The sequence below is a fragment of the Capra hircus genome, chromosome 2 (assembly GCF_001704415.2).
Source record: "Capra hircus breed San Clemente chromosome 2, ASM170441v1, whole genome shotgun sequence".
In the NCBI taxonomy this organism is placed as follows: Eukaryota; Metazoa; Chordata; class Mammalia; order Artiodactyla; family Bovidae; genus Capra; species Capra hircus.
The window spans coordinates 66,200,237-66,272,325 of NC_030809.1; the positions used below are offsets into that span (position 1 = coordinate 66,200,237).

The 72,089-nt window shown below is 43.7% G+C and overlaps 1 pseudogene; it reads left to right on the forward strand.

Annotated features, from left to right (window-relative positions):
• Nucleotides 32,336-34,000, forward strand: LOC108633420 (annotated as a pseudogene).

The following is a 72,089-nucleotide window of genomic DNA, read 5'->3' on the forward strand; positions in this document are numbered from 1 at the left end:
ATTAGAAGGCTCAGTGTTGTTAACATGTCAATTCCCTTGGTGTTTCACAATCCAAATAAAAATTCCAGCAGGACTTTTTTTAGAAATCGATAAGCTAATCACAAAACTTATATAAAAATGCAAAAGATCTAGAATAGTAAAAAATATTTTTAAAAAGAAGCCAAACATGCATTTTTAATGGACAAAATATTTGAACAGATATGCCCAAAGAAGATATACATATATCCAATAAGTACAAAAAAAAAAATGGTCACATCATTAGTTATCAGGAAAATACAAATTATAATTAAGTATAATTTTGCATTCACTAGAATGACTAAAAGTAAAAGATGAAAGGCTATAGTGACCAAAAAAAACTATAGTGACAGAAAGTACAATAGTAACTGCTTAGAGCTGGGAGAAAGGGATTGACATGCGTAAAGGGGCATGTATTTTTAACTTTTGAGGATGGTGAAGGTGCTCTGTGTCTTCACTATGGTGGTGGTTAGATGGTTGTATACATCTATGAAAACTCATCAAAACTACGCACCTAAATGGATGTGTTTCATTGTATATCGTGGAAGTGCTCTGTACTCAATCGTATCTGTCTCTTAGTGACACTTTTGGACTTGGCCCACCAGGCTCCTCTATCCATGGGACTTTTCAGGCAAGAATACTGGAGTGGGTTGCTGCTTCCTCTTCCAGGGGATCCTCCCAACCCAGGTATCTAACATGGATCTCCTGCATCGCAGGCAAAATCTTTACCACTGCGCCATTGGAGAAGTCCCATTGTATATAATACATTGCATTAAAGTTGTTTTTTAAAATACCAAATTGACTCTAGCAAGTGTTGGATGTAAAATAATTGAAACACTTATACTTTGTTGGTGGAAATACGAAATGGCACAACTGTTTTGGAGAACCCTGGTTTTATTATTATAAAACTATAAACATAAAAGTACTCTTTGACCCAGAAAGACCACTCCAGGGTTTTTATCTACAAAAGTTGAAAATAGACATCTTTAAAAATACTTACTCCAAATTAGAAACAACAGAACAGATGAATGAGTAGACAAATAGTGATATATTCACTTAATGAATTACTACTCAGTAATAAAAATGGACCAGTAGCAAATACACAGAATCGTGAATTAATCTCACAGACATAATATTGAGTGAAAAAGCTAAACACAGAACAGTACATATGATATTATGCCTTTTATATAAAATTCCAGAACTGGAAAAGATTTATGGTTATCGAAATCAGATTAGAAGTTGTCTTGGGCAAGAACAAGGGATGTGAGATGCAAATGGGCAAGAAACTTTCTGGAATGATAGAAATGTTCTTTATCTTGACTAGAGTGGTGATTACACAGGTATCTTCATTTGTCAAAACCATCCACATAAAATATGTGCATTTGATTGTATGTAAATTTATAACTTAAAAATTGTTGAATAAAAATATACTGGAAAATAGGAAAAATATTACCACTATTTGAAAATGTTGTATACTACAAATAAAAGAAAATATTAGCAAGATAACTGGATATTAGATCAACTTTCAAAAGTTAATCCCATTTCTATACAACAGCAACAGATATTTGGAAAACTAGTTTATATAAAAGATCTTTAATAGCAATGACCTTTAAAGTACCTGAGAAATATTTTAACCAAAGATGTGCAAGACCTGTATATAGAAAATTTTCAAACTTTACAGCAAGATGACCTTAAAGAAGAGCTAAATAAATAGAGCACAATACTATGCTTATGACTAGAAAGACTTAACACTATAAAATGTCTAAAATTTCCCAATTTATCAATAATTCAATGGAATTGAAATCAAAAGTGCAAAAGTCCAAGTTTTTATGAAACTTGACAAAGTTATTTTAAAATAGTCGTACAACAGGACAAGGAAAAGAATAAGAGAGAGGAGGTTCTTACCATAACAAATATCAGGACTTCTTGTGAAGCAAGGGTAATCAAAACAGCGTGCTATAGGCAGAGGATAGACTAGCTGACCAGTGGGACAAAGACAAAGCCCTGGAAGAGATCCATAAGTATATGGGACTTTGATATATGGCGGAGCAGTGGCACAGATCAGGAGGGACTAGTCAATAAATGGGCAAAGTGGTCATCCACACTGCGGAAAAAAGAAATTGAATCCTTACCCCACACCACTCACAAAAATTGGCTCCAGATGATTGAAGGACTTAAATGTCAAAAGGGAAATTTTAAAGTTTTAAATAGGTCAATATCTTCCTGACCTTGGGAGTAGAAGAAGGATTTCTTAAGCAAGGCACAAAGAATCATAAAATTTAACAGGAAACATAGACCACATTCAAATAAAACATTTCCATTTACAAAAAAAAAAAAAAAAAAGCAACCTTTTTTAAAGAGTGAAAAGACAAGCCACCAAATGAGAGAAGATATTTGCAACATATTTAGCTAGCAAAGGATTGCTGTCTAGAACATACAAAAATATTAGGAGAAAGACAAATAATCCAGTGGAAAATGGGCACTACACAAGTATTTCACAGGAAAAAATACAAGTGGATGATCAACATCCAAAGAGATAGTCAACCTCATTGACAACCACGGGGATACAAATCAATACCACAATTGACAGACTCAAGAAAGCTGAAGCTACAGAGGGTGGATGAAGAGGCTGTCTGGAACACTGCAGGTGGAGAGGGAGCTGGCATTGTCTTATAAAATTGAATATTCACATACCTTATGAACCAGTTCCTCTCCTGGGCACATAAGAGAAAAAATTGCACATGCACACAAAAAAATGTGTAGTAGTATAATATGATATGAATGAATATTACTACACTCTTTTTTTTACTCTTTGTGACCTCATGGACTGTAGCCTGCCAAGCTCCTCTGTCTATGGGGATTCTCCAGGCAAGAATACCGGAGTAGGTTGCCATGCCATCCTCCAGGGGAATCTTCCCAACCCAGGGATAGAACTCAGGTCTCCCGCATTGCAGGCTGATTCTTTACCATCTGAGCCACCAAGGAAGTCCAAGAATACTGGAGTGGGTAGCCTTTCTCCAGGGGATCTTCCCAACTGAGGGATCAAACCCATATCTCCTGCATTGCAGGCAAATTCTTCACCACTGAGCCACCTAGGAAGCCCATACCAAGGATTATGAGGGTCCAATTCTAAAATCCAAAAGTAATTTTCATCTTTTAATAAATTTTTATTGAAATATAGCTGATTTATAATAGTTAGTTTCTGCTGTAGAGCAAGGTGAATCAGCTATACATGTACATATGTTCACTGTTTTTAAGATTCTTTTCCCATATACATCATTACAGAGTATTGGGTAGAGTTCCCTGTGCTATACAGTAGGTCTTTATTAGTTATCTATTTTATATATAGCCGTGTGTTTATGTCAATCCCAATCTCCCAATTTATCCCTCCTCTCCTTTCCCCTTTGTTAACCGAAGTTTGCTTTCTATATCTGTGACTAGCTCAGTTTTGTACCATTTTTTAAGATTACATATATAAGCAATATCATGTGATATTTGTTTTTCTGTCTGACTTACTTCATTCAGCATGACAGTCTCTAGGTCCATCTATGTCACTGCAAATGGCATTATTTCGTTCTTTTTTCTGGCTGAGTAAAATCCCACTGTATATATGTACCACATCTTCTTTATTCATTCACCATCAGTGGTAGGTTGCTTTCATGTCCTGGCTATTTTAAATAATGCTGCAGTGGACATAGGGATGCATATATCTTTTCAAATTATAGTTTTCTCCAGATATATCCCCAGGAGTGGGATTACTGGATCATATAATGTTAGTTCTATTTTTAGTTTTTAAAGGAAACTCTGTACTGTTCTTTATAGTGACTCACCAATTCACATTCCCACCAACAGTATAGGAGGGTTTCTTTTTCACCATACCTTCTCCAGCATTTATCATTTGTAGATTTTTTAATGATGACCATTCCGACTGGTGTGAGATGATAATTTAATGAAGATTTGATTTCCATTTCTCTAATAATTAGTGATGTTGAGCATCTTTTCAAGTGCTTTTTGGCCAGGACAGCTGGGTAGGAAGTGTGAGAGGCTGAGACTGGGATTTTCAGTTGTGGCTCAACCACTATTACCAGGCATGTCTCTAGGTCCCAGTGTCAGGATGATTGAACTGGATGGTGGTTTTCAAACTCGCTTAGCAGCAAGATACTTTTCTCAAAAGGAATTACAAGTGGACTCGGTGATAAACACCAAGCTTCTCTTCTTGCTGCTTAGGGGGAGGGGGAACTGAACCAGCCTGGAAGCCATGGGGGAGAGCAGCTGTGGTAACAGCCAGTGGAGAAGGGAAGTGATCCCCAAAAGCAAGAAACTGAGAGAGTGGATCAACCTTCCAGGAAGAGCTCAGCCTTCTAGGGCAGGGCTAGTTCCTATTATCACTATCAGTAATGAACAACTGCAAAATCTCAACGGCTTACAATAGCACACATTTATTTTTCTCTCACATGAGTCTGTATGTAGATCAGCTGGATGGGGCCCTGCTTCCTGCTGCTGCTGCTAAGTCGCTTCAGTCGTGTCCGACTCTGTGTGACCCCATAGACGGCAGCCCACCAGGCTCCCCCGTCCCTGGGATTCTCCAGGCAAGAACACTGGTCAGATGCAAATATGGCCTACATGCTTCCACTCTGGAACCATGTTCTTCTCTCAGCAGACCACAGGCTCACAGCAGGGCCAGCTGCATGAGGGGTCTGAAGCACCATCCCTGCTCCTCCAGGCTGTCACCTGGCCAGTCATGGCCAAGCCCCACATCAATAGCACTGGAAGTATACTCCATAAACTTCACTGTGAGGCCCTGCCAAGTCTAGTGGCCTTGGGCCTAGTTATGTCATTATGTAGCAGGGAGGGAGTGATGAATTGGGAGCAGATCATGCAAACATAGATGCTGTTTCTCATATAGAAGGGTCCAATCTGCTCCACTGGGCAGGGAAGACCTTCCTGGAAGAGGCCTCCCCACCACTATTAGCCTGGTAGCAACTACTGGAAATGTCAGTATAGTTGGTATCTAAGAAAGTGACTCTTTTTAAAGTATTCTTTCAGAACCTAAATCTAATGAAAGTATTTTTTCACCTCTTGGATGAAATGAGTTCCTTATTGGATCCAGCAGCTGCCCCTGGAAAAATACTTGCTATCTGGGCCATACTTTGAGGCCTAAATTCTCCCAGCTCACAATAGAGCTACCCTCAGAGCCTTTTACAGCCTAAATTAGGCCCCCTCCTCCAAATTTATATGTTGAAGTCCTAACCCCCAATATGACTCTTTTTGGAGACAGGGCCTCTGAAACAGTTGTTATTGTCAGTCACCAAGTCATGTCCAATTCTTTCTGACCCCATGGATTGCAGCATGTCAGTCCTCTCTGTCCTTTACTATCTCCCACAGTTTGCTCAAGTTCATGTCCATTGAGTCAGTGATGTCTTCCAACCATCTTATCCTCTGTCATCCCCTTCTCCTGCCTTCAATATTTCCCAGCATCAGGGTCTTTTCCAAAGAGTCAGCTCTTCATATCAGGTGGCCAAAGTATTGGAGCTGCTGCTTCAGCTTCAGTCCTCCCAATTAATATTCAGGGTTGATTTGGTGATTACACTGAAATGAGGCCATTACTGCTGCTGCTGCTGCTAAGTCGCTTCAGCTGTGTCTGACTCTGTGCGACCCCATAGACGGCAGCCCACCAGGCTCTGCCGTCCCTGAGATTCTCCAGGAAAGAACACAGGAGTGGGTTGCCATTTCCTTCTCCAATGCATGAAAGTGAAAAGTGAAAGTGAATTTGCTCAATCGTGTCCGACTCTTTGCAACCCTACCAGGCTCCTCCATCCATGGGATTTTCCAGGCAAGAGTACTGGAGTGGGGTGCCATAGCTGCCAGAGTCCAGCCCCAGTGGATCCAGGATAATTCGAAGCAGGGATGGAGTCGGCATCCTAGCAAAGAACTTATTTAATTACAGATATAAAGAGAGATAAGAAAAGGATAGTGTAGTAGGAAATACTAGTGGAGAAAAGAGGCTGAATAACTTGGTTTACGTGGAAAGCCAATAAAACTCCAAGACAAGGAGTTTGCACCACCTACGTAGGCCACCGGCACCCACTTGAATAGCAGAGGGTGCCCCGCCTTGGGCTCCCTCTCGGTGGGTCTTAGAAGCCAGGGCAAGTAAGTAGACATGGCTCCAGATGGGAATTCAGCCAGAGAAGAAGAGAATGAGAAAAGACCACATGGGGGAAACCAGTCTTTCCAGGAACTGGTCCGTTTCTTTATTTTCCAGGGCCACTTTTATACTTTTAGTTATACATAGAGATAAGTGTAAGAAACAGAGTCACGCAGGGTCAGCTGCTCCAACCCTTACCTAAAGACAGTGTTCTCAGCATATCTTTGTTCTTACAAGGGTCTTACATTTGTTTTATAATATCTTCTGGTCTGGAGACTGATTAACATTTTATGGCCCTACCTTTCTTTCTATTGATAAAGGTTAATTGATCAGAAAACTTGTTTCCCCTTAAGATCTATTTAGTCTTAATATAGTGATAAAGTTACATTTTTACAGAGCAAGGACACAGTGATTTATAACAAGAAAGAGGAGTACAGTGATCTATAACAAAAGAGAAAATTCATTAACTCAAAAAGTCTAGTATTATTAACATCAAAACTACTGTATTTCTTTTTCTACATTCCAATTACATTGATTAACATACTCCCAGGTGCCTAAGGATATGGAGGCCTGGCGGCAATCATTAACTCAGCAATGAAACCCTGCACCAACATGATTTCTAACCAACTTGCTAACACTATACTAATAATTTTCTAACTTCTCAAAAGAATCTGTTTTTAGAAAGTTTAAAGCATCTCGTGCCTCTCATGGTTGGGAGGCTGTAAACAATCACATGTGGCTGGATAATCCTGTCAGGCAGGCTAGAGAACCATCAGAGGAGTTTTTGGATTGAAACACGCCCAGGAGATTTATTAACTGGAGTCCTAAGTTAACTCCTTTACAGAGAGAGGTGGTGGGGGTTAGCCCCCCGTAACGTCAGAAGTAGAGGTGAAAGGCATAATGCAGCAAGGCAGGCAAACTCTGGTTTTTGGGGCAGATGCACGAGCAGATTCAGCGAGGCTCACTTAAGGCCCGATTCGCCTCTGCCTGTCGGGCCCCTTAACCTCATGACCTTTGCCACGGGCGGGACTCCTCATGCTGGCTCCCAGCACATAGCCTTCTCCAAATGAGGTCATTAAGGTGGGTCCTAATCCAATCTGAATGATAAGAAAGGAAATTTGGACAGACTAGGAAGTTCACGCATATTAAGAAAAGACAGTGTAAGGACCCAGCCAGAAGGCAGCCATCTGCAAGCCAGGGACAGAGGCCTCAAAAGGAACCAGTCCTGCTGACACCTTGATCTTAGACTTTCAGCCTACAGAACTGTGAGAAATACATTCCTGTAAAAGAAGCCACATCCCTAATTCCAGTCTGAGGCATTTGCTATGGCAGCCCCAGCAAACTAACACAGTTGTTATTAATATAGTGACTCTGTGGAAGGGGGCATCCTTGCCCCTCCCACTTCCCCTGTCAGATGGAATATGCACTCAATAGCATGCACTACATGGTCAGGATCAGGAACTGCAGCAGGTGGGCACTGAAGCCCCTCTGGCCCTTGCTGCCTCTATCTCCTTTAGCCTCTTGTTCCCTGAGGCTTCCCCGGTGGCTCAGATGGTAAAGCGTCTGCCTACAATGTGGAAGACCAGGGTTTGATCCCTGGGTTGGGAAGATCCCCTGGAGAAGGAAATGGCAACCCACTCCAGTATTCTTGCCTGGAATATTCTATGGACTGAGAAGCCTGGTAGGCTACAGTTCATGGGGTTGCAAAGAGTCAGACACGACTGAGCAACTTCACTTCACTTCCCTGCCCTGAGCCTAAAGCCTCTTGTCTCCATCTACTTCATCCCAAAGCTCTCACTCTTTCCTTCCTACCCCATCCTTAAGCACCCCAAATTAGGTGTGGGGAGTGCCTATGCTCTCTGCCTTGAGTGGGGCTGGCTCCCTGGATAGCATCATTACAGAGCCCTGCTTCCAACATCAGTCTCGGGCACCAGATTTGCTCCTCCTCCCATTAGTGTTGGAGAAGGAAACGCCAACCCACTCCAGTATCCTTGCCTGAAAAATTCCATGGATGGAGGAGGCTGGCAGGCTACAGTCTATGGGGTCGCAAATGGTTGGACGTAACTGAGCAACTTCACTCCCATCAGCATGGCTGTGGACTGGCCATTCTGCTGAAATCATCACACTCCTACAATGCCAGAACTGCCTCTAAAGAGGAAAGGACCAAGAGGAAAAGGCAAGATGGGCTCTCGACTATCCCCCTTGACAAGAAAGTGTCCCCTGTTCTCCAAAACCCAGATTACGGCAAACCTTTGTTTCTCGTCTGCAATCACATGTTTACTCTCCAGACAGGGAGAGCACAGCGTGACACCTGGAAGACTAGGACGTGGTGGACAGCCACCTGTCCTGCTGCCTGCATCCCTCCAGTACAAAGGTAAGAGGGCTCTGATGTGCCTGTCCTCTGAGCTCAAACTCTCCACAAAGGGCATGTTAGCACAAAGAAGCTAGAAGGCAGTGGTGAGAAAGAGGATAGCAATGGCTGCTTCTGATTTCTCTTGATCTGAATTGCTTTATCAGGCCCTCATGCTGAGGCTACTCTTTTGTTTTTTGTGTCTTTGGGTTTGAATGGAGCTCTCTCACATCTCACAAGGGACTGGAGAGGGAAGAATGAAATAAACATCAATGGCAGGGTTGATAATCCTACAACCATTGACTAGAAGCACCCACCACTGGGCCGATGCCTGGTTAATCTGTTGTGTCAATGCATGCTATTAGCAGCCCTTAATTGATGGGTTATTGACAGAGTGAGCAGGGGTGAGTGCTGATAGTCTGCAGTGTGAGGGTGTATTTAGGGAGATTTAATCAGCAAATGATAGACATGGTCACTCCTCCAAAGCCCTTATGCGGTACTGGGTCAAGGCCAGGAGAAGCAGCCTCAGGATGGCCCATTGCCTGCTACTCAACAGGTCCAGTTCTTTCAAGGCTGAGCACCTCCACACTCCTCCAAGACTCATTCTCAGGCCTCCAGCCTGTGCTGGTCTCATGCCTACAGCCTATCCTGTCTTTTACATCTTAAAAGAAAAAGAAAAGTGTTAGTCACTTAGTCGTGTCCCACCCTTTGTGATACCATGGACTGTAGCCCCTCCACGCTCCTCTGTCCATGGCATTCTCCAAGCAAGAATAATGGAGTGGGAAGTCATTCCCTTTCTAGGGATCTTCCTGATCCAGGGCTTGAACCTGGGTCTCCTGTTTTACAGGTAGCTTTCAGCCTTTTATATCTTAAATTCTACCCTAAGTGGGCAGAATGGGAAGGAGGGGAAGGGATGGTGGAGAGGAAATTTAACCACGGGCATTATAATTACAATTTTTAACCGTATGAGGCTCAGGCACTAATCCCCAGCTAAGGGTCAGGAGCAAATGAGGAATTACAAATAGATTTTCCTTTTGGCCTTTTGGATTTTCCACACCAGCTGTGTGGCCTCCCTGGAGTCTTTCTGGGGGAGTCTAATCCCACTGTAGTTTCATGGCTTGGTTCTGGGAATGGGAGGAGGCAGATTCTGAAGGACGAGGCATAGCAAGGAACCCCATGTGGTGATGGGTAGGGGAGAATTTGCCTCAAAGTCACTCTGGATATTAGTCTCAGATGGAAACTCCAAAGAGGAAAAGCTGACAGGATAATGTGGCACATTTACAAGGGAACATGGGAACTGAAGGAGAGTAAATTCAGTGCAATTCTGTTTAAAGACCCACAGCCTAACCTCTGTTTGCCTCTTTGTTCAAGATGCTTTTTAGCTAAGTCTTAGATCTTTCTCTGACCATATAATCAAAGCTGTGGTTTTTCCAGTAGTCATGTACAGATGTGAGAACTGGGCCATAAAGAAGGCTGAGTGCCAAAGAATTGATGATTTTGAACTGTAGTGCTGGAGAAGACTCTTGAGAGTCCCTTGGAAAACAAGGCGATCAAACCAATCAATCCTGAAGGAAATCAACACTGAATATTCATTGGAAGGACGGATGTTGAAGCTGAAGCTCCAATACTTTGGCCACCTGATGCGAAGAGCCAGCTCATTGGAAAAGATCCTGATTCTGGGAAAGACAGGGCAGGGAGAGAAGGAAATGACTGAGGATAAGATGATTGGATAGCATCACCAACTCAATGGACATAAGTCTGAGCAAATTCTGGAACACAGAGAAGGACAGGGAACCCTGGCATGCTGCAGTCCATGGGGTCACAAAAAGTCAGACAAGACTGAATGGCTGAACAACAGATCCTCCTCCTGTTTCTAAACTGCATATGAGCAGAGATGGGAAAGTTCGCTGTGCCTCAGAGAGTAATTTAGCAGGTCCCCCAGATCTGGTATGTCTCCTGTAAGACTCTTCTTGTTCCAGGTGTCAGCGAAGCAGGTTCTTTGTCCTCCAACTAGATGGATCATCACAGAGATGGAGTAAAATATAAACAAGCTTTAAAGCTGTCTCCCTTTCTCTCAAGACCCAGGGAGCAAGAAAGCAGACAAACCCAGCCAAGGGAGGCCCTCAAGGGCTAGAATTCTTCTTTACTGTGGGCAGAGCATGCCTCATGCTACCCGTGAGGCTGAGGATGCAGCATGGCTCAAGAGTCATGGTTATTAGAGAGCGGTCCTTTCACAGTCAGCTGAGGAAGAGCAGCATGACCAACTGGGGGACCCTGCAAATTCCCAGGTCAGATGAGTCTTGTTCCCTTGGGCAGTGTCTCTGGATCTTGTTTCTTATAGGAACAGTAGATCCTGACTCTGTGTGTCTCTGTGTGTGTCTTGTGGGGAGTGGAGGCAGTCTAATCACATCAAGGCATCAAGGGTGACCACATTTAAGAGTGGTTCAGTCCTTGAATAACAGTCTGTACCTATTTCAACCTTCAGGCTTCTCTACACCAGAGTTAGAGACCAGGCATCCCCTGGTTTGATGGGGATAAACCAAGGAGCAGAGTTCAAGTCCTCCTCAAATACATCAAGGGGGCAGGTATTTAAGGGTTGGAGCATCCCCAGCAAATAAATCACATCAATCCCTTTGAAACACAGAGTTAAAATCAACTTCCATTTCAAATAACATTGGCATCTAAAAATCAATCCACTGTATGACCTGGTTTTGTGTTAGTCAATTTTGTAATGAGACACTGCAAGCTTTAATTGCCCTGAGAAGATGATGCAGTGGCCAGAGAGGGTCTTGTTAAAAAGTTATGCTTACTTGGAAAGGCCAAGGATGGGAATTGCTCCTGCCATATGCAACAGGAGCATGTGAGCTTACAAGGAGGTCTTTGCTGAGCTATGCAACTCTCCTGGGATTGCTGGTGAGGAATCAACATGCCAACTCTATTCTTATCACACGCTAGAGGCTGTTGGACTAATTGTCTAGTTTAGGGCAAACTTACTCTTGAAAGATGAGATCTGAGGACCAACTATTACATAATTCAAGGCAAGGCATTTAATCTCACTAGATAGTTTCCTCTACAATAAACTGAGAATTAGAATATATTCATGAGCTTGTCAACAAGGCTGCTTGTTCACAGTTAAGTTATAGTGTTTTGCAAATAGTAAGGAAATGTGTCACTGTGTAACCTTGAGGCTCTACCTGATACATTTAGAAAAAGAAAGGACAATGGAGGCTCCATAAAAGCAGGTTGCACTTCAGATTTGTTCCCTGCACGATCCTTAGTGTCTAGTAGAGAAACAGTGCACAGTCAAGTATTTGCTGAATGAATGAATAAAGTCAGGAAAAGAAGCAATTGGCCCACAGTATGTGGACTGCCCTCCTATCTGATGTCTTTGGTGATAAATGTTCTTTTCCTTTCCCTGTGACTTTCAGTAGAATTGAAGTAAAGCCATCAGTAGAATTCAGTAGACTTCCTTTTCCCTGAGTCCCTGCAGAATTGCCCGCTGCCAGAATCTTTCTGGTAACTCCCATTTGAACTAATGATTCCTCTAAAATGTCACCTTTGCTGAAAATTGTAGAGCTTCAGGAAGGCAGAAGACAAGCTCAGAGGTTGCTCTGTGGCAGGAACAAATACACTACTCTTCCAGGAAATGAAGTAGAGGTGGATGACTACAGCCCTTGACTGAACCATGTGTTCACAAGTCCCTGCTTTGACCTCACTCCTTGTCTGCAGTACCAGCCCTAAGAGAATCCCATTTCAGTCTCATCACTCATGTCCTAGAAATGGTCTGGGAAACTTAAAAGCAAAAAGGTCTAGGAAGACCACTGTCCCATGTGGCTGGACCTGGTTCCTTCAGTTCTAAGCTCAGAGCTGCATCTGAGAACTCAAATCCACCTTCAGGATTCACTTCTAGCCATTAAGTGATGCCAGGTCTCTAGCTCAGGCCTGGCTGTGTAGGAAGCTTGGAAGTTGAAAGAAGGGCATGCTCTTAATCAAGACTGAGAAATTCTCAAAAGCGGGTATTGCGTTGCCAGACTAGGGCACTAGGGGCAAAAGTTTGGCAAAGAACAGCTTCTAAGAGGAAACCAATATTTTCCCTGAAACTAAATGGAAGACTGAATCGCAGTTTCAGGATCAAGGCACCCTCAGTGTGGGACCCACATGGAGAGTTTAAGGAATTAGGAATGTTTGTAATTTAACAGGTGAGATGATGGATCAAGGGAAAGAGGAGCTGAGTTTAGCCACTGGGGTTAAAATAAGCTAGACAAGGAATGCTACCCCTCAAGCAAGAGTCAGTCAGTCAAATCAAGCTACATGAAGTCATGGAAACAGCTCTGATGCAGAAGTCAGGATTCATGGTTCTGGTCCATTCTATTGTATAATTAATTAGCCACCTGACCTTGAGCATGTCACATCACTTCTTATATGCAAAGTTAATGAGTAAAACTAGGTGACCTTAGCACTCCTTTCAGTTCAGTCGCTCAGTCATGTCCGACTCTTTGCAACCCCATGGACTGCAGCACTCCAGGCCTCCCTGTCCATCACAAACTCTCAGAGCTTGCTCAAACTCATGTCTGTTGAGTTGGTGATGCCATCCAACCATCTCATCCTCTGTCATCCCCTTCTCCTCCCACCTTCAATCTTTTCCAGCATCAGGGTCTTTTCAAATGAGTCAGTTCTTCATATCAGGTGGCCAAAGTATTGGAGTTTCAGCTTCAGCATCAGTCCTTCCAATGAATATTCAGGACTGATTTCCTTTAGGATGGACTGGTTGGATCTCCTTACTGTCCAAGGGACTCTCAAGAGTCTTCTCTAACACCACAGTTCAAAAGCATCTATTCTTTGGTGCTCAGCTTTCTTTATAGTCCAACTCTCACATCCATATATAACTACTGGGAAAACCATAGCTTTGACTAGACGGACCTTTGTTGGCAAAGTAATGTCTCTGCTTTTTAATATGGTGTCTAGGTTGGTCATAACTTTTTTTTGGCACTCCCTTAATCTTCTCTTATTTCAACCAAAGTCAATCAAACAATGAGATTAATTTCCACACAGTTGGTTGGACAGAAGAAACTAATGTCTCCCTGGCACTCATGCTGGGTTTTCCCTTATGTAAACCTGCAGCAGCTCTAAGAGATTGGCACCACTGTCCCCATTTAACAGATGAGACCACCAAGTCTTAAATCAGTCAAACCATCTGTCCCAGGCTACAAGATGGAGGGTGGTAGGACAAAGGCTTAGACTCTGTTTTGAAAACCTCCCATTCTTCCATGAGCCCATGCTCCCTCACAAGCCACATAAAGAATATTAGTGTCATTTCTTGTACCTGCTGTGTCGCTCCTTAGGAGAAAGCCCTGTGCTGCAAGAACACTGATATGGGTTTCCATTTCCTTCTCCAATGCATGAAAGTGAAAAGTGAAAGTGAAGTCACTGAGTCGTGTCCATCTCTCTAGCCCTGTGCTAGACTACACTATTTGTATGACAAGCACTGAGCAGGATACAGAGGGGATGCCAACCCCTAGAATCCGTGCTCCTGACCTCTGGCTTGGGTGACAGGCTGCTGGTAAATGCCATCTACTAAGAGTGGCTTCTGGGATCAGCATGAGAGGTCACCCTGCTATTTCCTATGTTCCATTCTTTATTCTAAAAGGAACCATCTTCAGCCAGAAGAACCCAGGGGCTTTCACTGCACCATATATTTGCGGCACTGCCACAGCCCTCACTTTTCATCACCTCTTTTCTTTGATCCCTGTAAATTCAATTCTGACTGGGGGTAGGGTAGAGAGGGGATGGAATTAAAACCTTTCCATGTCTGCATGAAGAAGTCCAATGCAAAAATAATTAAACCTCCAACCATTTATCTTCCATCTCCAATTCTAATCCATTGTTCTGAGAACAATTTAAATGGTGTGCTTCTCTCACTGTGTAATTTCAAATTGAGTTCACACTTAGCTACCTTTTTCCTGCTAGGAATTGTTTCTGAGGCAAGCATTTCAGCCTCCTCACAGGAACAGTTCTAATTTGGAGCTCAAACAGAGAGAGGGAGCTGGTATTACAGGAATGTCAGCCAAGCTCCCAGTTTAATGGCTGTGGGGTGGCTGAGTAGGTGCAGATGTGAGCACTTCAGAACAGGCAGCCTGTGCTGGGATGTGAAGGCCTCCAAGTCCTGGTATTTTAAAGTGGGTAAATTGAAACAAAATTGTGGCATAGCACTTCTTTTGGATGCTACTTTTTGATGACAAAGCTACTACTTGATACCCAATATGGTAGCTCCAATGAATCTATTCAATCTAATCTTCATAATCATGGCATCTCCAAAGTAGAAAATTAATTGGATGAGGTTAAATATCCCCTTTTCATGTCAACAAAATTGGTTTTTCTAAGGATTAAAGGATTAACATGGTGTTAAGTCCCTAAAGAGGTTAAAATACTTTATTATTCATTACAAAACACAAAGATTGGGCTGTTATTTTTTTTCCAATGTCATTGCCACTCATGTCACTAAAGGGAGCACCACAGAGAACTGGTAATGACAATTTCACAAGCTTTTAATGCTCTTCAAAATGCATGTCTGTCCTGCTTACAAACACTTTTCTGGGTGAAATAGCCTGAAATATATCAAATTGAAGACCTTTACAGCCCATTCTCAGTGTCAGATGACCAGTGGGCAGGGATGAGCTTTCAGGAAAGTCATCAAGGCTGTAAAATGTGGCATTTCATATTGCCATTATCTCAGCTTCTGAGCAAAAGAGCACCATTTCCCGTCAACAACTGAGAAGGTTTCCAGTTTGGATCAAAGAATGGAAAAATCTGGGCTGTACCATGTCACCACAGGAGCAGACACTTTTCAAATTAGGATTTGCACTTTCTGTACCCCCATATAAAAAATAAGTGATTTCAGCTCTGTTTTCATCAGAGCTTCATCATGGTTTGCAATTTTAAACTGGAAAAAAAAAATCCCTAAATCCAGTGTTAACTTTTGCATGTGAGGAAACGGAGGCACAGAACTATGTTATGAGATGCTCTTGGTCACTCAATTGTAAGTGACAAGGTGGTGGCACTGGAACCCAGTTTCCTGACCCTGATGCTTTCTCCCCTACCTCTGACCCCTCGTTTAATACTTCCGCATCATCTCCACTTTCCTACAGATGGATGGCTTGGTGACTAAGGGCCCACACATTTAAATGGATGTTGGAAGCTGGAACTCAGACTGAGACCAGAACAGAAGTCCAATCCAAGGTCACCGGACTATCCAGTGACCATCCACGACCTCAGCCTTGTGAGGCCCAGGTTCTGAGCTGACACACTAGACACAAATTCAGGAAGCGTAGCTCTGCTTTTTATTCAAATCCATCCTGGGTGGCTCCTGGCCCTCTCATGGGGGACAGAAAGGCAAAGCAATTAATTCAGATCATCAGGATAGTCCTGTAAAGCTCTATGCCAGGGAAAGAATAACGAGTCAAACAGAATCGAGGGTGTGAGGTAATAATGTCAAGTAACTTTAATAAAAGAAGAGTCAGACAAGATAAAGAGCCATGAGAGGGAACTTACAAAATACCACCAGAGTCAAAAGAGGGAGGTCTGCTCAAGTTGGGGAATCCAGAAATGATTCATGGGTGAAGAAATGGCTTTTGAGTGAGTTTTGAAAGAGGGACTTATTTCAGGGGGTTTAGATAAGCCAAGCACATTCAATCTAAAAGGAAAAAAAAACCTTACACTTGAGAGTAACACCACACTGTAAATCAACTACACTTCAATTTAAAAAAGAAAAACAAAAGAAAACATGCATATGAAGAGGAAGGCAGAGAGCACTATTTGGGAGGCCGTGAATGATGATTTCCTCAAGGCCGACTGATATGTCTTCTCCCCAGCAAGCCCTCTCTGATTTTTCTGGGCTGGTTAAATACCCTCTCCAGTGCTCCCTCAGCACCCCAGGCACACTCCCACCATAGCATTAGTCAGAAGACTGTGTCACAGGTTTGTCCCACCAGACCCGAAACAACTAGAAGCCAGTCAAGATCATGTTTTAGCTTTTGTATGTGATGACCCCAGCACAATGCCCAACATGTTGTGATGACCCCAGCACAATGCCTGACGTGTGTTAAGTATCCCCCAATATATGTTAAACGTGTCAAGGAATTGGTTTGCATCACTGAAAAAAGTCAACAAGAGAAGTCTTAAAAGAAGTCTGGGTCTTATCTGGGGAGAACCTCAGTGTTTGGAGTAGGAGCTTGTGCTTATTCAGCATGTCCTGGGGAGCAGGAAGCTGATGGAACAGGAAAGCTCATAAACAGAGTTGCTCTTCAAGAAGAGCACGCTGACTCAAGAGTGAAGAAGGACAGATCTGAACGGGGAGAACCAGAACCTAAGCAGGAGGCTGGGTGGGCTCCGCAGGGCACCCTGAGCCTCTAGCAAGGTGGACTGGATCTGGCCAAGGGTGAAAAGGTAGGGGTGGGGCAGAGAAGCACAGGAGGATTTGCAGGGAAATACAAGTATGCTTGTGCATCCATAGCTCTCTATTCCTCGGTTGGCAAGGATGGGAAGAGGGACCTTTCTAACATTTATTTCTTGGAGGGGTGGTCTATAAAATATCTATGGCCTGTAAAGTGCTTTTAATTTTTCAGATGCAATAACAAGAAGGGAAAAGAAGTGTTACTTCTGCATCTTCATTGGAGAAAGCTAAGATGCATAGACAGGCTAGGATTTGCCCAGAAAGACAAAAAAAATCAAACTCAACTAAAGCACTGGAAAATCACTGTTGATAAAAAACCTGAATTTTAGACATTGTCAACATTCACACACACACACACATCCTAACTCTCCTTTTTTTCAACTGACATTCAATGATTTTGTCACAAAATACACAAACTTTTCAATTAGATGCTAACATATATTTTGCTATACTTTTTAAATGCTGCATGTTTCTTATTTGCCTCCAACAGAGCAAACTGCCAAACTTTTCAAAAGCTGCAAAAAGCCCCAGAGGATCAGTGGGTAGGACAACAGAAAGCTGAAGGCTCAGGGTCGTCAGTGAGTATTACCATGGCTACTCCAGCACGTTACTTTATGTTGTTTGATTTGTACTGTCTACTCACATGTCCAGTTCAGTGGTACACTCGTGGCCTTCAGGGAATCTCCAATTTAATGTCATGAGACTTGGTTCCTGTCTTCAGGAAAATTACAGATAATCAGCTTGAGAAGCCAATGTATGCACACCACATACACACTCCACACACCTTACTCCAAGCATCTCACCACCAGATAGCAGTAATACTAATGAAAAAATATTACTGCAGAAGTACATAGTCTATGATTACAGAATTACAAGAATTAGTGAGAAAGAAGTTAATAATGGCTAAAGGAGAAATTTCCAAGTAAGGATCATGGCTTCATAATTTACTTGATGAATAGCATTGGGCAAATTACTCAGACCACTCTGACCCTCAGTTTTCTCATCTGCAAAATGAAGGTAATACTAATAAATACTTACTTTAGTCATTTTGGAGAAAATTGTAAAAGAAATTATATTGTAATAAGTGGCATAGTATTATGAAATATAATATTAATACATATACTGCTACTGCTAAGTCACTTCAGTCATGTCCGACTCTGTATGACCCCATAGACGGCAGCCCACCAGGCTCCCCTATCCCTGGGATTCTCCAGGCAAGAACACTGGAGTGGGTTGCCATTGCCTTCTCCAATGCATGCATGCATGCTAAGTCGCTTCAGTCGTGTCCGACTTTGTGCCACCCTGTGGACAGCAGCCCTCCAGGCTCCTCTGTCCACAGGATTCTCCGGTTGAGAATACAGGAGTGGGTTGCCATTGCCTTCTCCAATTAATAATTAATACATATACTGACATGTATATAGCATACACAGGGTGTGCTCAGTCGCTCAGTCATGTCTGACTCTTTGTGGCCTCAGGGACTGTAGCCCACCAGGATCCTCTATCCATGGGATTTTCCAGGCAATAATACTGGATGGGTTGCATTTCCTTCTCTTGGGGATCTTCCTGACCCAGGGATCAAACCCATGACTCTTGCGTCTCCTGCATTGGCAAGTGGATTCTTTACCATTAGCGTTACCTGGGAAGCCAAGCATACATAGTATGTGTGTGTGTGTGTGTGTGTGTGTGTGTGTGTGTGTATAGATAGATATAGATATAGTATAAATGTGGCATACGTATTATTGTCTATTATTCTATACTATTAATATATCATTATGATAAATTTAGTGTTGAGTGTAGAGGGACTATCTTGTATAATGAATTGAAGAGGAGGGCTGGGAAGTATCCTTGGGTAAGAGCAAGGGAGGGAAGGAACCCAACTTCTAATATGTGCAGGAGTGGCAACCATCTGGCAAGAAGGCAGGCAGGGGGTGGGATGACTTGTCTGGGGGCGCCTCAACATCAGGGACAGACAAAGAAAGTCTAGAGAGGCATGAAGTAGGATGGGAAGAAGGGATTGATGGAGACAGTTGAGATGGAAGGGTAGGTAATGCTCCTGCCATTCAGAGAGACTTCCACCGTAAGCCTGGCATTATTGACCAGGAGACCAAAGCAATTTAATGTACAAGTACTATTTTAAATCAATAATGATTATGTTCATGCTAACACCAGCTTGCATCTTCACGTGACCCTTTTCAACTTTGTTGATGCAGTCTGATGCCATGGTCTTCCTTGTTCCCTGACCTCAGTTCAGTAAAGCTGCAGATGTATTGCTTTTCCTGCTTTATAAAGACAACAAACCTGAAATCAAATGGTTCTAGGATCTGTCCAAAGCCACATATACACTGAGGCACACGGCTGCGCCCTTGTCATTAGGGAGTGTTCCTGTTGGGTTGTGCCATTTTGGATGGTATCTAGTCTTTCTCTAGACCCCTTTGAATAATCCTAAAAGCCCAGGTCAATCTCTTTTGTTTCTTTTGCAACTTTCTTGTTCCTTCTCCTCCCAATTCCCCTTCTTTCTTTTTTTTTTTTTTCTGATTCAACAATAAGTCCACATTTATTTATTTTTTAAAAATATAAATTTATTTATTTTAATTGGAGGTTAATTACTTTACAATTCCCCTTCTTGAGACACATTGGAGCCCCTCTACATGCCTGACCTAACAGATGCTCAATGAATCTTCGTGGAGCAGCGGACTAAATGACATTTCTCCTGGGCACTTGCTTCACCATTTACCCCTCCAGCTGGCCCTCGGGGCTGACCTCAGGGTTTGATTTCAGAATGATCTTGACATCCCAAGGGTTTGCCCTGAGTGGGGAATGGTTTGGGGGACCAGCACAGCTAATAGACCAGCACACTGAGCACAGTGGAGATGCTGACCAAAACGAGGAAGATGCCCACCTGGTACCTGGCTGTGCCCTGAATCAGCCCCTGCCAACAAGCTACTGGGGGCAGGGAAATGTGTCAACCCTGCCCACTGCACCTCCAAACACCACTCTCCAAGGGCCCCCATGTTTTTCTACAGCTAGAGGAAGGGTATGGGCGTCCAAATTCTTTTAAGGCGACATGCCTCTTGGCAACAGTGTATCTGCTCCTAGCTTTGGGAGAGGAAGGACAGCAAGCCTGTCAAAAGTCCAGCTCTCTTACGCCTGAAACAGAGCAAGACCAGAGTTGACGACCATGCATTTTAGAAATGAAGATACCTTTCTGGTATGCTGGCTACAAGTCCTTGAGCCAAGGGCTCTTTGGAGACAACGCAATTTGAAAGGCAGAGCCTCACAGCCCGCTCACTAGCCCTTCCTTTCAGTCTTTAAGGCTCAATCCCTGCCCAGAGTCCCATCATCAAAATGTCATGTGGCTGGACGTTATTATCTTAGTTTCCTACAGAGAAGACTATACCGAGATAAGATTTAATGCTATGCCCTTAGCCTTTATAGAGGGTCAACAGGAAAAACATTTAAGGACTGTTTCCCTGCCTTTGTAGAACTGCAGTAGAAAATGGGGTCCATTTTACTCCCTGGCATCCTATGCAGCCTTGACACAATAAATCCTCCTTCCACACAATGCCAGATAAAGTCTTTCTCTCCCAATTTGTACTTTTTCTCTCTTCAGATATTACCGACTGGATAACCAGGCATGCATCTCTTTCATTTTTCTTCTTTTTGCCTTCGTTTCTATTAACCTGGCACTGAATTCAATTCTCAGCTTCAATAACTGATTCCATCCCTGTGTCTTCCCACATCTGTTTCTCTTTTCTTTTTATCTGCTTTTATCTTTTAATGAGCAGGGGCTTCCCTGGTGGTTAGATGATAAAGAATCTGCCTGTAATACAGGAGACCTGGGTTTGATCCCTTCATCGGGAAGATCCCCTGGAGGAGAGAGTGGCAACCCACTCCAGTATTCTTGCCTGGAGAAGTCCATGGACAGAGGAGCCTGGTGAGCTACAGTCCATGGGGTCACAGGAGTCAGACATGACTGAGAGACTAATGTATGGCTAATTTTGTAGACTGCTCAAATCCTGTCCCCCATTTAAGAAAAGAAGAAATAATAGATAATTGATACGGAATAGGGTTGGTAAGTAGAACTAGCTTTGGGTCAACAGATAGAGTTATGAGTGGGTAGATAGCTTGACCTGAGTCTCATCGTTTCATGCACACAATTAACCCAAAATGGAATCAGGAATCTAGAGTCAGCCCCGTTGTTGGTCCAAGATCTCCATTCAATCCAATTTAACAAAAGTATGTTGAATATTTCTAACTTCAGCACAATATTTTCCAGGATACAGTTTGTGTTTTATTCATATTTATATCCAGCAAAATGCTGCCATATGGTAAGTGCTCACAAAATGTTGAAGGAAAGTTGAATTCAATTAAACTCGAAACTTACTCTGCTAGATGCAATGCACAATGCCCAGAGCCCACCACATCCTTGGGGAGATATAATTCACAAACCTCAACAGATCACAATGGCCATATAATCAATACTCCACTTGTAGACCATTCAGGCTGATCACCTCAGACCCTGCTCATAGCGGCTGCGGGGCTTTTTCAGGCTGCTTCCCCACCCGTAATGCCCACCCTCTTTCCATCCTTTGAACCACTCCTGCTAGCCTTTGAGACTTAAATCAAGTCTCACCACCATAGAATGTGTTTCCAATTCCAGCCAGCCCACATTGATTTCTCCTTCTCTGACCATCCACTGCACACAAGGCTTCTCAGGGACTCTGACAGCCCATGACTTACCCACCCAAACGTCCCATGGGTGAGTCAATTTCAGCCTGGCCAAAGTGAAACTTATCTTTCCAACTGCCTATCTTTCCAATGTAATCCGTTAATGTGTGTGTGTGTGTGTGTGTGTGTGTGTGTGTACGTATTGTTGTTCAGCCGCTAAGGTGTATCCCACTCATTGTGACTCCGTGAACTGCAGCATGCCAGACCTTGCTGTCCTTCACTATCTCCCTGAGTTTGCTCAAACTCATGTCCATATAGCCTATATATATATATAGGCTCAGTGGGTAAAGAATCCACCTGCAGTGCAGGAGACACAGGAGATTTGAGTTTCATCCCTGGATTGGAAAGATCTCCTAGTGGAGAGTGGTTGCTAGGTCAACAAGTACCTCACACCAACAAAATGAACCAGCAGGTCAGTGACAGAGTGTGTGAGCTACAAAAGGGTTGCTTCTTCCCTTCTATCCCCTAAGTCTTCCACAAGAATCTCTCTTATGACCCACTTTAACCCAAAATACCTAAGAAAGAGAATTTGGGGAAATTACCTTAGCCTAACCAAGTGGAAATATTTTGAACTCACCACAACCATGTATAATCTTCATGGTCTTGAATAAGTAACCATTTTCTGAGCCTCAGGTTTCCCATCTGCAAAATGGCAATAAGATGGCAAAGCATTCTCATGAGAATTAAATATAATTATATTTGTTGAGCTCTTAGCACAGTGTCAGACATGAAGTTAGTGTTCAATAAATGTTATCAATTAAGATTAATCTGGCTTCTACTATTTTCCTAACTCAGTTGGTGACATAAAATCTACCCCTTCTAATGGTGGCCAAGTTGGCTAAGATGTCATGAAGACATCTCTTCCTTTGCCAGGCAACTTCTGGGAGGCAGGTCTATTTGAAGGGTCCTTGGTGCGCCAGGATCTTGGAGCTGCATAATCACCTTCCTGTCCATCCGTGGTTGGCACCACATACCCGCCCTGTCCCTAGCCCAGGCCTCTGACGGCAGTGTTTCTATCTTCATTCCAACTCCCCAGACCCAGACTCAAAGGGCTTCCAGGGGCCCCTGGACAACCTTAGAGACTGGGCTTCTTTCCAGGGCAGACAGTACTGGTTCTGGCTAGGACAGACACCCAAGGAAGTTTTATCTGGGAGCAGACAGCCTGCATCTGGATCCTTGGCCTGGAGTTCAAAGACTCTAGACCTTTTTTCCCCACAAGCTCTTTAGAGCAGTAGAAGTCCAAATCACCGTAAAATCCTGGAGCTTATGTAAAGCAAGAAGCTCTAGTCCTTCCTCAGGGTTCCCTGTTACCCAGTAAGTCTTAAGCTCCTTTTAGGAAAGATCTGCAGGTGGCTGAATTCCTCTAACTCAGGCCATATTAAAAGTGAAAATTCAGAATTTTATACTTTCTCTGCTCCCTAGAGAAACAAGATCTTTTTCTTCAATATTGTTTACATGAAACTAGAACTTTTATTTGTTAGTAGTTCTTGCTAGGATAGTGAATAAAAACTCAAAGAGCAATCCCCGCCACCCCCCCCCCCCCACCCAAAAAAAGGAGTCAGTCCTCCTCTTGACTTCTCACATCCAATCAACTACAAAGCTCAAAACCCTGTCAATAATCCCCTGTTTAGGTCTCAGTGTGTTTCCCTCCTTCTGTTCTTACTGTCACTGCATTAGTTTTCAGTTCAGTTCAGTTCAGTTCAGTCACTCAGTCGTGTCCGACTCTTTGCGACCCCATGAATAGCAGCACACCAGACCTCCCTGTCCATCACCAACTCCCGGAGTCTACCCAAACTCGTGTCCATCAAGTCAGTGATGCCATCCAGCCATCTCATCCTCTGTTGTCCCCTTCTCCTCCTGCCCTCAATCTTTTCCAGCATCAGAGTCTTTTCCAATGAGTCAACTCTTCACATGAGGTGGCCGAAGTATTGGAGTTTCAGCTTCAGCATCAGTCCTTCCAATGAACACCCAGGACTGATCTTCAGGATTAACTGGTTGGATCTCCTTGCAATCCAAGGGACTCTCAAGAGTCTTCTCCAAAACCACAGTTTAAAAGCATCAATTCTTTCATTAGAGTCCAACTCTCACATCCACACATGACCACTGGAAAAACCATAGCCTTGACTAGACAGATCTTTGTTGGCAAAGTAATGTCTCTGGTTTTTAATATGCTGCCTTAGAAAGCATCACTACAAACAAAGCTAGTGGAGGTGATGGAATTCCAGTTGAGCTATTTCAAATCCTGAAAGATGATGCTGTGAAAGTGCTACACTCAATATGCCAGCAAATTTGGAAAACTCAACAGTGGCCACAGGACTGGAAAAGGTCAGTTTTCATTCCAATCCCAGAGAAAGGCAATGCCAAAGAATGTTCAAAACTACCACACAGTTACAGTCATCTCACACGCTAGTAAAGTCATGCTCAAAATTCTCCAAGCCAGGCTTCAGCATTAGTTTAGAACCGACTATGAATGCTTCCTAACTTCAATCTTCTTCCTCCAATCATTCCCCGACATGTGATCACAATGGTCTATGTCAAAACAAACAAATAAGTGAAAAAGAATAGGCAAATATAATACAGCACTCCCCGGTTTACAAATGGCTCTTCAGCTGGTTTCCAGGCCATATTCCCTTATACGTCCTTAGGGGCTAGCTCTCCATGACCTAGACTCTGCCCCTTGTCTAGCCTCAGTGGCCCGATTTAGACTAATCATGTCATGTTCTCAGCATTGAGAGGTCTATGTGTGACCTTTTTCTGTTTTTATTTCTTTTGTTTAATGGTAACCCACAGCTTTGCAGAAACTGACACTGACAATACCATGCGTATCTGCTCCTCATCACTATACCCTCAACCTGTAGTGTGGATAGATACATGATTCTACGTCTATGTTAAACCTCCCTGCTCATCTTACATCTATCCTCTGAGTTTTGAGGATTGGCTGGCCAGAAGAAGAGCCTGGAACTGCAGAAGAGACACACACTCTCAGAACTGCTGCCTCAAACTACCCGGTATAAAAGGAGAAGGAAGAGGTCAAACCCTGCTCCTTCCAGCCTTTGGAAGAAGTAGCTGCACTCAAGGAGAAATGTAGATCAGTGGGTGGCACCCATGTGTCAGGAGCTCATTTCTCCTTCATAGGGCAGAGCGCAAGGCCAAGACTACCATTCTACTGTAGGGGTTTTGAACCCATCGAGAGGATTACTGGAGAAGGCTCAATTGATGGGCTTCAGGTGAATAAATGTTCTGACATTTCATCCAAGCTTATGTGTGAACGTACCTTTTTTTGAAGGAAAAAGTCCATCGCTTTCATCTGATTCTCAAAAAGATTCCTGACCCCAAATATTTTAATACTATCTTATGTGTGACCCCTAAGATATGCCCCGCAGTTGGGGTGGGGCTGGGGAGGATGAAAGGCTAGAGACTGGTCTGCCTCCCAAGGTTGCACCACATTGGGTAAGGAGGGTGGCTGACAGCCAGTGTTTCGGAAGCCTACATTGCATCCTTTCATCCCCACTAGTGTGCACAGAGCACAGCTCTGGGAAAGCATTATGAGCTGAACCGCCACCTTCATTATCCCCTCAGCTGGATACTACATGCAGTGAACAACCGGCTGGACTGTACATAACACCCCTTGGAAGCTGCAGTAACTTCCAATCTAACCAAAGAGAGGATGTTCTCCTCTTCCAGGGTGACACCACCTGGGAGGTACTGCCAGTATCTTCTGTCCCAGATTCTTCACTTGCAGATCCTCTACGTTCCTAATTGCCTGTTCTATGCCAAGAGCACCTCTTATGCTGTTGCTTTCTTTGATTGAGAGCTCCTCTAGGCTCCAAGATCACTGTGGATGGTGACTGCAGTCATGAAATTAAAAGATGCTTGCTCCTTGGAAGAAAAGGTATAAAAACCTAGAGAGTGTACTAAAAAGTAGAGACATCACTTTGCCAACAAAGGTCCATATAGTGAAAGCTATGCTTTTTCCAGCAGTCATGTACAGATGGGAGAGTTGGACCATAAAGAAGGCCGAGCGCTGAAGAATTGATGCTTTCAAACTGTGGTGCTGGAGAAGACCCTTGAGAGTCTTGCAAAGAGCCAACTCATTGGAAAAGACTCTGATGCTGGAAAAGATTGAGGGCAGGAGGAGAAGAGGGCAACAGAGGATGAGATGGTTGGATGGCATCATCGACTCAATGGACATGAGTTTGAGCAAACTCTGGGAGACAGTGAAGGATAGAGAAGCCTGGCGTGCTGCAGTCCATAAGGTCTCAAGGAGTCAGATACAACTGAGTGACTAAACAACAATAACTAGTGCATTTTACTAGAGGAGTAAAATGTGCCTCAAATACTAGGAGACGGTATGTAACACCTTTCTGTCCCTTGCCCTAGGGTGCCTAGTACATCAGCGGATGTGTTGGTTGAGTGCCTGTGTGGCACCTTCATTCAGCCACAACCCACCAGTGAGATGCAGAACACACCCAGCAGACCACCCACCATGTTCTTCCATCAGCATCCCCTTAACTGGAGGAAACCCACACAGCCCTCTTCTTGCCTCCCATACCCTAGGCTTCTCTCATTCCCAAAGCAATCACAACCTCAGTGGGGAGAAGGTGAGAGAGGAGGTGTACTTTGAATGAACGGCTGTGAAGAGGGCTGCCCTGGTAGCTCAGACAGTAAAGAATCTGCCTGCAATGGTTCAAAGTCTGGGTCAGGAAGATTTTCTGGAGAAGGAAATGGCAACCCACTCCAGTATTTTTGCCTGGGGAATTCCATGGACAGAGGAACCTGGTGGGCTACAGTCCATGGGGTCGCAAAGAGTCATACACAACTAAGCGACTAACACTTTCACTTTCGCATAAGAGAGAAGTGTGGTTACCGAGGAAAGGGTGAAGCAACAGTACTAGTGACTGGGAGAGACACTTCTCCAAGAGGAAGAGCAGGGGATTACGCCTACACTAAGCAGTGGCCCAAGAGCACCCCTAAGCCCGGCTCCTTTGGCAGCCTGAACACTCAGAGTTCTGGGCACTGTGCTCCCTGATGTGGATAAAATTCAGTCCTTGCCTTGTAGAGTTCACTGTCTTGGCTCACAGGTTAAGACACTTGTTGCAGAGTGTGAGGTTAGCAAGGGACAAGCCAGGCTCGAGTCCTGGTCTCTTAACTCCTCCCCCTGTTTACTTTCAGCAACAGCCACTGTGGAACATGATCCACGACCTAACCAACCACCACCACGCATCCACGGTCTCAGGACCCTCATCGCTTGGGCAGGAGCACTCCTCCTTTAAGTCCCCAAAGCTTGTCAGCTCCACCATTATCTCAGGCCTTTTGGTGGCCATTTTCACTGTCAACCCAGCATTCCCGGAAGATGGATTGTGGTACCTGAGAGAATTCCTTACTGAGTGAGTTTGGGTTTTTGTGTTGCCTGGAAACCTCTGTTAAATATCCTGTCCCCACAGGAAGACAGTCATAAAGAATTTCATGACTATTTCTCCAGGAGGCAAAAGTGTAGGATATTTATAATTTGGGTACCAGGATGCAGTGACTCACAAGCATATTCAGGCCAGGGGTCCTTCCTGAGCCGTACCCTCTCTGGGTCATTCTGTGGTGGAGCCAAGGTCCCACAGAACTGCAGCCAGAGCGGCATCACACCTGTGTTCCCTGCAGCCTCAGGCAGCACACGCTGAATGATTCAGGTGAGATCCTTTCCCTGTGTCTTATTGTACCTGTTTCCAACAGGAAGCACTTCAATAAGATCATTTGCTGTTCAGCTGCTAAGTCGTGCCCAACTCTTTGCGACCCCATGGACTGCTGCACGCCAGTCTCCCCTGTCCTTCACTGTATCCTGGAGTTTGTTCAAACTCATGTCCATTGAGTCAGTTATGATATCCAACCATTTCATCCTCTGCCACCTTCTTCTTCTTTTGCCTTTACTCTTTCCCAGCATCAGGATCTTTTCCAATGAGTTGACTCCACATCAGGTGGCCAAAGTATTGGAGCTTCAGCATTGGCATCAGCCTTTCCAAAGAATATTCAGGACTGATTTCCTTTAGGAAATTGACTGGTTTGATCTCCTCGCAGTCCAAGGGACTCTCAAGTGTCTTCTCCAACACCACAATTCGAAAGCATCAATTCTTCAGTTCTCGGCCTTCTTTATGATCCAACTCTCACATCCATACAAAATCATGGCTTTGATTACATGGACCTTTGTCCTCAATGTGATGCCTCTGCTTTTTAATATGTTGTATTGGTTTGTTATAGCATTCCTGCCAAATAGCAGGATCAGTGCTTACCAAACTGTTCACTTAGTTGCATTTAGTTTCTTTCTTCAAAAGAAAGCAATGCCAAGAAGGATAAACAAATACAGAAAATAACAGCAGAGCTCCTCTGGTTGAAAGGATCCCTGGGTTATGAAGGAAGCCTGAAACTCTTCTCTGCTCAGACACATAAGCCTTAAGGCAGCTCCACGGGACCCCTAGGGTCCCACAGAACAGAGCTTGGAAAGCAGTGGGCTAGATGATCTCTAGCAATCCTTGACATCTCTAAAGCCACACCATAGGCCCCTATTATTAAGTCTTGATTCTCACTTGGCTTTTATTCATTTGTTACCCATCTTCTTAACCCCAGCGACAGAAATGGAGGAACATTTGTGCAGGAAGTGGTAGGGGACATCCTGCATCTGTATCTTCCCTGCAGGATTTCAGTCCAGAGATATTTGGTGTCCCTAATTACAACATGCCTCCCTATGCTGTGTACTCCAACCAGCATACAGCATGCCACCTCCCAAATCTCCAAATATGGCTTCATGACGCTGAACATCTCAGTTACTCTGCTATGAGTATCATTGAGTTGCCTGTATGTTAGTCTTGAACACAAGGCTCTTGCACCGCCTCAGTGCCCAGGTAAATAGAGTTGGGCATCTTTCTCTAGCACAAGTCATGTTCTTTGTTCTTTAGCTTTCCTGCTTGGCTTCTGAATGCCCCAGGTCATATTCTCTCTCTCTCTCTCTCTCTCTCTATATATATATATATATATATATATACACTAACGTATGTACTAATATACTATATATATGTACACTAATCTCTCTTACTGTGTGTATGCTGGAGTTGCCATTTCCTTTTGCAGGCGATCTTCCTGACCCAGAGACCAAACCTGCATCTCTTGTGTCTCCTGCCTTGCAGGCAGATTCTTTACCTGCTGAGCCTTCAGGGAAGCCCCAAATTTACCAAATATTTTCTATTTTAACAATAAGTTGAGCTTACTGAAACCAACAATTTGTTATCTAACAAGTAATGTTACAGACTGAATGTTATAGACTGAATCCTCAAAACTCACATGCTGAAATCCTACCCTATGAAGTGATGGTATTATCAGGTGGGGCCTTTGGGAAGTAACTAGGATTAAGTGAAATTCTGAGAGTGGAGGCCTCATAAGAGGCACTAGAGAGTTTGCTTCCTCTCTCCACTCTCTGCCATGAGATGACACAGCTGGAAATCAGCAGTCCACAGCCCAAAAGAGCCTTCCCTAGAATGTGACCATGCTGGCATCAGATCTTGCAATTCCAGTCTCCAGGGAGAAATAAATTGTTCATAAACCTCCCAGGCTATGGTACTTTGTTACGGTAGCCCCAACTGATTAAGACAAGAATCAAAACAAAATTTGGTATTCCCTACTAGCTTCAAAAGGCTTCCCAGTTTCCACTTGTGAAGAACCCACCTGCCAGTGCAAGAGATGTAAGAGACATGGGTTCAATCCCTGGGTTGAGAAGATCCCCTGGTGTAGGAAATGGCTACCCTCTCTAGTATTCTTGCTTGGAGAATTCCACGAGCAGAGGAGCCTGATGGGTTACAGTCCATGGGGTTGAAAGGAGTCCAACATGATTGAGCAACTAACATTTCATGAGTATAATAGGCTCTGTGAGTTCTGTGAGTCTCTCTAGTGACACAAATATGAGATGGCTTTGGGAAACTCCCAAGCTTGCAGTCTGGAATCTTCAAAGGAACTCTGGGCTGAGAGTTCTGGGTCTAGTCCCGGCTGTCACTGTTGTGGTGGGTGTGACCCTGAGCAAGTCACATTATACCTCTCATCTTAACAGTCAGTATAAAAGGCCCATCTCTTCTTTCTTAGGTGTATACTGAGGGCAAAATGATGTCACAAGTGGAAGAATGTTCTGAGAAAATTTTTTAAAAGGATAAAATAAGACAAAGTGGTATTTTAATAATTTAACAACTGTGAAGGGAAATGGACAAATGCAGGTACTTATGATCTAAAGGAACATTCTCAGTAGCGTTATCAGTAGCAGCATCCCTAGCCTCTCAGCTGTTGATGGCCCTGTTCATGAGGTCCCAGATTCAGACACAACTGAATGACTAACACTTTCGCTTTTCACTGAGCTTGCAGTTGGTGTCAGAAGTGATGGTGGTCTTGTGTGGACTTTTCCTTCTAAATTTGCAAGTGGGATCCTTGCAATTGAGTTACAAGTCTTGGGCAGACTTGCCCTCCGAAGGACTGCATCCATAACCTTACAGTTTGGCCAACTCCAGGCAGGATGTGTAAGGAAAACCATCCAAGCCCCAATCTAGATCTTCCAGAGAGAAGGGGGCCTCATCAAAGTCCCAGTCAGCTGGAGTTCTCCAGCACTGACTGTGGGGTTTACAGGGGCTGCTACTGATAACACTACTGAGCAGGTTCATTGAGAACATAAGTACCTGTGTTTGTACATTTCCCTTCACAGCACAGTTGTCATATTATTAAAATACCATTTTGTCTTATTTTATTCCTTTTACTTCTCAGAACATTCTTCCACTTGTGACATTGTTTTGCCCTCAGTATGCGCCTAAGAAAGAAGAGGTGAGCTTTTATACTGACTGTTCAGATGGGAGGTATAATGTGACTTGCTCAGGGTCACACGCACCACTAGAGTGACAGCCAGCACTAGACCCAGAACTCTCAGTTCAGGGTTCCTTTGAAGAGTCCAGCCAGCCAAGAAGTCTGAAATTCCTCACTCCATTTCTTTTTAAAAAGTTACTTATTTATTTTTGGCCTCACTGGGTCTTCGCCGCTGCACAGGGGCTACTCTCTGGTTGCGGTAGGCGGACTTCCCATTTGGTGGCTTCTCTTGTTGTGGAGCACAGCCACTAGGTGCATGGGCTTCAGTAGTTTCAACCTGCATGGGCTCAGTAGTTGCAGCACATAGGCTTAGTTGTTCTGTGGCACGTGGGGTCTTCCTGGACCAGGAATCAAACCCATGTCCTTGCACTGACAGGCAGATTCTTATCCACTATACCACCAGCGAAGTCCCTCACCCTGTTTCTTTAAGACTGCCTGCATACCTCTTAGAAATACTGCACAGAAACTGAGCATGGATAGAGTGAGAGCAAAATCACCCCATGTCTGACCTAAGTCATGTTTGCTTTGACTGTCCCCTCCACTGTGATGACTCTATTTTTGTGGTGGACGCTGTCAGTGCTCTGCCCAGATCACCTTCAGCTCTTTCTCTTTGCACCCTTCCTCTGAGCTTCAGTGTGCTTCTCAGACAGCCTATACTGTTGGGAACTATCCCAGAGACCAGAGCCACGTTGCCTGAATACCCAGAGAGCGGAAGTATTTTCCGCCCTGGGGTAGCCCTAAGCCAGTGACTGATGGGTGTGATATATGAAAGCCCAGCGCTCCTGCCTCTCTTTGGTATGACTCTGAGGCATAATGCACTCCAGAGGTCCCCGTAGGATCAGGATACAGCCATCGTGTACAGAACTTTTCCCGAAACAGTATTCTACTTAATTCTTCCCTTTCCAGATTCTCCTGGGAGCACCATCTTAACAAACTGTTGTTGTTCTTGTCCAGTTGCTAAATTGTGTCCAATTCTTTTTGACCCCATGCCCTGTAGCCTCCCAGGCTCCTCTGTCCTCCGCTATCTCCCAAAGTTGCTCAAATTCCTGTCCATTGAGTCGGTGATGCCATCCAACCATCTCATCCTCTGTCACCCTGTTCTCCTTCTGCCTTTGATCTTTCCCAGCATCAGGGTCTTTTCCAATGAGTGAGCAGTTTATATCAGGTGGCCACAAGTATTGGAGCCTCAGCGTCAGCGTCAGTTCTTCCAATGAATATTCAGGACTGATTTCCTTCAGGATTGACTGCTCTGATCTCCTTACAGCCCAAGGGACTCTCAAGAGTCTTTTCCAAAAGCAAAGTTCAAAAGCATCAGTTCTTCAGTGCTCAGCCTTCTTTATGACTAATACACAAATACTCATCTCAGGGTCTGCTTCTTGGGAACCCAACCCAAGACACTTCCTAACCCCTATCTGACATAGAAAGACTCAGAATCATGGGTCACTGGACTCAGAAGAGCATCTAACTTTGTCCCTATAGGGGACAAATACTGAGGGTTCTGATAGAAAAAGAACTCTGAACCCCATAAATCTGGATGTGAAATGGGAGCCTAGACACTTCATGGCCAGTCATCTTAGGAAGGTTTCTGAACTTCTGTAAGATTCAGCTGTCCAATCTACAATTCGGGGGAAGAGGGTGGCATTATAAGCTGAACTGTGTCTCCTTCTCCTTAAAATTCGCATGTTGCTGGGAATTCCCTGGTGGTACAGTGGATAAGAATCTGCCTGCCGAGAAGGCCCGGGTAGCGCCTCCCAGCCACGCTGAACCGGCTCAGGGCTTTTCGCCACACCGCGTCCCCTTATCTTCCTCTGCTGGGTCAGCTATGGCGGCCATGAAGACCCTGAACCCCAAGGCCGAGGTGGCCCGAGCCCAGGCGGCGTTGGCGGTCAACATCAGCGCGGCCCAGGGGCTGCAGGACGTGCCGAGAACCAACTTGGGGCCTAAGGGCACCGTGAAGATGCTTGTTTCTGGTGCTGGAGACATCAGACTCACTAAAGATGGAAATGTGCTGCTTCATGAAATGCAAATTCAGCACCCAACAGCCTCCTTAGTAGCCAAAGTAGCAACAGCCCAGGATGACAGAACTGGTGATGGTACCACTTCCAACGTCCTCATCATTGGAGAGCTGCTAAAGCAGGCGGATCTCTCCATTTCTGAAGGTCTTCATCCCAGAATAATTACAGAAGGATTTGAAGCTGCAAAGGAAAAGGCACTTCAGTTTTTGGAACAAGTCAAAGTAAGCAAAGAGATGGACAGGGAAACACTTATAGACGTGGCCAGAACATCTCTACGAACTAAAGTTCATGCTGAGCTTGCTGATGTCTTAACAGAGGCCGTAGTGGACTCCATTTTGGCCATTAAAAAACAAGATGAACCTATTTACCTCTTCATGGTTGAGATCATGGAGATGAAACATAAATCTGAAACAGATACAGGCTTAATCAGAGGTCTTGTTATGGACCATGGGGCGCGGCATCCTGATATGAAGAAGAGAGTAGAAGATGCATACAGCCTCACCTGCAACGTGTCATTAGAATATGAAAAAACTGAAGTGAATTCTGGCTTTTTTTACAAGAGTGCAGAGGAGAGAGAGAAGTTAGTGAAAGCTGAAAGGAAATTCATCGAGGACAGAGTTAAAAAAATAATCGACCTGAAAAAGAAAGTCTGTGGTGATTCAGATAAAGGATTTGTTGTTATTAATCAAAAGGGAATTGATCCCTTTTCCTTAGATGCTCTTGCCAAAGTAGGCATAATAGCTCTTCGCAGAGCTAAAAGGAGAAACATGGAAAGGCTGACTCTTGCTTGTGGTGGGATAGCCCTAAATTCTCTTGATGACCTAAATCCTGATTGTTTGGGACGTGCAGGACTTGTCTATGAATATACATTGGGAGAGGAGAAGTTCACCTTTATTGAGAAATGTAACAATCCTCGCTCTGTCACGTTATTGATCAAAGGACCAAATAAGCACACTCTTGCTCAAATCAAAGATGCAATAAGAGATAGCTTGAGGGCTGTTAAAAATGCTATTGATGATGGCTGTGTAGTCCCAGGTGCTGGCGCAGTGGAAGTGTCAATGGCAGAAGCCCTGGTTAAATACAAGCCCAGTGTAAACGGCAGGGCCCAGCTTGGAGTTCAAACATTTGCTGATGCATTGCTCATTATTCCCAAGGTTCTTGTTCAGAACTCTGGTTTTGACCTTCAGGAAACACTAGTTAAAATTCAAGCAGAACATTCAGAATCCAGTCAGCTTGTGGGTGTGGACTCGAACACTGTTGAACCAATGGTAGCAGCAGAAGCAGGCATATGGGACAACTACTGTGTAAAGAAACAGCTTCTTCACTCCTGCACTGTGATTGCCACCAACATTCTCCTGGTTGATGAGATCATGAGCGCTGGAATGTCTTCTCTAAAAGGTTGAACTGAAGCTTCCCTTGTATCTGAATCCTGAAGACTACAGAGTGATCCTAACAATACAGCTCTGGAATTTTGGTCCAAGCTTCAAATGATCTTCAAAGGATTTCCTTTTCCCATATTAAAAAAGAGAACACTGGCACCTATTCAGATTCTGAAGTTCTGAAATTATAATTACAGTATTTTTAAAATTGCACTGCAGTGTCCACAGACAGCAGGTCATAGTTACGCAGTAAACAGGACATTTTGCTTTACCCTCAGTGATATAAAAATATTAGATAAGCATATGTTATCTACCTTGTTATTAAATAATCATTGAAAAACATTTTAATAGTAATAATTTCTTCTAATGGATGTATTTTATTTCCAATAGTTCCCTGTCACTAAGCATAAGACTTAAATAACATAAAGTTTTGAAGCATTCCTGCTTCCCGAGCATACTTTGGACTTTTCATGCGTTTAAGGTAGCTTTGCTAAAGTGCTTCCCAGAAGTATTAAGTTATCGTGAGTAGAAAGATGGAACCAGAGGCAAGAGGGGTTCAAAGAGATGAAAGTATAAAGTGGCAAAATAGAAAAGGCAGAGGATAAAAAACATGACTGAAGATACGGTGACTAAGGACTAGTGAGATGGGTTTTCTGGCAAGGTGGTTATTTTCACAGCTCAGAACCTTTGCTTATACTGATACCCTTCCTAAATCCTCTAGTGTACTGTTTTGCTTAACTGTTCTACATGTTCGCACAAAATACAGTAGGTATATCTGAAGCCCTTGAAAGTGAAGTTGTGTTGCTAAACTTTGTGTTTTGAGGAGTTGGCAGTTACCTACAGTGAATGTGTAATAAATATGAAGTTAAAACCTTAAAAAAAAAAAAAAGAATCTGCCTGCCAATGCAGGGGACACAGGATCAATCCCTGGTCCAGGAGAAATCTACATTCCACTGAGCAACTAAGCCTATGCGCCGCAACCACTGAGCCCGAATTCTGAGCTGCAACTATTGAACCTGTGTGCTGCAACTGCTGAAGCCTGCTCGCCTGCAGCCTGTGCTCCACAACAACCACAGAAGCCTCAGCAATGAGAAACCCTAGAACCACAACAAAGAGTAGCTCCCCACTTGCCACAACTAGAGAATGCCTGTGCACAGCGCCTGTGCACAGCGCCTGTGCACAGCAATGAAGACCCAGTGGAACTCCCCCACCAAAAATCCGTATGTTATAGCCCTAACTTCCAATGCCTCAGAATGTGACTGTATTTGGATAGGAAGCCTTAAAAAAGATAATTAAAGTGAAATGAAGTCACATGGGTGGGCCCTAATCCAGCATGACTGGTGTCCTTATAAGAAGAGGAGATTTGGACACAGATACACACAGAGACGTAAAACCATGGAAGCCACAGGAAGAAGGAGGCCATCTGCAAGCCAAGGACAGATACCTCACAGGGGGAAAAAGAAGAAGAAAGAACCCTGCCAAAACCTTGATCTTGGCCTTCCAGCCTTCAAACTCTGAATAAATTTCTGTTGTTAAGTCACCTAGTCTGTGTCTCCCTGAGGACAGCTAGACTAAGAGCAAGTCCAGCTCTTAGTCTGACAATCAAGACAAAGAAGCTCATGTCACACACAGCAACAGCCACTGGAGTCATTCCGGCAAAACAGATACCCTGTTAGAATTCAATGCCAGGCTCCATGGCCCTGATCACCTGGGGCTCAAGGGCTCCATGAATTTGCTCTCTTATCCTCTCCACAAGCTCAAGTCCTCATGATAGTGATGTTGGCAGGGGGAGGGTCTGGCACAACAGCCAGTCAACGGAGCATCAGCATTTGGAAATGATTCCTGACAAGCGGTGAGGGGGCAGGTTGCAAGCTGGCGGCTTTCACTCCAGATCATTTTTGAAAAGTTCTTATCACTTAGAGATACCTATCGATGTCTTCCAGATGGAACACGATGTCTGCGATTTGCTTCAAAATAATTCAGGGCACAATGGGAAGAGCGTGAAGACATAGATGAGTCAGCACAAATATGAGTTAACTGGTGCAGCTGAGTGAAGGGTACACGGAGGTTTATTATATGATTGTTGTGTGTGTGTGCATGCGTGTTTGGAATGTTCCATAATCAAAAGCTTAGCATTTTTACTTAATAATTGTATAAGAAGTTGACATATCAGGTCTGAAATACTTAGAAAGGCCTTTGACAGGCATCTGGAAACTAGACTGGTTCCTTACTTGGATAGACAACATATCCCAACTGAAAAGAGTGGCTAGCTGTACCTGGACTGGGAAACAACATGGTTTATATGGGACATTTGCTTTCTCCCAGGAATCTGGAATTTTAATACATGCTCAGCAGAGTGACCAGCTCCCAGGAAAACTTGGGCACTGGGTCACTAGTGGGCTTTTCTTCACAGAAGCATCACAAGCATATGACTGCATGTTGTTGCTAGGAAGAGTGTGCTCTGTGTGACGTCTCGTGGGAGGAAGCAAGCAGAGGGAAGCCAGAGCAGAAGGAGCCTGGGTTCCACCTGTGTCTTTTCACCTTATCATCCATCTGCGTCTCCTACAACCTGACTTCAGGAAAACTTACTGTGAGCATGACAATATACCAAGTCCCCTGAGTCCCTCCAGTGAGTCTCCAAATGTGGGGGTAACCTCGGGGACTCTCAACACAGTTTATTTTTTAATCACTTTTTAGCCTTTGTGTTTTTAAAATTTTTATGGAAACATAGTTGATTTACAATGTTGTGTTAGTTTCAGGTGAAAGCAACTATCATTTTAAAATAAGATGATTTTACATAAAACTTTGAATTTACAATTTCTCTTGAAAAAGCACAAAATCCAACAACCCTGGATCTTTGACAGGTGGTTTGACACAGTCCTCAGAAATACAGGTTCCTGAGGTGTGTTCATTACAAGGCATGACTCGCTGTCCATTAAAGCTCCTTCAGGCCCTTTGAGGATTCAGCAAATATTTACAAAGAACTTAGAGTTACTAGGTTTGTGCTAATAATGTTAATAAACAGTAGTAACACTTTGCACTTGCTTGCTCTGTCCCAGGCTTTATCTAGATCATTCCTAATCCTGACAACACCTGCAAGGTAGATCTTATAATCACCATTTCCAAGGTCATTTGTTCTGTGACTGCTGAGTGTCTAGACCACATGCAGGCAAAGTCCTAGGCAGCGAAAAACAGAGGGGCAATAAGACAATGCTCCTGCTTGCGTCACCTTATATTTCTATCAGTAAAGACAGACAACAAGCTAGTCAACAAATGAATAGATATGGTATGTATCAGGCAATACTAAGTACTGTGAAGTAAAATCAAGCCAGCAAAAGGGTCAGAGAGGGAGGAACTTAAGGACTTCCCTGAGGACATAATATTAAATCAAGTGCCTGAATGAGGTATGAGTGGGAGCTTGCAGACCTGAGGAATAGCTTCCCAGGACCAGAAAGAGCATGTGTGAATGTCCCAAGGCAGAACTGAACTTGGTTTGTCTGTGTTGTTAGGGCTTGATGAGCAAGAGGTCAAAAGGTTCAGCAGTAGACCCACTCTGAGGGTCGATAGAAGGAACTTTAGATGTTATTCTTGGTGAGATAGGAAAGTACTGGAGTGTTTTAACCAAGATGTGGACCCAATGGTAGAAATCGAGGGTCAGAGACAGTAAATAACATTGCCCACAAATAGCAGAGGCGGAATTCAACCCCATGTCTATTTAACTCCAGATAGAGTTCAGGGTCCATGCCATTGCAGAGGGAATGTTTCTTTCTCTCAAAGTTCTCAGAGAACTGAAAACCCAACAAAATTCGCAGCTTCCTTTTGCTCTGAGACCCACCATCATAAACTCACAGTTCACGGAAACATCCCAGTCTGAAAAAGGGGTAATCTGTTACATTCAGCTTTTTGGCCAAGATTAAATGTAGGTAGATGCTGCTTAATGATCATTAAAAATGAGAAACACACTATTTACAAGAGCCAAGACAATGAAACAACCTAGAATCCATCCACAAATGAATGAATAAAGAAGATATGATACATATATAATACTACTCAGCCATGAAAAAGAATGAATAATGCCATTTGCAGCAACATGGATGGATCTGGAGATGATCATACTAAGTGAAGTAGGTCAGACAAATATCATATGATACCACTTATATACAGAATTTAAGAAAAGCACAAATTAACTTATTCACAAAACAGAAATAGACCCAGATATAGAAAGTAATCTTATGGTTACCAAACGGGAAGGGAGGGATAAATTGGGAGCGTGGGATTAACAGACGCATACTACTGTATATAAAAGAGGTAAGGAACAAGCATTTACTGCACAGCACAGGAAACTACATTTAATATCATGCAATAAATTATAATGGAAAAGAGTCCAAAGAGGACTACAGATATACACTGATATATATATTAATACATATTAACCAAATCATTTTGCCTTACACCTAAAACTAACACGGTTTTGTAAATCAGCTATGTGCTATGTGTGCTAAGTCACTTCAGTCATGTTTGACTCTTTGTGACACTATGGACTATAGCCCACCAGGCTCCTTTGTCCATGGGATTTCCCGAGGAAGAATACTAGAGTGGGTTGCTATTTCCTCCTTCAGGGGATCTTCCTGACCCAGGGATCGAACCTGAGTCTCTTACATCTCCTGCATTGGCAGGCAGATTCTTTGCCACTAGTGCCACCTGGGAAGCCCCCAAAAGTTAATAACACAGGGGCATGTTTACACGAACTCATTCATGACAACTCATGATTAAGTGCAGTTTTTGTCGATTAAATCATCTGAAAACCACTGATATGCTTGCTCTTTTAAAGAACTTGAGAAAAAAGCATTAGTTAAAAGGAATCATCTTGTAATACAAATGATGACTTCCTATCGTCTTTCCTCCTCAAATTATGGTTTCTGTACATGAGATATTCTTAATGCAGTTATTAACTCAGATCCCTGAGTTATTAGTGCCAGCCTCACTGTATCCTTGTTACTAAGATCTGTAACATTAGACAGAGCATGCTGAGGTTTACATGTGATTAAACTCCCTCTCCTTCTGGTGGAGAAGGAACCACACTCACTGGAACTGGCCCATCAAATCTAGGGAATTTACACCACCTCTTTAGAATTCCAGTCCTCACCACACTGTCATATTAAACAGTCCCCCTCAGACACTGGGACCCTGGATGCTTTTAGTCCTGTATCTGAATTTTCTTTGGCCAAACAGGAGCAGCTTTTAATTCTCCGGAGGACTCCCACAGGAAGAAAATGTAGGTGTGCTTCAAGCCTGCTGATGATCAAAGGGAGAAACCAACTTTTGTGCCAGTAACTCTTGATTATTCAGGGGCGGATGATCCAATTTGTGGATTAGCTGGGCCTCTTGGTCTTTCCTGATTTCACTGATCATTAGCCCATGGCCCCCTCGGGCCAGGAAGACAAAAGGAGTGCCAGGCAAAGCGGTCCACTGGCTTCTTGGCGGATCCCGTAAAAGGGGGCAGGGCAAAGAGGCAGTCATATGCAATGGAGAAAATGAGGTTTAGGGATTATCCGGATTTCAATGAGCTGGTTTCTCCATAGCTCCCTGGCCCCCTACCTGGGTCCCTAACTCTGGATAATGGACGGTGTACCTTGGATGGGGCGGAGCATGGAAACGGCCCAGTGGATTCCGAAAGTGGTATTTCAAGTACCCTGGGGGGCAGAGCTGTGAAGTTGCGCTTTACCGAGATCCTCGGAGCACCAGGCTCCTCCCCATTTCACGGCAGGCGTGGGGAGGTGGGGTTGCTGGCTTCTATGCAGAACACTTCTGCACCAGAACAGCAAGGCTTTTAACTTGAGAAGAAGAGTTCATCCTCTTATAAAGCACTTTCTAGGATCCCTAAAGCCTCCAAGGAGTTGGGGAAGGGAGAGAGGAGGAGGAGGAGTAAGAAAAAAGAGAAAGAGAGAGAAGGAGGGAGGAAAGAGATGAAGGATGGGAGTGGGGGAGTAAGGGAGAGAAACAGCAGTCCAGCCTGAAAGGGTTTTGATCCCAAAAGTCCTAGAATAAGCCTTCTCAATGATCAGATCAGACTGACGAACAAGTACCGGGGAATCATAAATCTTACCTCCTCTGCAAAGTCAAGCCGGGAAAGAGGGCCAGAGGGACTTGGCACAAGCAGGAAGACAGGTCTTCAGAGGCCAGATCTGCCACTTAGCCACTGTGACTTTGGGTGAGTTACTCTTGAAGCCTCAATTTCCACATATGAAGAGTCAGGATAATATGAGTACAAATTCCTTCATACTCCTGGAGAAAAAAGTGAGATTCCCCCAAGTACAGATCCCAGCCCAAGAGGAGGCATGTGGAAAGCACTGAATGGATGAACAGAGCTCCAGAAGGGCTTTGAGCCTCAGCCCTTGCAGAGATGCCCACATCCTCATCACACGCATCCTGTTCCTGGCGCCTAAATGTGCAGTCGGCTCCACCACCCTGTGGTGTTTCGGCTGTCGATGGTAGCGAAGCATCCAGGACACCACTGGGCTCATTTATGGATTGTCCCAGACTACGGCCTCCTGACAAGGAGTCTGGTCTGGGCATTTGAGATCCAAGTCCTGGCTGATACTAGCTTGCTCTGTGATATTGGAAAGTCATATACCTTCTCTTAAGTCTGTGTTGCTTTTCTTTAAATGGGAGCAAGAATTCCTCTTGTATCCTGGGGCGTGAGACAGTGTGAGCTGAAGAGTGGAAACTGCCGCTGTAAATGAGGGAATGATGCTGCGCGGTGAGGGGGAGAGGAGTGTGCGGGGCAGGGGAGGGCGAGAGGGTGTTAGGGAAACACATGTATTTAGTTCCTCAAAATGTCTTCCTAGTTTTCAAAGTTTCTAGTAAATATTTGTAGTCTCTAACAAAAGAAATCTATGGAGCCAGATGCCCAGGAGTAACTTCAGGCCCCACTCCTTGCCCCAAAGACAAAGAGTTAGTCAGTCCTCACAGGCCACTCACTAACCCAGCGCCAGCAGTGAGCTGAGCTCAGTACCGGAAGCTGGAGATGCAGAGATAAATCCTCTTACAAAGAGACAGAAAGACGAGAGACAGAAACACCAAGAGCTGCATGACCTTTGCAGACTCTCTGCTCTCAGGCTCCCTTTTTATACTTAAACATTATAAGGTGCTTGTGTCTATTTATATTTGTCCATAAGTTAAAACAAGTATTTAAAACACAAGAACACACAAGCACACATTTCAACACCCATCAGAGAAATTCCATCCTTGCAGGTCACGGAACTTCTGGAAAACTCCCCCATATACTCATGGGAGAAGGGGAGTGAAAAAGAAAAGTACAGTTTTGGTCTTAGTATGGAAATTGTTTTGACTTCTCAGACACCCCTGGAAGAATTTTGGGGATCTCCAGATTCACTGGACCACACTCTAAGGACCACTTCTGTGGGGGTGGGATGCTCAAATTTTAATGTGCCTACACACCACTTGGAATCATGCTATATTTCAGATTCTGGCAATCATATATATGTGTGTGTGCGTGCATGCATGCAAAATTGCTTCAGTCATGTCCAACTCTTTGTGACCCTATAGACTGTAGCCTGTCAGGTTCCTCTGTCCGTGGGATTCTCCAGGTTAGAATACTGGAATGAGTTGCCATGGCCTCCTCCAGTGGATCTTCCATACCCAGGGATCGAACCTGTGTCTTTCATGTCTCCTGCATCAGAAGTGTTCTTTACCACTAGTGCCACCTGGGAAGAATATATAAAGAATATATATATTCATTTCCACTGTAAGTTATTAGAAGATATTGAATGTAGTTCCCTGTGCTATACAGTAGGTTCTTGTTGGTTATCTATTTTGCATATAGTTGTGCATGTATGTTTAACCCAAACTCCTAATGCATCCCTCCTCCCCTTTCCCGTTTGGTAACCATAAGTTTGTTTTCTATGCCTGTGAGTCTGTTTCTGTTTTGTAAATAAGTTCATTTGTATCATTTTTTTTATGTTCCGCATGTAAGTGATATCATGTGATATTCGTCTTCCTCTGACTTACTTCATTTAGTATGAGAATCTCTAGGTCCAGCCATGGTGCTGCAAATGGCATTATTTTATTCTTCTTTTATGGCTAACTAGTATTCCAGTGTCTGTGTGTGTGTGTGTGTGTGTGTGTGTGTGTGTGTGTGTATCACAACTTCTTTATCCTTTCCTCTGTTGATGGACTTTTAGTTTGCTTCCATGTCTTGGATACTGTAAATAGTGCTACTGTGAATACTGGGGTATAAACTGCAGATTCTGATAAGACAGGTCTGAGGTGGGGACCAGGACTCTGCATCATTGTTGGCAAGTCCCCAGGTGATGCTGATGTTGCAGTACTTGGACCACACTTTGAGCAATAAAGCTATAAAAATCCGAAGAAGAAATTAGTTCACCATCGACTAAAGTGACCGAAATTTGGATCTTCCAAATTGGGCAACAACATTCCAAATAGTGAGAATGAGTAAGAAGGCCATTTCAAGTGAAAGAGATGACGTAAGCAAAGGCACAAATGTAGGAAAATACAAGTTTGGCTAAAGCATAGGGCCCATGCTGCTGCTGCTGCTGCTGCTGCTAAGTCACTTCCATCATGTCCGACTCTGCGACCCCATAGATGGCAGTCCACCAGGCTTCTCTGTCCACGGGATTCTCCAGACAAGAATACTGGAGTGGGTTGCTATTTCCTTCTCCTGTGGTGCCCATAAAAAACCTTCAAATTGCCCAACACTCCACCCTAAGGCCACAGCACTGTGTGTAAGGGAAGCAGGGAAGCACTGGCCTGGGTATCTCAGTGTAAAGGGTGTTAGACCCCCTTCCACCCATCATTATCACCAATACATGTCTATTGAGCGCCATGGGAAGCAAGGAACTCCAGTGGACATTGATGGTCTTGCTTCTCCATCATCTATCCCCATTTCTATCTTCCCTTGAGGGTCATCATTTTTCTACACTCAGTTTAAGTAGTTTGGGTGGGTTTGGCCCAGGAGAAGCACATGCTTCAGGTCTGGCTAATGAAAGTACAGCCTCGCTATGGCCATAGTGATTGTTCAAGAATGGACACAGGGCCAAACAAGCCACTGTTAGCTCCCCTGGTTCTTCTGCTAGTTTTACAGAAAAAAAAAAAAACATGCAGGGAGATCATCTAGACAGAGATGCCCAAGGAGCCCCAGAAGTTAGAGTCTTTACAGACCAGGCTCCAGGTGGGTGAGTGAAGATGAACCCAGCCCCAGAACCTTCTAACAACAATCATCTAAGGAACCCCAAGCAAGCAATGCCTAACTAAGCCCAGTCAACCCTCAGATTTATAAGCAAAGTGAATGATTGTTGCTTTAAGCCACCATTTTTGATGAGTTTTTATATAATAGACAGCCAGCACTAGTGCTTGCTTATGTGCTCAGCGACTCAATCATGTCCAACTCTTTGCAACCTCACTGACTGTAGCCTTCCAGTGTTGTTCATGGGCTTGTACTGGCGAGAATCCTGGAGTAGATTGCCATTTTCTCCTCCGGGGGATCTTCCCAACCAAGGGATCAACCCTGCAACTCCTGTGTCTCCTGCGCTGTAGGCAGATTCTTTACCGCTGAGCCACTGGGGAAGCCTAGAACTGATGCTCGGCTTACCTATTAATTCCAGCACTAAAAACACCAGAAAATGAATCAAAATTCAGGACAAGGAAGCCATTGGACAGATAACAAATTTTCCAAATGCCTTCACTTTGAACCAGCATGGTATGTGTAGATTTTGTCAATCAATATGAGTCTCAGTGTACACCTGCCTTGAGTAACTCACTTTTTTAAGCATCTGCCATGAGACCAGTCCTCCTGACAGGTAATTCAAATGCTTTAAATGAAGTCTGAATAGAGACATACCATTACCCAATTTAGAGAGAAGAAAAGTGATGTGCAAAGAGATTAAGCACAGCTGGTAAATGATAGAGCCAGGACTTGAACCCAAAGCCCATCTTCCCAGAATTCCAAGCTGTCTGCCCATTTCTTCTCTTTCCTGGGCACTTTAAGCATTATCCACAGAATCAGCACCTTCTGCTGTGGGACAAGACTAGAAAACGATGTGCATGAGACAGGGCGCTCAGGGCTGGTGCACTGGGATGACCCTGAGGGATGGGATGGGGAAGGAGGTAGGAGGGAGGGTCAGGGTGGGGAGCATATGATACCCGTGGCTGACTCATGTGAATGTATGGCAAAAACCACCACAATATCGTAAAGTAATTAGCCTCCAATTAAAATAAACCTAAAAAATAAACAAACAAACAAAAAGAAAACAGTGAGACTCCTTTTCTGTTTAGCATGTCACAGGAGGGCTCACCACCCCTGCAGACCTAGTGCTTTCCTACCTTCAGAGGTCTGTGTGCCCCACTCTGACCAACGCATCATGCTGTTGAACACAGGAAGCCACGTGGTGCAGCAAGGGAGGGGCAGCAAGGCCTTGGGATCAGATGCCCTGATCAAAATCCTGGCTTCACCACTGGGCAACTGTGGGACCACCAGGCAGTGACTGCAGCGCTTGTTCTGGATCAGCATCCTCCTGCCTAAAAGAGGTACAGAGAGCGCCCCTTACACAGGCTGGTCACGAGAATCAAGCCCAATAGTCCAGGCTACAGCAGGAATGTAGTGAACATTCTGTAATGTTTGGGGGTTCCCATTATCTTCCCTGGTAGCTCAGATGGCTAAGAGTCCTCCTGCAATGCAGGAGACCTGGGTTTGATCCCTGGGTTGGGAAGATCCCCTGGAGAAGGGAATGGCAACCCACTCCAGTATTCTTGCCTGGAGAATTCCATAGACAGAGGAGCCTGGCAGGCTACAGTCCATGGGGTCATAAAAAGTCAGATATGACTGAGTGACTTTCACTTTCACATTATAGAACAGTGCCTGCTCACTGATGCTTTCCTCCTTTACTTGGTTTCTTCATCTCTTGTAAAATCCTTAGGGAATGAGACATCTCTAATATTTCTTCAGGGTCCCAAAGCCTGTGATAAAGTATGAAGCATGTTGGATGCCTGATAAACATTTAAAAGAGGTTAAGTCAACAGTTCGCCTGGTTTAAATCTCAGCTCTTATATTTCACATGGCAAGACTGTGGAAGGCCACAAATATCGTGGAAAGCCACACAGGCCAGAAGTGTCCTTTGAAAATATAGATGTTAAAAGCGTACAAGAGATGCTGTGTGGGAGAGAAAGACAGTCAACAACTTTTGTATGACCTCCCCAGGCCTTACAGAACATGGAGTTGGAGCTGACAGACATGAATTCAAATCCCGAGTCAGCCATCAGTGAGCAGGAAGCATTCAGCGAGTCTCCAGCCCTGTTAGTCTCAGCTTTCTGATCTGTACAGTGGGGCTAACAATAGCTACCAGGCACTGTGGTGATTAAATGAGACATTTTATGTAAGGCATATGTTGGCGTATGTAGGCACCATGAAAGGAAATGGTTATCATCAGCTGTAAATGTGGGGATAAAATCCCTGGCTTACTCACTTGACATGGCAGTTTTGTGGATCAAGGGAGACTAGATGGCATGATGCTTTCAAAATATTTATAAAGTTCAATGCAAATGAAGTTATTACAATCCAGAAAAAGTCTAAATCATACAGTATAAATATCCTTTCTGTTTGCACATGCAAAGCAGAATACAGAATGTAAGGCAGAAACTGCTGGGGGAATTCAGAGAAAGGGTCACATCAATGACCCATTCGTCTGGAGCTGAAAAGGACCTTCAGTCTATGGACCACATTTTTCAGGTTGGGAAACCAGGCCCAGAGAGTGCCCCCGTGCGGCCAAGCTCTCACAACCTGGTTGGCATAATCAGGAGGGGAACTCTGGACCCAAACACCCAGTCCAGTGCCATTTCACTATTTTTCCATCCATCTGGCTTGCACTGACTGTCTCATAATCCAGGTATCTGCCCTCTGGAACATTCTCAAACAAACACTGAATGCATCTGAAAAATAATAAATGCAGATCAGTTATAACACCTGGACATTTCTTTCCTCATGCCTGGGAGTTACAGAGACAATGCCTCGAATATCTTTCTCTCTCCATTATGTCTCTCAAAAATGGTATGAAATTGAAATGACTGCTGAGAAAGAATAATGTGTCTTGGGGAAAATATGCTTTCTACAAGCTGCTTCTCTGTCCTCCCCATGAAGACACCGAGGTCTGAGAACCTGGCTTTGCATAACACTGAGCCTTAGCCATGAGGCCAAGTGTTTGGCTCTGACAAAGAAAGCTCTTCAACATTGGAAAAGCTCACCAATGTTGGTATCTGAGTTCCTCTCTTGTCATGAAGCTCTCAATATTTTAAACACTCTGCACGTAATGCTGGATTTAAATGTTATTTTAATTCCTTGCACATAACGAGGCTGCCTTTTTTCCCTGGTCATCCAGGCTTGAAGGCCACGTCACCTCTGACCTGTCTCCCTGCTTTGAGCTCTATGTCCATCCAGTTTTTACACAATCATTTTTCCTTTCCATGCTCATGCCACTGGCTGGCAGCAGCCCTCACCCCTCCTGCCTGCCACAGCCTCCCCACTGGGATCTCAGAATCCATGCTTTCTCACAACCCCAAACCCTGCCTGGCATCAGCTCTAGTCTCACCCCTAAACTCAGCACTCAGACCTCCCCTTGTTGATGGGATCAAGTCCAAAAGTCTCAGCCAGGCTGTAGCTGTCTCCTGTTTCATTCCTGCCTTATCTCCTTCCATCCCCTGAAAAACTAACTTGCCATTGCCTTGTGATGGTGAAAGCCTGCTGTTCTCTGTATCATCAGTGTCCTCTCCCACCTCTGCTTACCAAAATCTCATTCAGCCTGCAGGTCCTAGGAACCCCAGTGCTACTTCTTCCAGGAAGTCTCTGCTGCTTACTCAAGCCAGACATCCCTCGTTCCCTTGTCAGAGCTCCTCCCTACTACAACCTCAGCCCAAGCCACCACTGCCACATGTCCTTGCTTGTCACAGTGCCCAGAGACTAACGGACATATTCTTTCAGGCTTAAGGCCACATTTCATTGTTTATCTCTCACAACACAAAGCATTTTATCTTCCACATCCAAGGTGCTCAATAATTATCTTTTGATTGAATGAAAGGGAAAACAAACAATAAAAACACTCAATTTTTAAAGTCAGTGCCTTCTGAGACATTCAGCAGAATTCAATAGGCTGAGAACTGAATTCACCAATTCTGATTTCTTCTCTGGATGTTAATTTGAAAGTTCCCTGATACCTTGTGCCTCAGTTTCCCCATCTGCAACCACATGACAAAAACACTTCTTAACCTGCTTCAACCAGGCTATTTCTTTTCCCCTAAAGGGTGGCAATGCCATGCTTGTTTTGCTTTGTATTGTGTTTTCTTTTTAAGCAGGCTAAGTACACAGAGACCTGGAAGGTTCTGTTTGGAAGAGAAAGACCCTGGGCCCGTTGCCTGGAGTTCAATGCCAGCCCACAGAGGTTCTCTCACCAACCAGAAAGGAAACAGCTGTGGTGACAGATGTTGCTGGTGCTGATTCTTGCAGGGTTGTTTGCCTTCAGATTTCCCAGGCAGTCTCAGTTTTTTGCAGTCAGTCTCCTTTGACAGGTTTCCCCAGGTCTTCAAGGGTGTAAACAAGCCACCTCCTTGCCCCATGCATTGCATCTGTTTCCTCTCTCTACTCAACAAGCACACAGATAAGGGACATCCACCCACCATGCGTACTCCCCATGCCCAGGAGACTTCATTTTGAACATGAACAGTGGCCTGGGGAGAGAAACCTTTTCATTTCTCCTTAGGTTGCTTTGTGTTTTGGTAGGTGTGTGGGTTGGGGGAGTGGGGGGTGGGGCGCGGTGCAGGGAGGTTGGTGTAGGAGGTAGGGATGTCCGGCTAAACCTTATCTAAGGCCAGTATCTCCAAAGATATGCAAACTTCTGATCCCACCGGGGACTTCAACTGAATACCAAAAAGGGGGGTCTTTGTTCCCTCTAAACAGACTATTTACTTTGAGCTGGTAAAATGAATTAATGAAAGGAAATGACACCTTCGGCTTCTGGGGGAGGGGTGGTAAGTGAAATCGGGAGTGAAATCCCTCCCCTCAAATAAAAGGGAGGATGAGGATGAAGGGTGGCGGGGGAGGGTGGATCCCATAGGGTTCTCTAAGACAGACTCGGCTAGAACACAGGTTCCTCTTTTCTGGGATTAAAAAATCGCCTCATAATACTGTAAGGCCCATGTATATGCAAGCAGTTGGGAGTTATTACGGACCTAAAATAGGAAACCATTCGCTTGATCTTTTGCTTCAATCCTATTAAGGGCCCCCTGGAGCTCGAGAGAGATACCAGCCTGTCATGTCCCTGTTGCTGTGACGACCCCGTCTTTATAGAACAAGAAAGAGAAATGGTAGTGATTGGCAGACCTTGCTTGCCCCCGTATGTAACACAAAGGGCGACAAAACGAAGAGGAAGTGAGGCCCTTCTCCGAGGTCCGACACTTCTTAACCCTACACCACCTTCCACCTGGCCCCAAGGCGCCCCCGCTCGCCTCCTCCAAAGGGAAGGGGGGCCGGGGGGCCGGGGGAGGGGGGGTCCCAGCAGCCTAATGTTAAGTGCTAATGTCCAAAGATCACAAGTTACTTTTTTGTGTAATCCCGAGTAATACCATAAGGTAAATATATATGTATGTATGTATGTATGTATGTATGTATGTATATATAAAGCCTATCATCTATCAACTTCTTGAAGGGAGGAAAGGAGCGGTCCAGGCGTTTCCAGCCCCGGGCCGGGCCGGCGACATTGTCAGCCGGGCACTGTTTGCCCGACATAGGAGGTGGGGGCTCTCTCGGGGGCTGGAGGCGGCCAGGGCCTGATAAATCCCACCATATGGTGCCAGACTCCGGCTCCCCGACCATAAATCACGACCTCCCTCCTCGGGATTTCTGGCCGGGCTCCTCCGATTCCCGAGAAAGTGCCGGAAAAGTGCAAAAGGCTGTTAAGCGCCAGGTTTCTCCGCGGTCTGGGGCAGGAGGGGGCGGGCGCCCGGACCGTGTCCTCGAGACCCGCGGGGACAAAGGCCCTAGTCCGCCGCCCGGTCCCATCGAGGCCCGAGGTGGCCCAAGGAAGCCAGCTGACCCCAGAAGCGGAGGCTTCGGGGTCCGGCCTGCCCCTTCCTAGGAGCGCGGGCCAGGGCCCGAAGCGGCCCAGCCGCGGCCGGCCGGTGCGCCCCTGGAGCCCGCGCGCAGGCCCCGCTCTCACGTCCGCCAGCAAGGTCGCCGCGCTCGGCTCCGCGACCCGCCCGGCTCGGCTCGGCCGCTCCCTGCAGCCCCAACTAGTTCGCAATCTCATCCCGGAAAACTCAACCCCAAACCGTCGCCGAGGCCCCGGGTTGCTCTGAAATGTACACGGATTAGAAGTCCAAGATGATTTCCGGCGGGGGGAGAGGGAACAGCTTTGTGCCCAGGGCTCGTCTTCCTGACTCTTTGATGCGGGGAGAAGAGGGAGAAAAGGAAAAAAGAAAAGAAGAAAAAAGTTTCTTTTGGGGGAAGCAGTGCAATAGGAAATGAAGATCCGCTCTGTAGTTTAGCTGAAAGGAAACGCTGTCTAATCCTGACACGTATCGCATTTAAAATAAAACTCTTTTATCTTCTGGCGTGCCGAGCCCCCCAAACATTGTTCGGACTCCTAGAGGGGGAAAGACGTCATAAAATGAGAATTTGTTTCATTGTGGGTCTCTCTGCCAACAGGAGGCTTTTAAAGGCACGCCAAACAAAGCGGGTGCCAGGAGGGGGCCTTCCCAGGTGAGCCGGAGAAGGGCCAGCAGCTCCTCTCCGGTCCGGGCAAACGCCCGAGAAGAAGTTGGGGAATAAAACCGACTCTTCCTCCTCGTAACCCCCCAAGTTTCCTTTCCAAGACCCTGTCCCTCTCCCAAATAAATTACAAGCGACTGTCTTCCTACGCCAAGCGCCTTGGCTTCACAATAAGCCCCGCAGATTTTTAAGAAAAGATGTTGGGGTTTGGAAATGGGACTAGAGGGACGTGGGACTCGCCGCCGTCCTGGGTTCAGTGTTGTTGGTTCCTTTCCCGCCAGGCGTGATAAAGGAAAATATTTTAACTGCATCCTAGAAGCTTGTTTTTAATTCTGGTGTTTTTTTCTTTCTTTTTTTCTTCCAAGAAACAGATCAAGAAAAACTAATTACAAGGCACGGCACCGAAGTTAAATGAAAATGTAACCCGGCAATACGGAGAGCAAATTAATTTTTTAAAAGATAGATTTTAGTTAGGAAAAGAAAAATACATTGTTTTCCCTGGTAACATTTGTTAAAACTAGGCTCGATTTGGGGCTGAAAAATCAGTCCTAACCCAGAACTCTGAGGTCGTTCCCTGAGTGCGTTGTCTTTAGAAATTCTAATTTTAAAATGTGCAAGCTTTCTTTTGGGTCTTTGTTTTGGTTTGTATATGGAAAGGTTTGGGGGTTTTAAATTTTTGTTTGTTTTGTCTTGATTTGATTCAAAATACTCCCTCTCAGTTTAGAACGAGAAGGGAGGTCCTGGAACCTGGGAGGATATAGGAAAGTATTTTTTTTTTTTTGAAAGCACCCCAGTTGATATTTTATTGAAATAATTAATTAAAAAAAAAAAACCACAAACTTTCTCCCTTTTAGGTGGACGTCACATTTCTAAAAATGCTCTTGACTAGTGGGAAAGTAGGCATCGGCCAGACACATATCTAAGTTGGTCTAAAACAGGGCTTGCTCACAGCGGCTCCCTTCACGCCAAGTGAGAAAGGTTTTGTTATTTCTGTTGTTAATGATGGAGTTTTTGTTTTCATTTTTGTTTAACACTCTTTTGGGGTCTCTGCATTCTATATTATCTTCCAGAGGGAAGGTTCAATTTTCATTTCAAAAATGCACAAACTGCCACACAAAAAATGGAAGTCATAGTATATACTTCATGCTAAAGATACTTTTAAAAGTCTAAATGTCAAAATATGATAATAAATATTTTCAAATGGAATGAAATACATGTCTGAATAACTACTTCCTGGCTGTTTGTCAGAGTCTCCAACATATTTCCTTCATGCAGTGTTTGTCTGAAGCCATTACGAACTCCATCCTGTTAATTTTTTACATTGAGATATTAAAAATTATCTTTCTCAAATCTTCATCCCGTTTGCTTTGTTTTGGCTTGTCGCCTAGTTTGATCCACATCGAACTAAATTTGGCAGCAAATATGTTGATAAGTATTATATGAGTTATTTGGGTTTTTTAAGATGAAATTTTAAGTCTGTTAATTTATTTCTAAATATGAGACTCCCCCCCCCCCGCCCAACCCTGTTTTACTGTACTTGTACAGAGCAGGGCGCAAGTAAAAAAAAAAAGAAAAAAACCACGTCCTCTTTTACTGTATCGGCAGTGAATTTGCGCCACCTTCTGGTAGGTTAGAGAAAGACGAAAACACTGCGACTTCTATAAAAGAATTCTTTTACTCCCCCTGCTTCTGTGAGCATTGTCCTATTTGTATCTGAAGTCAGAGCCCCAGTGAGCTTCTCTGAAAATACACAGCAGATCTCTTACAGCCTGATTTTATGAAGATTCTCTGAACCAAGAAACAGTTTTTTTTATCCCATTCTTAAAAGAGCTCACAAATTCCCTTACTGGCTCCCGCATGTTCATTTACTGAAATGCCTGGCAGGGAAGTAAAAGATGAGTCCTATTCTGTTTTGGCTTTCCTCTGTAGAGTGCTTGAAAACAAATCGAGGCTATAACTGTAACAGCCGAGAAACAAATACTTCTCTTTCTTGGGTTCATAAGATCCTCATTACCCACAATTAATCATAATGACATTCTGCATTCAGGCTTCTTGCTGGGGTCTGGCGAGGAGCACACAGATGTGGTTTGCTGTAGATTTCAATCCCTTTTGCAATATGGATTTCAGAATACAAAGCTCGTTATTACACATTACCAGCTCCCAGGGTCTGCTGTTTGTCTAAAAAGTGCTAGTCAGCACTAGGGTGGTGAGGATTTTGTGGCCTTCAGATAGGTAATGTTTTTTACATGACCTTCCTACCTGGTGGCTATAATGACCACATGGTCCAAAGGCTGATACTTTTTCCTCAAATCTAAGTTAGATTTTTAAAAATAGAATGTCTCTTCATTTCTAGGCATATACATACATCTGTGTGTTACATCCATCTTCTCCTGTGAAAGTCTCTTATTCAAGGCGAAAATAAACTTGATGACAAGCTTTAAAGAGTGTGGGGAAAATTAAGACCCTGTTCCCGTAAGGAAGAATGAAAATGTTTTTCCTACATAACTGAGTTCATAGAGAGGAAGGTGTGTAATTGAGTAAAATTAGTGAAATTATTCCTGAATCATGATAAGCACTTCCTAAGTCCCTGTCATGCACCAGGTCTGTGAGTTGAAATGGCCATGGCTGGCTGTCACAGGCTAGTTGTCCAGCATATTACTGTCTTCACTTGGATTAGCAAGGGCTCTCCTACAGAACTATGTTTATGGAGTCTGTCTAGACAAGGCTGTTTGCTTATTCGCACAATATTAAGACAACTCCATCAAGGAAGACCAACAATTACAGTGTCATCAGCATAACCTCTTTATTACCAAGTTTTCAAAGCATACAGAGAAAACTACAAACTTTCTAAGGAACATCCCAAAATAATATTGTTGTTGAAAAAACATACTATCCATTTGTCAGAAAGATAAGTTCATACACCCTTTAGCCAAAAATGAATTGCATATTGCTAAAAATTTATATGGAGCTTGCCCAGTGGCTCAGCAGTAAAGAATTTGCTTGCAGTGTAGGAGCTGTGAGAGATGTGGGTTTGATCCCTGGGTCGGGAAGATCCCCTGGAGAAGGGAATGGCAACACACTTCAGTATTCTTGTCTGGAGAATCCCATGGGCAGAGGAGACTGGCGGGCTATAGTTCACAGAGTCACAAAACATCAGACACAACTTAGCACTCACACACAAAGTTTTATATAAGATTAAATCATAAAAAGAAAATGAGAAGAAGACACAGATAGCCATCTCACAGCAGAGAAAACACATAAGCCAATAAATGCAAGAACAGGCTAGGTCATGTGGAGAAATCACATTTTATATCTGATACCCATGCTGGTACTATATTATAGATATCATTAACACTATCCATTTGGCAAAAAATTTTAAAAGTCTAGTGACATTAAGTGTTGGAGAGGATGTAGTTTCACAATCTGTTAATACTTCTGGAAGGAAAACGTATATAATCACCTTGGAAAACAGTTTGGCACATAATAGACATAGCTCAGCAATTCTTCTTGTTGTATAGCCAACAGAAACCTTCTCACCTGTGCACTAAGTATAAGTATATTCAGAACAGTGCTAGGTAATAGTAGTGACCTAAATGTTTATAAATGGAAAAGCGTAGGAAGAAGACAGTGGTGTACAGACACAACTGAGTGCATACAATCATCAAAGCAAAATACGGTGAGACAGGTAGAATGATAAAGGAGAAGAAATAGTGCCAGACAATCACATGTAGCATAATACTCTCTTATAAGATGGGAACAATTCAAATACAATATATATGTCTTCCAAAAACATACAGATAAGATGAGATTATGAAAAAGGGAAGGATCAACACAGACTTCTAAGCGGTTTTCTGAAGAAAAAGGAGGAAGGAGGATAGAGTAAGGGCAGATCACAAAGAAGAACATAAATTATTTCAATACCCTAGTTATAACATTGGGTGGTGGGTCCATGGGTGCTTATTACAGTCTTAAAGTCAAAGGACTGAATACGTATTAGAGGATCATGCATTCAGCCGTCATAAGAGTGCATCATGAACAAGCAACTATTTGCACTCAAGGTTCAACAAAAATTCAAGAAAATAAACATGAAAAATTAAAGGTAGTTGTACGGTTTTCTTGTGAGGAAAGTTCTTACAGACATAACACCAATACCAAAAACCCATAAAGAAATCACTGGCAAATATGACTACCTAAGGACTTTAAAAATTTCATATCAGGAAACAAACAAACTCATAGAAAAGAGATCAGATTTGTGGTTACCAGAGGCGGGAACAGGGTTGGAGGAAGGAGGGTGGGGAGAGGTAATTGGATAAAGGTGGTCAAAAGGTGCAAAAATCCCAATTATAAGTACTAGAGATGTAATATTACAACATGATAAACATAATTAACACTGCTATACGTTATGTGTGAAAGAATAAATCTTAAAAATTTTCTTCACAGGAATTTTTTTTGTTTCTTTCATCTCGTATCTATGTGAGATGAACTATTGTTCACTAAACCTACTGTGATAATCACTTCATGATGTATGTAAATCAAATCATTGTCTGAAGAACTTAAAGTTAGGGCTGGAGCTAATTATATCAATAAAACTGGAAGAAAAAGACACATAATTTAGAAGACTAAAAGCTGAACAAGTTAATAAAAGTATTTCACCACATGTGAAAAACAGTTAATGAAAATTTCGTCAAAGCAACAAAGAAATATCCTAATTGAGAAAAAGACAAGGATATAAACATCAAAACATAAAAGAATACATACGAATGACCAACAAATACATGAAAAATGTGTTCCAGTTCATTAGTAATCTAAGAGACAAAAATTAAAATAACAATAAAACATGGCAAAGATGGAAATGCCTGGTACAGAGATTGATCCCGCCTGGTCCTGGCAAGGACTGAGGCAATGGGCTTCTCGTACCAGGCGTGTAGAAACTGCTGCACTATTTGTGGATTCCAGATACAATCAAAATCCAAATGGTGGCTAACATTTACTGAGCCCTTATTATGTGCCAAGCATTCTATCAAGTGCTTTCCATGCATTTAATCCCCATAACCAGCCCAGAAGGTAGGTACTACTAATAGCCACATTTTTTTAATGGAAAAATTTTGAAATGTGTATCAAAAGCCTTTAAAATGTGCTTAGTGTGCTGTACCTGCAACCTTCTAAGGTTAAATTGTTCAAGATAAAAATAGAGAGGACTGGCATCACTTTAACATCTTTTTTTTCTGTTCACATCTTGAATATTCACGTAGGTTCACGGCTTCCCAATATTGAATCTTTCTATACTTTAGATGCAGCAGGATTCTGAGCGTGTGAAAGAAAAGAAGTAGCCTTTGACCAGCCATTCCATTTCTAGGGCTACACTATAAGAAAATGCATAAAGATACGTGCCAAAATTTAGCTGCAAGGGCATTCATGCCAGTGCTTTCTGAAATAAGAAAAAATATAATAACCTGCATGTAAGACACAAAGAAACTGGCTGAATAAGTTGCAGTATATTCATAGGACGCAATCGTCTGTGATCTTTTTTAACCTACCAAGTTGTGTTTTTAATTAAACTTTTTCATTTGAGATAATTGTAGATCCACAAGCAGCTGTAAGAAATAATGCAGGGAGAGCCCATATGCCCTTTCAACCAGTTTCTGTCAATGGCACATCTCGCAAAACTATAGAATATGACAAGACAGAGTATTTCCAACACCACAAGGATGTTCTTGTTACCCTTTGACCTGCTGCCCTCCCACATTCACTTCCTCCTTAACCTTTGACAACCACTAACCTCTTTCTCCATTTCTGTAATTTTATTATTTCAAGAATGTTATCCAAATGGCACTAGACAGTATACAACCTATTGGACTTTATTTATTTATTTTTTTTCGCACAACTTAACTACTCTGGAGATTCATCTAAGTTGTTGCATGTATCGAGTTTTTCCTTTTTATTGCTGAATGGCATTCGATGATATAGAGGTATAGATGTACCGTAATGTATTTACCCACTTGCCCACTGAAGAACAGCTGGGTTGTGTCCAGTTAGGGGCTATTACAAGTAAAGCTGCTATAAGTCATTCCTTTGTGAGATTTTATGTGAACATGTAGGTCTTCATTTCTCTGGGATAAATGCCCAGGAGTAAACTGCTGGATTATATATAGTAGAGATTATCATACTAATTGAAGTAAGTCAAAAGAAAACGACAGCTACCACATGATATCACTTACACGTGGAATCTAAAACACACCACAGATGCGCATATCTATGAAACAGAAACAGACTCACATTTCATCGTTCCAGGAACCCAGAGGTGGAGTTGAAAAGGACACTGAAACTTGACTGCAAGATTTGCTTTTAGTCTGTGCCCTCACTGAGATGTGTGATGTCACAAAATGAGAATTTGAACCAGATAACATCTCTCCAACTTATTTTGGCCAGCTGTCCTTTGGAGATGGCCTCTGGAATCTTCCTATCCAAAAGGCTACCCATAGGGACTTGGACAACCTATGGCCCCAGGGCATCTCCAAGTGAAGACAAAGCAAGCTCAGCAGGTAGATGCAGAAAACACCCACCCCCAAGGGAAACATGCAGAGAGAGGGGTCTGAGGTTCCTCCCCACCTACGAGTTGAAACACATTACTTATTATTCAGATTCAGCCATGAGCCCCCTTCCTCTTCATTTTCCCCCACCCTAATCTCCAGTGGGAGAAATTCTGCCTCAGCCATGAAAGGAAGAGCTGGAATACCTAAGTACATCTTTGAAAGTAGTCAAGTTGATATGAGCTCTCCCACCTTTTTTTTTTTTTCCTTACTTTTGTGTCCCCCTTTCCCATACCAATTAGACTCAGGCAGGCTTTTGATTGATGTCCTCTCCCTACCCCACCTTCCACCAGAACCTAAAACAGATTTCTTTCTCCTTCCTAAATTTATCTTCTCACAGACCATGTGGGCTCCACTCATGTATTTATTTTTTTTTTTACTTCTTTAAATAGCTTTGGTTTAGTTGGACAGGAAAGATTAATATCAATTAATTTAACTGACAACACTTGAAAATTAAAATATTTCAAAGAACTCAGTTTCTGGAGTCTCTTAAAAAGTTGTAAAATCTGGTACTATTGGACCACATTATCCCATAGACCAACGGGCTAGAGCTGAGTCTAGCTTTAATGGGGACACACTCTCTCCGGTTTATGACTGGTTACAGTTCGCTGATTACATTACCTACTAAACAGTATGCTCTTGTGTACCCTGCTATAAATTATTCTCAATCTATTCCCTGCCTCTATAAAATACCGTTTCTCTTTTAGACTAACGCTAGGTCTTCAACAGGAAGCAATCTCATTAAAGGTACGGACACTATAGAAACTTGCTACTGAAGTCTGCTCCCCAGGTCAGCAGCATGGCCATTACCTGGAAGCCTGCTGTAAATGCACAATCCCAGGAACCCCCTAGACTTACTCAATGAGAAACTCATTTTTTTATAACATCCCTGGATCATTCAATTGCATACTGAAGTTTCAGATGTGTTGTTGTTGTGTTGTGTAGTTGCTAGTCATGTCTGACTCTTTTGTGACCCCATGGACTGCAGTCCACCAGGCTCCTCTGTCCATGGACTTCTCCAGGCAAGTGGAGTGGGTTGCCATCTCCTTCTCCAGGGGATCTTCCCAACCTGGAGATCAAACCCGACTCCCTGTATTATACCTCCTGTATTGCAGCTCTTGCATTGCAGCTGGATTATTTGCCACTGAGCCACCAGGAAAGCCTCAAGAGGTGTTGCTCTAGAGTAATTGTCCCATGGTGCCCTCTACCTCCCATCTCACCCAGGAGTTATATATTTTTATAACACTGATCAATGAGATTTTAATGTGAACAGTGAAACTGAAGATATTTCATAGATTTTAAGAGATTTTCAGATCCTAAGTCGCTTAGATCTAGAAGATCTAAATTCTCTTATTTTGTCCCTAATCTTAGAAGCTGAGACAGGGAGCTATCTTGTTCAAAATCAAAAGCTAGTGGTCACGCTAAGAGGAAAACAGACACGAGGCTTCTTCACAACATTGCCGGAGGGAGAGGAATGACACTGGCCCTGGGTTGTGATCTCTTGTTATTTTGGAAGATTTCCAAGCAGCTTGTATTTGCCTCTGCTCTGGCTTCATCTAGAGCAGTGATTCTCAGCCCAAGTGTGTAGAAAAATCACCTGAAGGGCTTGAAAGATAGGCTGCTGGGCCCATGCCTATGTATGTGGATACCCCAGGCTTCACATCTGTTCCTTCTGTGCCTCCCATGAGCACCTAGGCTAAGGCTCAAGGCCTGAAGGTGAGCATCGGGGTGGCACAGTATACCCTTGGGAGGATGTTTAAGAAAAGAGGGCCATGTAGGTCTTGAATGAGGGCTCAGAGTTATTCAAGAAAGGAATCTCTGGGTCCCAGCACACAGAGTAGGGCCAAGAAGGTGGATGGCATGGCCTCTACATGGCCAGAGGATCCCCAAGACTCCTCAGCAGTTGGGAGGAGGACAGCCAGAGGGGCAGCACAGGATCTCTCAGCTTCACTGCTGAAAATGCAGGCTGACCCAGCAGCAGCAGTGTCACTTTGAAGCTTGTCAGAAATTTAGGATCTCAGGCCTCACCCCAAACCCCCTGAATCAGGATCAGCACCTTAGCAAGATTCCCTGGGACATCTGTGAGCACAATAAGTCTAAGCAGCACTGGTCTAAGCCTGGGACCAGGGCAGGGGCCCTTCCCTTGGGTCTGAGGGCAGGGCTTGTCCTGGAGGAGGAGAATGACGCTTTAATTCATCTTTGGGTCTGTCGTAGAATCCACTATCCATCTAGCAAGTGATTGACATTTGTTCACTATGACAAAATTAACTGCCAAGCAATACGTGTTCTTTCTAATTCTATTTTGATTTAATCTCCCACATGATCATGTCCCCACAGTTGGACAAAATTCCAGGTGGTGCTAGTGGTAAAGAACCCGCCTGCCAATGCAGGAAACTTAAGAGACATAGGTTCGAACCCTGGGTCAGGAATATCCCCTGAAGGAGGGCATGGCAACCCTATCCTGGAGAATAATTGCTTGGAGAATCCCATGGACACAGAGCCTGGTGGTCTACAGTCCATAGGGTCACCAAGAATCAGACACAACTGAAGCTACTTAGCGTGCACACACTCATAATCATTTCACAACAAGTGGATCATTTTTGAGCAACTCATATATGTAGTACAGCAGAAGGTTAAGTAGTTGATAATTTAATACTCCTAGAACAAAATAAAGTGTTTTTGAAGGAGAGAGACAGACAGCAATCCAGCTGCCTGTTGCCCTAGCATGTTCCTTGTATGAACTAGACGGTCTGGTCACTCTAGACAAGAAAATTCTTAAGCTCTGTTCTTAGGCCTGCAGACCTTAATTCAGATGCAGTTTTACATTAAAATTTGTATTTTTCCAGCTTCTTCTTCTTCTTTTTTTTTTAAAAAAGAAAGATCTAGAAATACTAACTCCATATTCACAAATACCTGCAATTGGCTGGAGCTGAGTAGCTCTGCCCATGACCTTGATGAGCACACTCTGTGCCCCTGAGCCCAGTGCTCCCAACTGTCTGTCCTCACTGAGGTCCAGTTGCCACCTTACTGGCTCTTGTGGATATTTGTCATTTCTGCTACAGAAAGCCTCAAAGTGTGGCTAATATAAAAGATAAAACAAACAAAAAACCTCAGAATACGAAAATCTCAACCAAAGCATGCATTTAACAAGTATTGAGAGCTAGCTGCCAGGTCCTCAGATTAGAGAAACATATAGAAGGCAGGGGTGGAGCTTCCAGTTCAGAATGAATAAAAAGATAAGCATGTAAATAATTCCATAAATGTTCCAAGTGCTCAGAGCTTCAAGAGAGACGCACAATGGAATAACCACTCCATTGCAGGCATGACTGTCTAGATTCTGTAGGAATGTAGCCCCAAATCTGAGGCCCTCCTCTGGGTGACACATTAGTGGGATCCCCAGCTGGGCACCTGGTCCAATCTACAGCTCTGGGTGAGGACATTTGCTTTCCTGTCCAGACTTTTTGCAGGAGACCTATCCAGCCTTCATCTGTCTTGTCAGTGGATGGATCTAAGGATAAGAATCACAAAGGAGAACAAGGACCTTTCTCTGCATCCAAAATATGTCAACGGGCTCTTCCCACTTCCATCACTGTCCTTTTAGTATTGGAAAACAGTATCATTAAATTCTACTTTACACAGTAGTGATGAAGGTAAAGTTATGGAATGCATCATTCTAAAAGGATCATACAAGAACACACACATGCTGATCTATATACATACGTGTGTACTTATATAGATGTACATATGTATAAGTGAAAGTATTTGTCACTTAGTCATGTCTGACTCTTTGTGACCCCATGGACTATAGCCCACTAGGCTCCTCTGTCCATAGGATTCTCCAGGCAAGGATACCAGAGTGGGTTGCCATGCCCACCTTCAGGGGATCTTCCTGACCCAGGGATTGAACCTGGGTCTCTTGCATTGCAGGCAGATTCTTTACCATCTGAGCCACCAGGGAATTCTAAGGCAAGTGGGCCTTAGGAAGCATCACTACGAACAAAGTTAGTGGAGGTGATAAAATCCCAGTTGAGCTGTTTCAAATCCTAAAAGATGATGCTGTGAAAGTGCTGCACTCAATACGTCAAAAAATTTGGAAAACTCAGCATTGGCCACAGGACTAGAAAAGGTCAGTTTTCATTCCAATCCCAAAGAAAGGCAATGCCAAAGAATGCTCAAACTACTGCAAAATTGCACTTGTCTCATACACTAGCAAAGTAATGTTCAAAATTCTCCAAGCTAGGCTTCAACAGTATGTGAACCGAGAACTTCCAGATGTTCAAGCTAGATATAGAAAAAGCAGAGGAAACAAAGATCAAATTGCCAACAAATGTTGGATCATTGAAAAAGCAAGAGCATTCCAGGAGAGCATCTGCTTCATTGACTACACTAAAGCATTTGACTGTGTGGATCACAACAAACTGTGGAAAATTCTTAAACAGATGGGAACACCAGACCACCTTATCTGCCTCCTGAAAAATCTGTACACAGGTCAAGAAGCAAAAGTTAGAACCAGACATGGAACAACAGACTGGTTCCAAATTGGGAAAACAGTTCATCAAGGCTGTGTATTGTCACCCTGCTTATTTAACTTATATGCAGAGTACATCATGCAAAATGCCAGATTGGATGAAGCAGAAGCTAGAATCAAGATTGCCAGGAGAAATAGCAATAACCTCAGATATGCAGATATGCCACCCTTTTGGCAGAAAATGAAAGGAACCAAAGAACCCCTTGATGAAAGTGAAAGAGGAGAGTGAAAAAGCTGGTTTAAAGCTCAGCATTCAAAAAATGAAGATTATGGCATCGGTCCCATCACTTTGTGGCAAATAGATGGGGAAACAAGGGAAACAGTGAGAGACTTTATTTTGGGGGGCTCCAAAATCACTGCAGATGGTGACTGCAGCCATGAAATTAAAAGATGCATGCTCCCTGGAAGAAAAGCTATGACAAACCTATGACAAAACAGCATATTGAAAAGCAGGTACATTACTTTGCTGACAAAGGTCCATATAGTCAAAGCTGTGGTTTTTCCAGTAGTCGTGTATGGATGTGAGAGTTGGACCATAAAGAAAACTGAGCACTGAAGAACTGATACTTCTAAATTGTGGTGCTGGAGAAGACCCTTAGAGTCCCTTCGACAGCAAGGAGATCAAACTAGTCAATCCTAAAGGAATCAGCCCTGAATATTCATTGGAAGGACTGATGCTGAAGCTGAAGCTCCAATACTTTGACCACCTGATGTGAAGAACTGACTCATTAGAAAAGATCCAGATGCTGGGAAAGAATGAAGGCATGAGAAGGGGATGACAGAGGGTGAGATGGTTGGATGGCATCACTGACTCAATGGACATGAGTTTGAGCAAGCTCTGAAAGAAGGTTAAGGACAGAAGCCTAGTGTGCTACAGTTCATGGATTTGCAGAGACAGACACGACTGATCGATTGAACTGAGCTGAACATATATACAAAGAGTCCTATCTATCAATCTCTCTACCTAAATAAATTGTTAAGCCATGTTGGTTTCATAAGAGGAGATTTAGGTATTGGGGCATGTTCAGAGACATCATTAGAGAGGGTCTATCTCTCATTAATATCCAGGGATACACTGGGTTGAGGGTGCCATGTGACCGACCAATCACATCTTCCCTGGTTCTTTTTCCTAAATTAGTTCTTATATTTCTTTTCTGACACTGGCTCAACTTTGAAGAAAAAGGTTAAACCTCCTAATCACTCCCTATGCTGAACAGCAAGGATTTGGCTCTCTGAACATAAGGGCTGAAACTTTCTTTGGATTTACTGAACTGCATGATTCCAGCTAGGGGGGAAATGTACGGAGTACTTGGGAGATGAGTAGTGTGAATGGAAAGTAAGACATGAATAATTAATGGGATTAAGAAAAAAGAGTTACCTACATTTATTTTAAGATGCCTCTGGCAGCTCCTGGGGGTTTGAAAATCCTCAAGATTTTAAGGATGCACCATCTCTGTGGAAAGTAACACCAGCTTTTTGTGTATTAGTTCAACTCCAAAAGTCTCAAAATAACTGACAACATGTCTGACTTTTAGAGTGGAAAATACCAGTGCTGAAACTTTGTCTGGCATTTCAGATAGCACTCTTGAGGATCCATTGCTGAGAAATGCATAAGAGCCACAGGAGACCTCTGAGAAGTAGCTGTTGTGGAAATAGCAGAGACCTGAAATGCAATCCTGATCTCACTCCTACCCAGCCAGTGCCATAGGCAAGCCACTTCCTCTCTGCAGACTTCATGTACCCTGTCTACAGTATGAAGATTTTTTGTTGTTCAGCCGCTAAATCATGTCCTACTCCTTGCATCCCCATAGACTGTAGCACGCCAGGCTTCCCTGTCTATGATCTTCCAGAGTTTGTTCAAACTCATGTCCATTGAGTCAGTGATGCCATCCAACCATCTCATCCTCTGCCACCCCTTTCTTGTCCTGCCCTCAATCTTATTGGGCCAGAAGAATCTTGGGTTCCTCCTAGTTCCAACCTCCATCTGACTCCACTCAGTCATAGGATGGTAGACTAGAGAATGATTCCAAATATCCTGGTCAAAAACCAAGAACCTAAGAATGTTATTTTATACAACAAAAAGGACTTTGAAGATATACTTAAGGATACTAAAATGGGACGATAACCCTGGGCCCAAATTATGATCATTAGGGTCCTTATAAGGGAGAGACTGGAAAAGGTCAGTTTTCATTCCAATCCCAAAGAAAGGCAGTGCCAAAGAATGCTCAAACTACCGCACAATTGCACTCATCTCACACACTAGTAGAGTCATGCTCAAAATTCTCCAAGCCAGGCTTCAACAGTATGTGAACCGTGAACTTTCAGATGTTCAAGCTGGTTTTAGAAAAGGCAGAGGAACCAGAGATCAAATTGCCAACATCCTCTGGAGCTTCAAAAAAGCAGGGGAGTTCCAGAAAGACATCTATTTCTGCTTTATTGACTATGCCAAAGCCTTTGATTGTGTGGATCACAATGAGCTGTGGAAAATTCTGAAAGAGATGGGAATACCAGACCACCTGTCCTGCCTCTTGAGAAATCTGTATGCAGGTCAGGAAGCAACAGTTAGAACTGGACATGGAACAACAGACTGGTTCCAAATAGGAAAAGGAGTACATCAAGGCTATATATTGTCACCCTGCTTATTTAACTTATACAGAGTACATCATGAGAAACACTGGGTTGGAGGAAGCACAAGCTGGAACCAAGATTGCCAGGAGAAATATCAATAACCTCAGATATGCAGATGACACCACCCTTATGGCAGAAAGTGAAGAGGAACTAAAAAGCCTCTCGAGGAAAGTGAAAGAGGAGAGTGAAAAAGTTGGCTTAAAGCTCAACATTCAGAAAATGAAGATCATGGCATCCGGTCCCATCACTTCATGGGAAAAAGATGGGGAAACAGTGGAAACACTGTCAGACTTTAGTTTTTTGGGCTCCAAAATCACTGCAGATGTTGACTGCAGCCATGAAATTAAAAGACGCTTACTCCTTGGAAGAAAAATTATTACCAACCTAGATAACATAGTCAAAAGCAGAGACATTACTTTGCTGACTAAGGTCCGTCTAGTCAAGGCTATGGTTTTTCCTGTGGTCATGTATAGATGTGAGAGTTGGACTGTGAAGAAGGCTGAGCGCTGAAGAATTGATGCTTTTGAACTGTGGTGTTGGAGAAGACTCTTGAGAGTCCCTTGGACTGCAAGGAGATCCAACCAGTCCATTGTGAAGGAGATCAGTCCTGAGTGAACTCCAGGAGTCGGTGATGGACAGGGAGGCCTGGCATGCTGCGATTCATGGGGTCGCAAAGAGTCGGACACGACTGAGCGACTGAACTGAACTGAACTGAAGGGGGAGACTAAGAGAGATTTGACGCAAGTGGTGAGAAGGCTGTGTGACCACAGAGCCAGAGATGAGAGTGATGGAACCACAAGCCAAGAGGCTGGAAGATGGAAGAAATGGATTCTACCCCAGATCCTCTAGAGGAAGCCAGCCTACTGACACTTTGATTTTAACCCTGAAGGCTCTGCTCAGAGACCAGCACCAAAATTCTAAGAGGGTAAGTTTCTGTTGTTTTAAACCAACAGTTTAACTTTGTGGTGATCTGTTATAGTGGCAACAGGAAAGGGGCACACACATAGACACTCACCTTTCAAAGGGTTTCGTGGATATGATGTCTGTTGCCTCCTAATGCTCTGCTCCACGTAGTAATGCTATCTGCCTGGCTCCTGAGGGCCACTGAGGTGGCAACCCCTGGAACTCCTCAGAATGACTCTGATGAATCCGATGAGATCACCACCCATTTATTTATTCACTCCCTCATTCATTCAGCCGACATCCATGCAGTGCTTGTAGCCAGGCAGTCTGCAAGTGTTGGGGCTGCAAGGTTGCCCAGAGCACATCTCATCTCCCCACAGTCTTGAGTGAGAAACATGTCCAATAGCCCTGGGATACTGGAAGCAGTGATACAGACATGGAGGGATAGAGAACAAGGGTCTTGCCATTGCCATCACCACAAAGAGACTTCCAGGAGGCACAGGAGGCTCCTGGGTGCCAGACAAGGAACAGAATGGAAGGTGAAAATATTCCAGGGCATTCACCCGTGTCACTGCCTGACCACAGCACAGAAACATATCTGACTCCAGGCCCAGACACCTTCTCATTGACACCAGGCTTCATCACTAATTATCTGTGCATGTTATCTGCTCAACTGAGTCTTACTCTTTAAGACATCATGGACTATGTTCCTCTGTCCATGGAATTCTCCAGGCATGAATACCAGAGTGGTAGCCATTCCTTGATCCAGGGATCTTCCCAATCCAGGGATTGAACCCAGGTCTCCTGTATTACAGGCAGATTCTTTACCGTCTGAGCTATCAGGGAAGCCCCAAGGAGAGAACCCTCAGGTTTAGCCAGTACTGTCCTATGCTTTCTCAGAATCCTGCCTCACTGGTTCCAATTAGCGTTTTTCAAACTGAGGGCCATAATCCATTCAGTTCAGTTCATTTCAGTCACTCACTCATGTCTGACTCTTTGCTACCCAATGGACTGCAGCAAGCCAGGCCTCCCTGTCCATCATCAACTACCAGAGTTTACCCAAATTCATGTCCTTCAAGTCAGTAATGCCATCCAACAATCTCATCTTCTATTGTCCCCTTCTCCTCCTGCCTTCAATCTTTCCCAGCATCAGGGTCTTTTCAAATGAGTCAGCTCTTTGCATCAGATGGCCAAAGTATTGGAATTTCAGCTTCAACATCAGCCCTTTCAATGAACACTCAGGACTGATCTCCTTTAGGATGGACTGGTTGGATCTCCTTGCAGTCCAAGGGACTCTCAAGAGCCTTCTCCAACACCACAGTTCAAAAGCATCAATTCTTCGGTGCTCAGCTTTCTTCACAGTCCAACTCTCACACCCATACATGACCACTGGAAAAACCATAGCCCTGACTAGATGCACTTTTGTTGGCAAACTAATATCTCTGCTTTTTAATATGCTTTCTACGTTGGTCATAACTTTCCTTCCAAGGAGTAAGCATCTTTTAATTTCATGGCTGCAGTCAACATCTGCAGTGATTTTGGAGCCCCCCAGAATGAAGTCAGCCACTGTTTCCACTGTTTCCCCATCTATTTGCCATGAAGTGATGGAATTGGATGCCATGATCTCAGTTTTCTGAATGTTGAGCTTTAAGCCAACTTTCTCACTCTCCTCTTTCACTTTCATCAAGAGGCTTTTTAGTTCCTCTTCACTTTCTGCCATAAGGATGGCATCATCTGCATATCTGAGGTTATTGATATTTCTCCTGGCAATCTTGATTCCAGCTTGTGCTTCTTCCAGCCCAGCGTTTCTCATGATGTACTCTGCATATAAGTTAAATAAGTAGGGTGACAATATACAGCCTTGAAGTACTCCTTTTCCTATTTGAAACCAGTCTGTTGTTCCATGTCCAGTTTTAACTGTTGCTTCCTGACCTGCATACAGATTTCTCAAGAAGCAGGTCAGGTGGTCTGGTATTCCCATCTCTTTTAGAATTTTCCACAGTTTCTTGTGATCCACACAATCAAAGGCTTTGGCATAGTCAATAAAGCAGAAATAGATGTCTTTCTGGAACTCTCTTGCTTTTTTGAAGCTCCAGAGGATGTTGGCAATTTGATCTCTGGTTCCTCTGCCTTTTCTAAAACCAGTTTGAACATCTGAAAGTTCACGGTTCACATACTGTTGAAGCCTGGCTTGGAGAATTTTGAGCATGACTTTACTAGTGTGTGAGATGAGTGCAATTGTGCGGTAGTTTGAGCATTCTTTGGCACTGCCTTTCTTTGGGATTGGAATGAAAACTGACCTTTTCCAGTCCTGTAGCCAATGCTGAGTTTTCCAAATTTGCTGGCGTATTGTGTGCAGCACTTTCACAGCATCATCCTTCAGGATTTGAAATCGCTCAACTGGTATTGCATCACCTCCACTAGCTTTGTTCATAGTGATGCTTCCTAAGGCCCACTTGACTTCACATTCCAGGATGTCTGGCTCTAGGTGAGTGATCATACCATCGTGAATATCTGGGTCGTGAAGATCTTTTTTGTACAGTTCTTCTGTGTATTCTTGCCACCTCTTCTAAATATCTTCTGCTTCTGTTAGGCCCATATAATTTCTGTCCTTTATTGAGCCCATCTTTGCATGAAATGTTCCCTTGGCATCTCTAATTTTCTTGAAGAGATCTCTAGTCTTTCCCATTCTGTTGTTTTCCTCTATTTCTTTGCACTGATCACTGAGGAAGGCTTCCTTATCTCTCCTTGCTATTCTTTGGAACTCTGCATTCAAATAGGTATATCTTTTCTTTTCCCCCTTGCTTTTTGCTTCTCTTCTTTCCACAGCTATTTGTAAGGCTTCCTCACAGCCACTTTGCATTTTTGCATTTCTTTTTCTTGGAGATGGTCTTGATCCCTGTCTCCTGTACAATGTCATGAACCTCCGTCTGTAGTTCATCAGGCACTCTGTCTATCAGATCTAGTCCCCTAAGTCTATTTCTCACTTCCACTGTATAATCGTAAGAGATTTGGTTTAGATCATACCTGAATGGTCTAGTGGTTTTCCCTACTTTCTTCAATTTAAGGCTGAATTTGGCAATGAGGAGTTCATGACCTGAGCCACAGTAAGCTCCCAGTCTTGTTTTTGCTGACTTTATAGAGCTTCTCCATCTTTGGCTGCAAAGAATATAATCGATCTGATTTTAGTGTTGACCATCTGGTGATGTCCATGTGTAGAGGCTTCTCTTGTGTTGCTGGAAGAGGGTGTTTGCTATGACCAATGCATTCTCTCGGTAAAACTCTGTTAGCCTTTGTCCTACTTCATTCCACATTCCAAGGCCAAATTTGCTTGTTACTCCAGGTGTTTCTTGCCTTCCTACTTTTGCATTCCAGTCCCCTATAATGAAAAGGATAACTATTTTAAGTATTAGTTCTATAGGGTCTTGTAGGTCTTCACAAAACCGCTCAACTTCAGCTTCTTCAGCATTACTGGTTGGGGCATAGACTTGGATTACCATGATATTGAATGGTTTGCCTTGGAAATGAACAAAGATCTTCTGTCATTTTTGAGATTGCTTCCAAGTACTGCATTTCAGACTCTTTTGTTGACTATGATGGCTACTCCATTTCTTCTAAGGGATTCTTGCCCACAGTAGTAGATATAATGATCATATGAGTTAAATTCACCCATTCCAGTCCACTTGAGTTTGCTGCTTCCTAAAATGACATTCACTCTTGCCATCTCCTGTTTGACCACTTCCAGTTTGCCTTGATTCGTGGACCTAACATCTATTTCTGCTTTATTGACTATGCCAAAGCCTTTGATTGTGTGGATCACAAGAAACTGTGGAAAATTCTGAAAGAGATGGGAATACCAGACCACCTGACCTGCTTCATGAGAAATCTGTATGCAGGTCAGGAAGCAACAGTTAGAACTGGACATGGAACAACAGACTGGTTCCAAATTTGGAAAAGGAGTAAGTCAAGGCTCTATATTGTCACCCTACTTATTTAACTTATATACAGAGTACATCATGAGAAACGCTGGGCTGGAGAAACACAAGCTGGAATCAAGATTGCCAGGAGAAATACCAACAACCTCAGATATGCAGATAACACACCTTATGCAGAAATGAAAGAAAAAAAAAAAAAAAAAAAAAAAAAAAAAAAAAAAAAACAAAAAAAAACCCTTATGGCAGAAAGTGAAGAGAAAGTAAAGAGTGAAGAGAAAGTAAAGAGCCTCTTGATAAAAGTGAAAGTGGAGAGTGAAAAAGTTGGCTTAAAGCTCAGCATTCAGAAAACAAAGATCATGGCATCCAGTTCCATTGCTTCATGGCAAATAGATGGGAAACAGTGGAAACAGTGGCCGACTTTATTTTGGGAGGCTCCAAAATCACTGCAGATGGTGACTGTGGCCATGAAATTAAAAGATGCTTTCTCCTTGGAAGGAAAGTTATGACCAACCTAGATAGCATATTCAAAAGCAGAGACATTACTTTGTCAACAAAAGTGCATCTAGTCAAGGCTATGGTATTTCCAGTGGTCATGTGTGGATGTGAGAGTTGGACTATAAAGAAAGCTGAGCCCTGAAGACTTGATGCCTATGAAATGTGGTGTTGGAGAAGACTCTTGAGAGTCCCTTGGACTTCAAGGAGATCCAACCAGTCCATCCTAAAGGAGATCAGTCCTGAGTGTTCATTGGAAGCACTGATGGAGATCAGTCCTGAGTGTTCATTGGAAGCACTGATGTTGAAGCTGAAACTCCAATACTTTGGCCATCTGATGCGAAGAGCTGACTCATTTGAAAAGACCCTGATACTGGGAAAGACTGAGGGCAGGAGGAGAAGGGGATGACAGAGGATGAGATGGTTGGATGGCATCACCGACTTGATGGACATGAGTTTGGGTAAACTCTGGTAGTTGGTGATGGACAGGGAGACCTGGCATGCTACAGTTAAGTGGGTCACAAAGAGTTGAACACGTCCGGTGACTGAACTGTCTCATGGACCTAACATTTCATGTTCCTATGCAATATTGCTCTTTAGAGCATCAGACCTTGCTTCTATCACCAGTCACATCCATAACTGGCTGTTGATTTTGCTTTAGTTTCATCTCTTCATTCTTTCTGGAGTTATTTCTCCACTGATCTCCAGTAGCATATTGGGCACCTACCAACCTGGAGAGTTCAGTGTCCTATCTTTTTGCCTGTTTATACTGTTCATGGGGTTCTCAAGGCAAGAATACTAAAGGGGTTTGCCATTCCCTTCTCCAGTGGACCACATTCTGTCAGACCTCTCCACCATGACCCATCCATCTGGGGTGGCCCTACACAGCATGCCTTAGTTTTATTGAGTTAGACAAGGCTGTGGTCCATGTGATTAAATTGGTAAGTTTTCTGTGATTGTGGTTTCAGTCTGTCTGCCCTCTGATGTCCTCTCTCAGCGGCTACCATCTTACTGGGGTTTCTCTGACATTGGACGTTGGATATCTCCTCACAGCCACCGCTCCTGACCTTGGACGTGGGGTATCTCCTCTCAGCCACTCACTGTTCCAGTGAGCAGCAACCCCATAACCCATTAGTGTGTCTGAAATCAGTCTAAAAGGTCACAACCGCATTTTTAAAAGCAGGATAGAATTGAACAGGGAACATTAGAGTTTATTGCACAGTGTCAGTGGAGATGCCAATTTAGAAAAGTTTATTTCAGAAAAAAAAAACATATATACAGGATCATGATGCAAAATAGATCTCCTACTATGGGTCTTGAATGAGATAATTTGAGAGCCATTGATTTAATTATTTCAAAAAGAGATTCACTGCCCTAACACTTTCTTGGAAAAGGTGGGTAAGTCATGGCAAAAATACTTAAAATGAAATAACAAGTGAATACAAGTGAGCTTACACAAACACTTGAGCTTCCAGGTGGCACGAGGGTAAAGAATCTGCTTGTCAGTGCAGGAGACACAGAAGATGTGGGTTCGGTCCCTGGTTCAGGAAGATCCCCTGGGGTAGGAAATGGCAACCCACTCTAGTATTCTTGCCTGGAAAATTCCATGGACAGAGGAGCATGGTGGGCTTCAGTCCATAGGGTCACAAAGAGTCAAATAGGACTGAGCAACTGAGCACAGACATATGACTGAGCAACTGAGCACAGTCATATAACTGAGCTTACACAAACACCCAGTAAGTACATGCCATGCGTCTCTGGCCCAGGAATTGTAGATGCCTTCATGAGGAAGATGGTTTCTGAGCTGTCCCTTACACTTGAGTTCACTTTTAATCAAGTGTGACGTGTGAAGGCATTCAGGAAAAGGGGTAGGAAAGTACAGGACCTCTCCAAGAAGCAGGAAGCAATCTTGTGTGACTGTGCACTTTATAAATAAGGGTAGATAAGGCTTCTGCAGGACGTGACACTGCAGAGATAAATTGGGACCTCCATCAGCACTGATCCTCTTTAACCATAAGTTTTTTGCTACCCAGTGAAGTTAGTGGTACTGACACTGCTCACCTCTAGTGACACAGAATGTTGGAAGAGAGAAGAAATGGAAGAGAAAAGAAACTGAAGATGCATTGAAGAACACTCTTCGATTCACTCACTCACTCAACAGACAGACATTTCTGAGCCCTGCTGAGTGGCCAGGGCTGGTCTGCAATATGTTGACGGATGAGCCATGCCCAGCCCTGTGGTGTATGCAGGAACTCAAAGAACAACAATTCACCCCCTCTGCCTTGGAAAGTCAGAAAGTGTCCCCAGTTAGGACACTTGGGCTGAGGTGAGAGAGAGAAGTTGGAATTCGCAAAGGAGACCTACATACTGAAACAGTATTTGCCAAGGCTCTAGAGCTGTAAAACTATGGCAAATCTAGACAGCATATTAAAAAGCAGAGACATTACTTCACCAACAAATGTCCATATAGTCAAACTATGGTTTTTCCAGTAGTCATGTATGGATGTAAGAGTTGGACCATAAAGAAAACTGAGCGAAGAATTGATGCTTTTGAACTGTGGAGCTGGAGAAGACTCTTGAGAGTCCCTTGGACTGCAAGGAGGTCAAGCCAGTCAATCAATCCTAAAGGAAATCAACCCTGAATATGCATTAGAAGGACTGATGCTGAAGCTGAAGCTCCAATACTTTGGCCACCTGATGCAAAGAGCTGACTCATTGGAAAAGACCCTGATGCTAGGAAAGATTGAAGTCAGGAGGAGAAGGAGACATCAGAGGATGAGACTGTTGGATCACCAACTCTGTGGACATGAGTTTGAGCAAGCTCCTGGAGTTGATGATGGACAGGGAAGCCTGGTGTGCTGCAGTCCATGGGGTCGCAAAGAGTCGGACACAACTGAGCGACTGAACTGAGCTGAGAGCTGTAAAAGGGGTCAACATATTCATAGAATGGGGCTAAGGCTCAGGGTGCATAGATAAGGCTTCCCTGTACGATTTTGCTCATTAACTCCAAATTAGGGTGCTCTGTTGAAGGCACGAAGGGAATCTCAATGCTGAGCTGACCAAGTCTTCAGCTAAGGCTGTCCCAGTTCGCACAGCGGCGCCATCTGCTGGCCAAACTGTATACCTGCAGGACCAGTTCAGGCCAGTATTTTTCCTATTTTGCACCAAGGTTCTATACTGGTTAGAGAAGGCTTTCATTGGCAGGACTCACACCGAAGCCAGATGAGGTCCGGAAGGGAAAGGAAATTCATTTGGACAGCAAAGT